The sequence below is a fragment of the Drosophila gunungcola genome (assembly GCF_025200985.1).
Source record: "Drosophila gunungcola strain Sukarami chromosome 2L unlocalized genomic scaffold, Dgunungcola_SK_2 000007F, whole genome shotgun sequence".
In the NCBI taxonomy this organism is placed as follows: domain Eukaryota; kingdom Metazoa; phylum Arthropoda; class Insecta; order Diptera; family Drosophilidae; genus Drosophila; species Drosophila gunungcola.
In genome coordinates this window covers 1,580,983-1,641,930 of record NW_026453162.1, presented here as the reverse complement: position 1 = coordinate 1,641,930, position 60,948 = coordinate 1,580,983, and the positions used below count along the sequence as shown (strand labels likewise).

The window sequence follows — 60,948 nt, the reverse complement described above, 5'->3', positions numbered from 1 at the left end:
GACGCCTATCACCATCAAGAATGGGTCGAGTTCGTTCCGTTTCAGCAGCACAACGCAGGCGTTGACTCGGTTGCCTTGATGTTTGGGTGCCGCATGATTTGACGCCATAAGGCTTTATGGCACCCAAACATCAAGCATTTTTCTGTATCCAGCCTTCCGCAGATACTTTAAATGGTTGAGTGATTAACTGCCATCTCCTGGGCGATGTCACGAGTTGCCACATGCCGTTCTAACTCGATATATTCCATGATTTAATCGGTATTCGGCGGCCTAGGTCTTCCGCCGACTGGCTTGTCGATGGTGTCGTTTTCACCGGCTCTGAATCGCCATCTCCCAAAACACCATTAATCTCACGGAACGGTTCTCTAGCGGATTTGCCTTTTAGGAAGGAAATTTCGCTATTTCGGCGTTAGTGAACTCCATGTTTGAGTCACAAAACATAAAATGTGTATTTCAATTAGATCTTCAACTTTTGTTTGTATGTGTTTTTCATAAAGGGTATTTTTAGAAAAAAATTAAAAAAAACAGTATTTACCGTTATTTTTTCAAGAAATCGGTTTCGTCACACACATTGACCTTTTTTATCGTAATTGAGACTCCAAAATTCATGAATCCTGATAATTTGAAAATGGTCGAGCTTTAAGGCTTTTCGGAAGTACACCCAAAAATGTTTAATTTAATAAATTAAATTAAAATTAATTTGACCAAAATCAAATGTTTCTTCCAAGGCCTTTTCTAAACTGAGCTAACACCCTCATTCGCAATTTTTATGAATGCTAATTTAATTGAAAACATTTAAACTTATCATAGTTATAAAACCCTGCTCGCACTTGACGGCCTCCAAAAAAGCGGCCATTTAAGTCCACCACAGCTAAAAAACAAAGAATAAGCAAATTGTTTCAAATTAAATGAAAAAATAGCTACCTTTAATAGCACTTTCGATTCGCTTAAACTCCACAAATATCTTAACTGCATCTTCTGGCACAGTTCCGAACGCTTCGTGTATAATTACGCTGTTCACTTTGCCGTATTTTGTGTTGCACTCGTCCTTCACCTCTGGCTCCAACTCCTCATCAACGTCCCCAGGCCCGACCATATTGCGAAGAAGAACAACCTTGCTTGGCGATTTCATGATTTCTGTGATGCTGGGCTCAGTATCGCCGCTAAGAGCGGCTTGGGGTGCTAATGGGGGTGGTGGCATCCCGTTGTCACTGGGACTTAGTCTAGTTGGAGAGCCAATCGCAGGTGGCGACAAGGACGAAGGCGGCAGAAAGACGTCTTTCTCGTGTATGATACGACCGCACCGTTTGGAAGTCTTTTCCACTTGCAGGGCTATTGACATACCCTGCTCAGACTTTCCCAGGCCTTGGCCATCTTTAAAGCCGTATTTGGCCATTATTTTAGCTGCGACCGAGCTTGCAGAGTATGGTGCAGTAACGTTGGAGGATCCATCTTCACTCTCTATTGACATCTCTTGGAGTGAAGGAGGAGGAGCGATGGCGGCACCCCCTCCCTGCTTTGCAACAGAGCCCACTGTCGGCGGACTATACAAGTCATCAGCGCTCTGTAGCTGGCCGAACCCGCTAAACTTCATATTTGGCGGTAAGACATCGTCTTTGTAGACTTCCCGACGACCGATGCGCCCTCGTTTCCTCTCCCGTTCCCGGTCCTTATCGCGTTCTTCTCGATGGCTTCCTCCGCCGCCAGTGATAGCTCGGGACTTCTCACTGCTCTTAGAGTTCTCTTTGAGTTTCTCGTATTCATTCGGCCACTGTGGGTCATACTCGTCCGCGAAGTCCCAGTCGTCCTTGCTCGCACTTTCCAACACGGGAAGTAGCGGCTTACCAGTGATTATGGGCTTGACCACCACCACTGGCATTGAAGCAAAAATGATGCTTCCGGCTCGACGGGGCGCTTGGCTCTTAAATTGACCACCGGCGTCATTAGCTGTAGTAAATAAATTGATAAGATAAAAGAGGCGAGAATCGTTGACGCCACTCACAGGTTTTTTGACGGCTTTCTTTACGGCCAGCTGGGTCTGCAACATTTTAATGCCAGACGACCAGCCATCAATCTCGCCAGCTCGTTGCTTCGTATCTATATCGTCATATAGATCCATCTATTTTACTTAAGAAAATAAATCTTTCAGTCCTGGTTTGGAATTAGCCTGTACATCAGTGTGACCACGCCGATAACGATCAGATACAAATAATTATCACTATATACAGATGACCGTCAAATTAGAGCCGGTGGGGAAGCGTTTAAATAGAATCGATGGAATTGGAAATGAATTCTGTTTTCATATAATTTCCAAATGTATATTAAAACAAAAAGAACTCACATAAATGTTAAAGCCTAGTAAGCCTAGTTCTCAGATCACTGAACAGTTTCGCTAGCGAAAAAACTATATTCTTTCTAGTGAGAACGAAGTTTTCATATTCACACGAATTCGTGTGCTTCGGTCATACTGTGAATCAGCTGGGCTTGTAGAGTAACAAACTAATTTGAGAAAACCACATCGAATTTGTTGAATGTAAAAGACGCTCGAGTTAAATTTGGTATTGGAATGGTGGAAGATACGCGTCTTTTTCGTGTTTTTGTCGTTTTTGCCTCCATTTCGCTTACAAGTTGAAATATAACTACACCAAAGAATACATTTTTTTCTAGTATTTTTTTCCTCGGTCTAAAAGTGTCCGCCGGTTATTTGCTACTCGCTCTCTTTCATTGGCGTCAAACGGATATCGTCGCTCTGCGTAATAGGCTGTACCTTTCGACAGTTCCTTTTTGCACGTCGGTACTCAGATACGGAAATGTGCAGAGCGTTGCCAGTCGTTTGGGATGATTGTTTGACAGATTTTGGCGAAAAGAATCAAAAATGTAATCTTTGGTGTTGTTGAATTTAAACTTGCAAGCGAAATGGAGGAAAAAACGACAAAAACACGAAAAAGGTAGCGTCGCTTATATTCAACATCTTCGAGTTTGCTTTCTTAAATTAATTTGTTTGTCAACAAGAGCCCAGCTGATTGACAGTGTGACCAAAAAACACGAACTCGGGTGAATCTGAAAACGGCGGTTTCACTAGAAGGAAAAAAGATTTTTCGATGGCGAAACTGTTCGTCAATCTGAGTACGAGGCCTAAGAAAAGAAGAATTCCTTTACACTATAATCTACAAAAATTTCTTCCAAGTATAGTAGCCAATGAAATGAGCAATAAAAAGTATTTAAGCTAATGTGGAATAAGCTTACACATTTATAAGCCCTAATGTGACATTAAGAAAACATGTGACATATACCTTCTTCCTACACTGTCCGTCCGTACACAACAGATGGGATTTTCAACACATGAGAAACTCCGGTTCCCAAGGAGCACATCCACCATCCGATACAGCTGATCTCAACAGCTGTGGCTCATCAAAACATTCCACACGTTAAAAATCTTTGTTTATGTTCTGATAACCCACAGCTGATTAGATCAGCTGTTTTTGGTTGATGCTCTATGTGAATGGAAGTTACACAGTTTTCCAAAATCGCAACAGTTTTTCAGGCATGGACTGCATGGAATGAGGGTTGCAACAAAAAAACAACATTCGCAAGCTACCGCAGAAATAAGTCCGACAAATTTTGATGGCGGACGAACTGAGTTATTTTCGAATTTTAATCTTGTAGCCCAGTACAACAGAGCCCATCGCAGCGAAACGGTTGGGATTTTTGATGGATTGTGGGCTAGTGTTAACACAGAGCGACCATTCACCATCCACTAGAGCTGGAAAATAATCGATGTTTCCATACATCGATGTTTCGATGTTTTTCAGAAAAAACATCGATGTATCGATACATCGAATTATTTTAAGGTGTTTTTGAAAAAATGTATTTTTCTCCATCACATATTATTAATCAATACCATAAATAAATCAAATTTGTAAAAGGTCTTGATAAATAATGAGGCTTTATTTGAGATCCATATATTCAGCTTATATTTCTTCTCTTTCCTTTAAAAAACAAAATAAAAACTAAATCACAATTCAATGAAAATTAAAATAAAAAACAATATCGAGTTCTACTCAAAAGAATAAGAAAATAGCTTAACTTAAGAAATCCAGTCATTTTTGTTTAAAAATAATAACATATTGACGTTTTTAGCCTTAAGCGAGCTTCGCTTTTCGCTGATAATAAGCCCGGCCTTACTGAACATCCTCTCGCTTTCAGTAGAGGTGGCCGGAACGCAGAAGTATTTAAAAACGCATGTTTTGAAAGCGTTGTCATTTGATATCTGTTAAAAGAAGAAATGGGATTTTAAGTTTAATACATTTGGCTGTCCTGCCATCAGCCGATTTGTTAAAAAAGTTCCACACAGAAGACTTCCCATATTTTTTCCGCTTTCTTGGGACCGTACTGTCGCTTTCTTCCTCTTGACAGGCAACTATATTGGACAAAAGTTACATTACAAATCATATGATTGTAAATAATAGCTCTAATTACCATTGTTATTCTGCTCTTTCAAAGCCTTCTCCATTTCTGAGCGCCGCCAACACCAATATCAAACTTTCGGAATCAGACTGTAATCTATAATTTATTTACTTAAGTTTCTTTCAAAAAACGTGCTCAGCTTACCAAGATTTTTTCCTGCCAAGTAGTGATGGGTAAAGAGGAAACATCGAACATCGATGTTTTGAAACCTCGGTGTTTCCCGATTTTCGAAAAACATCGATGTATCGATACATCGCCGATGTTTTTTCCAGCTCTACCATCCACCATCTGTCAAAAGTCACAGTGGCATATGCATAATTTCTTTAGGGAGTCTTTAACACTGTTAAACACTTTAAGATGTACTTTTTTCGTTTTTTATTTTGTTTTATTTCTATAGTTTAGTGGTTAAAAGGTAATTTAAACTTTTATATAATGGCTAATGGCATAGTCGCCGTCAGAAATCCCAACCGTTTTGCTTGGATGGGCTGTGAGATTATTAGATCTACTTTGTATTCAAATTGATGCCTGGGGGAGCGTTAACTTCCCAAGACCCCACTTCAGAAACAGATATGGCCGCCATGTCAATTCCAATTCATTCGCGCTAGGACATTAGGCGTCTACCGTTTGCCGTCTACAGTCACTGACGGTGCGTATAAACTTGCCGTCCCATTTCACGTTTCCCCCAGTATATTTAGTATATGTTGATCCCATCTCTAAATAACTGTCTTTTTAAATTAATAATTTCAGTATTTTATGGGGGAAGGCTATGAGAACACCAGTTCACACTGCCACCGTCTACCGTTAACGTCATCTTCTTACGAGTGCTCAAAACTAAGTTAAATGGCCAGGGCCACCATCGGCATGGCCTTTCGGCTGGCCAGAGCACAAGCAAAGGCCACTTCAGTGATGATTTCGACTGAGCTCTTGGCCGCTGCTCCTGCCGGAGCTTGTACAGCGTTGCGCTTCCATTCGTAGCGAAGGCGGATATGCCGTCAAGTCCTCTAATGCTTCGAGGCCAACTTGGGCAGGTAAAAGAACACCACGCAGAGCTTGCATCAGGCATAGTTCCCGCACTGCTCGTTCTTTTTGTAACTTATTTTTTAGAAAAAATAGCGGAAAACAACAATATAAAATTTTTGATTTCTTTTGAAAATAAAATCTATTTTGCTTAAAAATGTCTTAACACGACAGCAAGCGCAACAAATACTGCTCGCAGCTCCATTACCCCTGCATCTCTGGCAGGAAAAAACTCCTACATATACGGGGATCCTTGGACTTTTTTAGAAACTGCCTTGGACTGCTTTGCAAACCCGTAAAACAACACCATCAGCTCCCCTTCCTCGCTCGCATTATGCATGTCCTCTTGGGCATTAAAGATATCCGTTAACTCGCTCATATTAATGATTTTGAATTCAAGTCGTTTTGATTTGCGAAAATTCAAAAGTAAACAAGCCCAGATCAGCTGTTCGGGCCACTCACATGTCGGAGTAGCATTAGATAAATGCTAATGCGCCAATGGAAAAAGGCACATTTAAAAAGTTCGCTAATGCGCCAATGGAATAGCCAGGTATAAGAGTAATCTTAATTGTTAATGTATGGAGCTGGCCTGGCTCTTATGGTTTTTATTGCTCTTGTGGTATAACCCATTTATGTGTTCAAATAAACTGAATTATGCCATTTTACCACACAGTCCATACTTTGAAAACGGTTGGTATTTGTAATATATGAAAAACTACGATTCCCACAGAGCACAACCTTCTTATAACAGCTGATCTGAACAGCTGTGGCTCGTCGAAACAAAGTCAACAAGTCAACCATCTATGTTTTTGTTTTATTGAGCCACAGCTGTTCAAATCGCCATCGGAAAGGGGGTGGTGGATGTGCTCTGTGGAAATCGAAGTTTCACACTTTTCAGAAGTCCCAAGGGTTTTTCACGAATTAACTGCGCGGAAGGAGAGTTGCACCGAAAAAACATAAGCTAACTATAGCATATATTATTATAGCATCCGTAAGAGTCCGTAAAATTTTTAACGGCTGACTGAACGGGAAATTTTTGGAACGGAAAAACCTCATGGAGAAAGGTGCTAAAACAGAGAAATGTATTCAAATACTGGTTAAAAGGGTTAGCTATTTATTTATTATACGGGAATGACATTACATTATTCGCTCACTCATTGACAGATCCATTGAAATTTGAAAAAAAATATTTTTAAAAAAATACAATTTTGCTCATTGATGTATCAGCTCCGGTGGTATATCATTGAATGCAATTTTGAAACCGAAATCCGGTTCATATTTTTTACTATCGGTTCTGACAATTTTCTTCATTCATTGCTCATTGGAATCGTCATAGGTTTTCTTGCTCGCACTTACGTAAAATCGTATAGTTAAAAAAATAAATGAGCAATGAATGAGGCTAGCAATGTAATGTCATAAGCCTATTAGTGCCACCACTACAACAGCTTGTTGTTATACGCAAGGATGACTTAATTTTTTGATTTTTTTCTAAAATACAAATTCAAAACCACTTTTCTTCTTAGTCCACGGTTCCTTGTCGAAGAACTCTATTTGTTCAACTCTGTCGGACCTTCGCACTTACGTAAAATCGTATAGTTAAAACCAAAAATGAGCAATGAATGAGGCCAACAATATAGTGTCATAACCCCATTAACAAATGGTACATATTATTTTTCAATTTGCTCATATGGCTTCGAAAATGTTTTAAGACATACGAACAGTTTTTAAGGTATAATATATACTAGCCATGGGTTTTCCCTAAACGATGTATTGGGCGTGGCTACTTAGATCTACAGAAATCCACCCGTTATACGTATGGTTTGTAAAATTTTGCTGTTCCGGAATAGTCCCAGTTAGTCAAAATTTGAAGATGCGATCGTAAAGCGATGTTTTTTCGGTGCAACTCTAAATCACTCCTCTTGATTGAAAAATAAAGCATTGACAGAGAGAACGTAAACAATGATGACAAGGAAATATTAAAAATTTAAGGCGTCAAAACAAGTATGTACAATTATGCTGTTTGTAAATATAACTATTCTGAATTAACTGCCCATAAAATCAGCTGCAACTTAAGGTTTTGCTGTTGTACAACTTCCAAAATAATTGATAACTTATTAACTATTTAATTTTATTCTCGCAGAATCCACTTTAACAGTCTTTGTTTTTGTGGCCGGGCTATCGGTAGCCAAATCGAATGTCGGCGCAGGGGTGATTTTATACTGAAAAATACTGCGTTGTTTGGATGGTCACCTTAAATGTTAAACGGCCGTTGACCCGGCAAATTTAAAACACGAGAGCCGGAGTTTGGGAAGGCGATAGGAGAAGAGGAGAGCCCATAACGAAAGTCGCCTAAGTAAAGTTTCTTTTTGTGGTGCACGTGCACCGGTATCTTGGTGCGACATAATTTTTTTTTTAGCTGCAGCAGCGCGCCAGTGTCCACAGGCAACAAAACTTAAAGGAGAGGAAAGCAGGACTGGGAAGCCTGAAGCGGCGAAAAACTTGGTAAGTGATCGGTGTTCGAGAGTGAGGCCATGCTTATGGGCTTTTCATTCCAGAGCCGATCAGACCCAGTTACCAGTTAAAAAAAATCAGCCAGGTCACCCAAGTTGGCCTGGCGATTTTTTTTTGTGAGGCCCGGACAAGAAAGACAGTCAGAGTTTTTTTAAAGAAAATTATTACGGCGTGGAGGACCGGCACCCTTACCAAATGGCGAAAACGGGATCCAGTCGGCTTCAGTCAAATTTTTTTATTATTGTTATTAGATTTTTAGAATAATTAATTATTTTATCGTGTAGTGTTTGTTGTAAATTCGTGTGATTATTTATTTAATGATTAGGGTTACTTACATCTTTTTTTGGTTATTTTTTTATTTACACATAGGCCATAATATCTACATCTTCCTCAAATATTTTTCGTATTTACATTTGAATACATATTGTCTACATGCATTATACTTACATCTACACATAAACGTATAATAACGTCTCATACACATATTATTTATATTTAAATATTGTCAAATTGTTTGGTTTAGTTGTGTTTTTTTTTTTTTTTTTTATTTATATAAATCCATGAGTGGCCCAAGTGAGCGTGAGGATTAGAGCCCGAAGTAATATAAATTCAGTTTTTCTTTGCGTATACAATTACATTTTTTTTCCCCTGGTAAAGAAAGAATAAACAACCTTAAGAGCTCTTACAGTAGGTCAGGGTCGAGGAGTATATAAATTTTGGGAAACCCGAGAACGTACACTGGGGTCCACAAAAGGGTAATATGTTGTAAAAAAAAAACTAGTAAATAAGAATTATTAAAGGTAAATAAGAAAGATGAACATGGAGTAAAGATAAATTAATGGGAGAGGGGGGGAATATTAGTAAAAGGGGTATATAATGGTGTAATAAAAAAAAGAAAAAGGAATAAATAAAGGTAAACAAATGTATTTGGGGCAGCTGCAAGTATGTTGCTCAAGGCAGTCTGCATGGTAGGGAGGGATGAGCAGGTGACCTCAAGTTCAGCAGGAGGAACCCAAAGAATTGCCAAATGTGTGTAGGTTTAAAAAGACTAATATTTGTGTATTTTTTTGTTTGTTTGTTAATTGAAATTTAAATTCAAAAATTATGGTGCAGCATAGAGTGTTGCGAAACGTAGGACGTGAGAGTCCAACGTTTTCTGTTGTTGTGTGAGAGGGCAGGGTTAGGGGAACCACGGCCCTGGAAAATCGAGCTAGCTGGGGCAGCCCGACTCACGCAGGACCACACAGGTCCATAACATTGTTTATGTTTTGATGACCGGCAACTGCTCAAATCGGATGGCAAATGGTAGAGGCTCACTGAATGATCGGAGTTTTAATTGTGTCAAAAATCTCAACTTTTTCCCACGGATAGAATGAACGCATAAATTTTGAATATGCCGATTTTTATTTATTTATGTTTAATTACAGTTTACAATTGAAACCAGCCACTGAAATAATCCATTTAAATTTTAATTCCACACAGTCCATCCGTTGGAAACGGCTGGAATTTCAACAACTGTGAAACTTCGATTTCCATAGGGCACATCCACCTTTGTCCTTACGATTTCAGCTGATCTGCACAGCATTTGCTCGTCAAAACGTAAAAAAAGTCAACAGGTCACCCATCTTTGTTTATGTTTTGATGAGCTACAGCTGTAAAGATCAGCTGAAATCGGAAGGTGGATGTGCTCTGTGGAAACCGAAGTTTCATTTTTTTCAAGAATCCCAAAGGTTATTCAGGGATGGACTGCGTAGAAAGAGGGTTGCACCGCAGAAATATCGGCTAACTATCGCATAAATAAGTCCGTCAGATTTTAACGGCAAACTAACTAGAAAGTTTTTGGAACGGCAAAACCGTATGGACCATCCCTTCAAAGGATGGTGGAAGGTGGTTAGATCTCTGTGGAAATACCCTATAACCGATGATTTTTCCGTGCAGCACATAAATCTTGGGGTGAATTTAAATGTCGGTCATCTTCATTTCTTCGAACCAGAGTCGTTGTCGAAAGAGGCACAGGATGTCGAAAGCCGATTTTTCAATTGTAAATTTGAAACACATGCAGATCTTTCTTTTCCTAACAATATTACATTTGCATCTAACTAGAAAATAAAAATAGAAAAACCGGCCCTGTATTTCAATTTCCATCGATCCAATATCGCCGCTAAGTCAACGACGCTAGTTTGACGCACAAAATTCCAAAATTTGATGTTAAAATCATTCATTTTTTATTTCTTGCCGAAAAGCATTGGCATACAAAAATGTAAAACCCTGGTAACACCACCGGAATTTTGTCTAGGTGCAATGGGCAATGAAGGCAGCAAACTAAAAGGTTTAATTATAGAAAAAAGTCCAGTGGAGGCTAATGATTTTTGGACGCTCTATAACGCACAGCTACCAAGCGCATCCAATGATGAAGGCTGCAGCCAGCTGCTGTCGGTATTCCGAGGCGAAGTTTTCGTCAAGGGTCAGCTGTGGTCCCGTGAAATGGACCCAATAGGAAGGGCAATAAAAGTATATTTATAGTAAACAAAAAATCAACTGCTTACCAAATGTATCCCTCTAGAACCTAATGGTCTACCGCCATCCATACATACTGAAATATGTAGCTACCTGGGACCAGGCAGGGCAGAAGCATCTTGCGACGGAGAGGGTCAGACCTCTTAACGAGGCACTGGCCCAGCAGACCAACATTGAAATCTGCCTTGGCCTGCGGACGATCCTGTGCAGCTTAATATTTTTAATTGAGAAGGCTCTGGCCAGGCATTTAAACATAAGTACGCATTCAATTTATGTTACGGACAATGGCAGCTGGAGACTGGCTGGTTTCGAATACGTTTGGAAAGCGATGGAGGTCGACAAACAGCTTCTTAACTTGGCCCGTTCCTTTTTGGATTCAAACATCACTGGAGAGAACAGTGAACAGTTCTCCTTTGCCGTTCTTTGTGAGCAGGTGCTGGATGTAAGTAAAAGAGAAAGAGGTGATGGTAAAGACACTCCGCATGTAATGGAGTTCCATGAGTATTGCAGGACTCACTTAAAGCACCAAAACACTAAGCTAAGACCCACCCTTTCGGCCATATTGCTACATCCTTATTTCAACCACGAATTCGTGCTTATACATTCCTTTCTCTTCGAACTGCCGCTTAAGTCGGTGCAAGAACGCCAGCAGTTCTTTGGAAGTTTGATTGAACGCCTGCGATGCTTCGACGAGGAAGTGGTTGCTTCGCAGCTGGGTTGTCACCTGCTTTCTAGAATGGTTTTGCTGGATCCTGCCGCACAGCAATTCGTCACTCCGTATGTACTCCGTACGAAGATAGCAGACAAAGCCACGGCGTGTTTGTTTTCTCAGCAGACCTACGTTCAATACTTAATGCCACACATACTCAAGATGTTTCGCCTGCGTGATGCTCAGATCCGATTGATATTCCTGGAGTATTTTATTGACTATGTTAGTCTCTTGGGCGACGCACAACTTCAAAGTGAGATTATCCCCCATTTACAGCTTGGAATGAGCGACACTAACGACGTTTTGGTGGCCCAAACGCTTAGGTGCATGGCTGACTTAGTTTCCATACTGGGAGCTAATAAAGTTTTGGGCGGGGAGGATCGGCGACGATGCTTTTCAGATGGTCGGCCGCATCCTATTGTGTCCGCAGTTAGCCAAAATTACATGCCAGAGCCTCGGTCCATTACCCCCCTAATAAACACCAGCTCCTTTGACGTGGACGAAGATTTCATGGTCTCTGGGAGTCCCTTACCAACCGAAAGCAAAGTTGCTCCCCTATCGCTTCGCCTTAGTCCAGACGGTGGGGAAGACGAGAAGGGTGGTTTAATTTTAAATGAAAAGTCGCGGGCCTTCTGCCACAAATTCGACACCGAGACCAACTCAAACGTATATACAGAAGGCCACGAAAAAACCTTAGTCAACCTGGAAGAAGATGGAGTTTGGTCGGATTGGGATACTACAGATGAGCTCCATCGCTTACACATCAAACATTCCAAACTAAACGATCATGCAACACCAGATGAACAGAATTTTCATGATTTGGGGACCAACAAGGCCCAAGCAAATCAAACTTTAATATCCGAGTCATTTTGCAAAGACAACTTAAACCTATTCCATGAAACAAAGAAACCAACGCAAGCAGACCGTGAGTTTATGGATGATCTCAGCGCGCTGGACATACAAGTACAATCGGTGGCTCATAACTCCGCGTTAAATGAGTTTGACTTCTTTAAAGATATGGAGCCCGTTTTTGAAACGAATACTAGTAGGAGAAAGACGACGGAGATGATTAACAGCCGTTTCGCTGCTGCTACAATCAACGCCAGCAGTAGCGATCAAGATGCCGAAGCAGATCAGGGTTGGGGTCATGACGAACAAGATGATGACGACATCTGTGCGGCAAGGATGGAACAGTAAAGTTCTAGGACGCAATCATACTGTTTTTTAACCCTGATTATTCTTTAGTTATTAATTCAACTGTAAACTATTCAATAAAGTTCTATAATTTAATATAATGTATTTTTAATAATTTTAAAATGTGTTAACGCAAAAACATTTTAAAATGCAAAACTTTCTTAAGAATGTTTCCTCTTATCATTATACTAAAACGTTTGTTAACTACAAAAAATCAATCGTTAAAGTCAAGACCGCAACTATTGCGAACAAAAAAGCTTTTAAAAAGATTAAATATTGGAAACAAATTAAGTTAAAATGATATGAATAAGTTCAATTTAACCATCTTTATATTTTTGTTTTCTTATACTTAAAAAAGTTTTATTTTTTGTATAATTTTGTTATTTGCCTTTAGCTCAACTTAACCAATGATCTTAGTAACCGTAATTACATATTTAAATTAAAATTAGATCAGCTGAAATAGGTTTGTTGTTCTTGTATACGCATAAAAACCGCATATACCATTTAAAAAATGTTTTTATATAAATCAAAAGTGTGCTGCAATTGGCTGCTATTTTTTTTACAATAGGATATTGGGATTGAGAATTCAGGAGAATCACAAAAAAAATTTATGAAAGAGAGAGCTTAGCAAATGTATAAGATTTTTGTATGAATCTCAGGTCTTTAACATCCTCATTAATTGTGCGAGAATGTGTAAACAAGGAATGCACTTTTTTTTAAAAAAAAGCAGGCATTCTAAACAAGTTTTATACTTCGATTTTCTTTAAAATTTTTCTTATGCCTGGTTTGCTCTCTTCTTGTTTATTCACATTTTCATTTAGATGACATCTCTCCTACTTGTTTTTGAGTTTATGTGTTATGATTGCGTATATGTGATTTTGTATGAAAATGGTATTGATTTATTTTATTGTTTCAATGGTTTGACTTTCTTATAGACAGACGAAGCAACACACATTGCAACATTTTCAATTCAGCTCCTTGTCCTCTAAGTACTTGTATTCAAAGGTAAATCCCTCCTTTTTTCGTTGACTCCACTTTTCATAGTCAAAATAGATGTACGTACCCTGCGAAAGGTGTTCATCTTTATTAGTTACAAAAAATAACGCTATAGTCGAGTTCCCCCGACTATTAGATACCCGTTACTCAGCCAACAAACTTCAAATAATCCTCCCACAAAACAATCGCCATCTGTCGAACTGCATAGCCAACACTAGAAGCTAAGAGCGATTACCGGCAGAGCGGCGATACAGGACTTAATTACCCTATAACTTCTAAAATAAGAGCTCGAATTCTAAAATTATCTAAACCGATTGATATGACCAAAACACACACACAGAGAATAATACCATAAGTCTTACATGTCTCAGAGTGACGTGGCTTAGTGTTTCGCGATTTATTGGCGTTAGAGTGAGCGTGGCTCCGTTTTAAAAAAAATTGCTCTGCGTAAGAAATACTAGTATCTGCATTTCAAAGCCCAAATCTCGACGTTCATACAGACGGACGGGCGTGGTTAGATCGACTCGGCTGTTGATCCTGATTAAGAATATATATATATATATATATATATATATATATATATATATATATACATATATATTTCAATGTACCCTTTGAACTTACGAGTAACGGGTATAACAAGCTCATATTATCAAGGTTTGTTTTTCTCACCTGTTCGTAATCATCGTTGATAATTTTGGGTTCCTCGTGTCTTTGAAACCACATCATGTACTTGGTGTGAAAACGCCAGCTTTGCTTTTTCAGGGCCTTGGCTGCAAGATATTGGGCTTTGGATCCCTCCATGTAGTAGAACACAAAAAACAGCGTCTCCGTTGAGAGTCGTTGATAGAATTCAACGGTATCATATATTGGCAGCTGTGCCTTGATTGAAATATATATAATATAAGGAATCCATGCATGAACTAAGCCTTGTTAAAAAAAAAAAAACGTACCTGTGGATAATGCGCTGGCGTGGGAACTGGTGCTCGATGAAAGTATGTTTGAAGCTTCTCCGTGTCCATGGGTTGTGGCAGGTGATAATAGGCGGCCTCCATCATCTGAAACTGCATTTGATGCTCCTTCTGGAGTGGTGTTGGCCCTAAGGGCGTCACTCCAAGCAGCGTTGGAATGTGTGCTTCCGTTGTGGGCATTTGCTGGTGTTGGCACGAATGCACTTTGGCGTTGCCGCTGTTTGGCTGACCTGCAGCGTTCGGAAGATTCATAAGACCACTTCCGGTTGAAGGACCGTTACTGGTTGCTGCGGCATTCGTCGGAGCCGCAATCGAACCGATCGCAGCCGCAGCAACGGTAGTATTCTGAAGCTGTTGTTGTTGATGCTGCGATGTCACTTGCTGCTGCTGTTGATTGGCAGTGGTTTCCGATATAAAACTCTGTTGGAGGAGTGATTGCTGCTGTCTTGTGTCAACGTTGATTGTTTGCTGCTTATTTTGTAAATTAGTATCGATCGCGGATCGATCAATGGCTTCCTGTGCCATAGTTTTTAGGGAAATCGTGTCGACGAAACTGCTGCCGTTGTCAGAAGTACTGTCCGAGACAGGCAGCCCTGAAAAATGAAACGATAGATCAGTTAATATAATGATAAATAAAGTTTCCACTAGTTTTCGAAGCGCTTAGTTAGGTTACCCAAAGCTAAGCGGAAGGCGTCGTTAGTAAGTGGCGAAATAGAAACTATGGCGTGAACTTCGCCTATGGTTTTGACATTTAAATGTAACAGCTTCTTCGCAGAACGCGGGTTGTCTATGTATATCGTTTGTGAAAACTTCCATATTGATAGGAAGCCGGCGAAATATAATAATGGAAAGACATTGCGAGACATGATTAAGAGGAGCCCTGTTCTATTTGTTCTCTGAGCTTAACTTTAAATACGGAGTATGTTTTCGGAATTTTCGCCCACAGCCACAATGCGTTCGGAGCCTGTATCGTATGCTTCCTTCACATTATCTCATTATGATTTGATATAATTATATATGTATTGACTGGACTGTATAATTAAAAATTTTACATTTTTGCGGCACAATTAAATTTTGGAATATTTTACTATGCCTGGGGTATAATTTTTTGTATCATAATGGATTTGGAATATAACTTATCTGAAGCCACCAAAGCTGATGGCTTTATAAAGGAAATAAATGAAAAAATTTAACTTTGCTTATTTATAGAAAAAAAATGTATCTTAAAATCAAAAGTATTTGGGCTTGAATGCGGCTAAATACGGAGTTGATTGGGCAATCACATTTTTTCGATTGCGGTTTCTTAATTTGGTAGTTTTCATTCAAATTTCTCTGTCATTTATAAACACCATCTTACCATTTAGTACAAGTGAGGAATTAGTTTGAAGATTGGATAAGTGTGTCGCCTGTTGCTGCTGCGCCTGGGCGCCTGCTCCTACAATAGATGCCACCGTGGGAGCTATCGCTTGTTGTAGCGGCAATGCAGGACCATTTTCCAGGAGAGCTAGAATCAGGACATCACTTTAAGTATTGACAATAAGTATGATTGAGCCCTCCTCCTACATGAATTATGTTTTGCCACTGCAGCAAATGCAATTGTTGGTGTTGCTTGAATCACAGATGGGCCTTGAACGGTGACACTGCTCGCGATCGGAGAGGAATTCAATACAGCTGACGTAGACGCGCTGAGGCCAGGCGTTGGAGCGTGAGGCTGTACCGCAGGATTGTGACTACTAGATGCCGATTGTGCCGCTCCCGTTCCCGTTGTGGAGTTGCCACTTCCGTTTCCAGTGCTATTGTTCTGCGACAAGCTTGGGGTCGCGACGATTGAAGACACTGAGGGTAGGTGCAGATGATTTTTACTGGGAGTTGAGCTGACAATCTTATTGACTGAAGCTGTATAAGAATACACAGTTAGTAAAGGACGGAAAAATTGTGCAGGGACTTACCGTCACTACTCAAAGGCAGCTTGGCCATCGGTCGCAGAGGTGTGGGCTTAATAAGCTGCTGAGGTTGTGGCTGCAAACCAAAAAAAAACATTTATAGCATGACTCATAATAGACAATTTAAAAAAAATGTTTACAAAAATTTTGAACATACTTTTAATTTGCTGATGGCATTGCTTTCGCTGTTCTTGTTGCGTTTATCTCCAACACCACCTGCTCCGCAGGTCATGACAGCTGTGCTGCCCGTTGGATCTGTAGATGTGGTGGCCGATGATGAAGCTGCGCTTGTGTCGCTCGCATACCCTATATTGTTGCCATTCGACTGTGCCAGTGCCTGTTGCTGCTGCTGGAACAGTGTAGCGCTGGCTGCGCTGCTGCCGCTACTGGTCAACGCCTGCGTCGAGGTGTTTAAAATCTGTTGCACAGTGACGGGCGACTGTGACGGACTGCCGCCGGAAGTGACGCTGCTTGGGGACCCGCTTGTCTCGTTGCTGTTGTTACTGTCCGTCGTGGCAGTGCCGCTTAGCTCCACTTCGTCGAGTCCGATGATGTCGTCGTAGATGAATTCATTTTCTTCAAAGTCTGGCTCTTGCGATGAATCAATGTAGTATTCAACATCGTCTTTGATCTTGTTTACCTGCTCTGCTTCGACTCCGTCGTTGTCGAGCAGCCTAAGCAGGGTTTCCAGTTTTGATATATGGAATTTATGCCGGTCCAGTTTCCCCCGTAGGTCATCCATTCGCTCTTGTTTGTCTCTATCCAATCGTTTCTTTTTACCTGCCAGCAGCGATTCGATCTCACTCTCATACTGGTCAATCTGTATTTGGAGTGAACTTATTGAGCTGGTTAACCAATTGCGCGCATCATCTTTGATCCGCTGGGCAGGATCCATCTTTTGTGCAGCGCCCAAACCTTCCTTCGAGTAAGCCTTTGTTTTCGTTTCGCGTTCAACCACCTTAAAACGTTCCATTTGCTGGAAGACAAATAATTCGGAACGGTTCGTCAAAAATATAAAGTTAATAAGGAAAAACCCACAGTTTCAATGAGCCTTCGATTCTCGAGCAGCGCGCTTTTATCCTTTATCTCGGCGGAGGCAATCCATGATTTAATCTGGTCGCGTAATCGCTGAAGCTTTTTAATTTCTTTTTTAAGATCTGCCTCATACTTCTCCTGCAGGTGTTTTTGCTGACAGAATATAAATAGGACATCAGAATACATATTTGTTAAGCCAGCTCAGATAGTTTTAGTTTTAAACTCACCTTTTGGTTGGTGTTTGTCGCATTGTGAACTTTTTTCCAAATATCCTCAAAAGTTTCAACGCCTTCGGCTACCTTTTTTAAACATCGATCAATTTCGCCTAGTCACGAAAAAAAAGTTAATTGTTAGTGCGGCTGAATATAAAAGGAAGCTCGGTTTGGTTACCTTGTAGTTTTCTCGTCGCTGCCATGGCTATGTGTGCTCTTGTGGGTTTTGGTGACGCAAAAAGTCAGACATAGTCTGCTGCGATCTGGGGCGGTAGTTTGACTTTAACACCCTGTCAGAAGCCTTGAAGGTGCTTTGGGGAGTCAGCCAGGTGCGTTCAAGTGGGTCACACAACCCTTACGGCGTGGTGGAGAAATAAGTAGATTTTTTCTGTTTAACTGTTGGAGAGGCGCGCAGAATACGGTACACCTAAAACGTTACGAGGACTGCCAGAATGGTTTGCTCTGAGAACCACAAAAAATTACCTCAGGTACTCCGCAACACTAAATGGAATACCAACCAAAAATGTCAGGACTAATATATTCAGTAGCCTTTCGCCTTTCTTTAGAAGATTTCGATTTTTGGCTGTCGGTTTGTGGGCTTTGCTGCAAAGGGAAGGCGCACAACGTGGCAGCAGTTCTCTAGTTTTTTGGATATTGATTAGTTTGCCGTTGAATGTGTCCAGGGCATTATCAAATACATAGAATTATGCATTAATACTTTTTAATAAACGCTTAAAGACTTTTCGCTTGCTTTTTGTTCTCTTCTTCTCCGCACATTCCGCCATCTTGGAATATATACCAAGAATACAATTTTAAAATTTATCGATATATCGATTGCATTGTCTTCTACTAAATTTAAAATAATTCAAAGATATATAACTAAAGTTAAAAAATATTAAAATTAATTTAAGTAAATTAAAAGGGGTATAAGGAAAGCTGTATTGAAAGCTAAAACATATTATATTTTATTTTTGTTGTTAATAGCGTATTTCCACAGAGATCCATCCACCTTTTACCGCCCGTTGAATGCCCTCTTTCCACACAGTCCATCCGTTGGAAACGGTTGGAATTTTCAACATATGTGAAACTCCGATTTCCACAGAGCACATCTATCTTTCGATAACAGCTGATCTGAACAGCTGTAGCTCGTAAAAACGTAAGCAAAGTCAACAGGTCAACCATCTTTGATTATGTTTTGACGACCCACAGCTATTGTAATCATGGCAAAAACCATCCAAGAACGTGAAGGCCTACCAAACGCTTTGGTGGCTACAATAGAGGACTGGCTTTCTTCGGTTGGGATAGGCACTGCGCGCCACAAGACGGAGGCTGTTCTTATATCCAGCCGGAATAAGGTGGAGACAGCTACAATTCCGGTCGGAGACGTGTGCAGACAGTGTGCAAGGCAACAATCCTATACGCCGCCCCAATATGGACCGTCGCTGCTGGTACTAAGTTATACATAAAGGGTCTGATATCAACGGACAGGCTTTGTACCCTTAGAGTGTGCTCTAGTTTCCGAACCATATCGGATGACGCAGCCACGTCATAGCTGGCACGGTCCCTGTAGATCTGCAACTGTATATGCAGCGTCATTGACGGTAGTCGGTAAATGTTAGACGGAGGCTAATGTGAAAAGGCAAAAATATTTGCGATGGTTAGCCGATTTTTTGTCGGTGCAACTTCCCACGCAGTCTATCCATGTAAAACCGTTTATATATTTGAAACAAGTGAAAATTTGATTTCCACAGAGCTCATACACTTTCCACCTCTATTTAATAGTTGCTTTAAACACCTGTAGCGAATAAAAACATAAACAAAGATGGCTGACCTGATGACTTTGCTTATGTTTTGCGAGCCATAGCTAACTCCAAATTCTTGGCGCGAAAGATTTGAAATGACATGACGGCCATTTTTGTTTCTATGAACCAAAGGCGAAGTCAAAAGAGAAGGGGGGCTTGAGAGATTAACGCTCCCAAAGGCAAACATTTTAATACAGAGTTGACATAAGCCATGATTTAAAAGTTTAGATAACTATTTAACAGCTAATCCATAGCATTAAAATAAAATAAGAGTTTGATGGAGTGGAAGATCCTCCTAAAAAAATCTGCATACGCCGCTGTGACTTTTGATATGCGGTGGATGGTGAAAGGTGTATGGTGCCTCTGAGGAAATACCAGTCCACAATCCATTAAAAATCAAAACCGTTTCGCTGGGATGGGATCAAAAAATTCTCAATATACTGGGTGAAACAGCACAAGATAGAAAAAGCAGTAGACTGTGCAATATTTTGGGAAATTTTGGGACGGCATAAACAAAATATAAACAAAAATGGTACTCCATATAGTATATAAGAATTAAATGTTTAATAACTCAGTAATTTATTAATATTTAATCAATTTAATTTAATATTAAATCAATAAAAGAAAAAAAAAAATTGTATATGCAACGTCACTGACGGTAGACTGTAAACGGTAGACGGCGGCTAATGTGAATAGGCTATAATTAATGCGTTGATATGCCAATGTTTTTTTTTCAGGGCAACCATCTTCCACCGTGGTCCGTCCCTGCAAGACCGTTTGAATGTTTAAGAAATAAGTGAAACTTCCATTTCCACAGAGCATATCTACCATCCACCTCCTGATAATAGATGATTTGAAAAGCTGTAGCTAACAAAAGCATAAACAAAGATGGCTGACCTGATGACTATGTTTATGTTTTGCGAGCCACAGCAGTTCAGATCACCTGTTATCGGAAGGATGTTGGTGGATGTGTTCTGTGGAAATCGGAGTATCACATATGCCGTTTCCAAGGGGTGGGCATTATTGCCTTTTCCCACAAATATGCATCCACTCTTTAACATTATAGCCTATTTCCACAGAGATCCTTCCACCTTCCGTTGAAGGGATGGTCCATAACGTTTTGCCGTTCCAAAAACTTCCCAGTTAGTCCATCATTAAAATTTGACGGACTTTGACGGACTAATTTATGCGATAGTAAGCCAATGTTTCTGCGATGCAACACTGTTTCAACGCAGACCATCCCTGAAAAACCGTTGAAATTTTTTTTAATAAAATCTGGAAAATCTGCAAGGCACGTCAAACGTGGCAGTACATAGGATCACCATGAAGGACGATCAGCCGATCAAACAGCGGTACTATCCGAAGAATCCAAAAATGCAGGGCGAGATCAACGTTAAAGTAGACGAGCTACTTGAAAAGGGCTGCATCGAACCGTCAAGGAGTCCGTACAGCTCACCAATAGTCATAGTGAGGAAGAAGACCGGGAAATGGAGGCTGTGTGTGGATTTCAGGCAGATCAACGCAAAATCCGTGAAGGATGCATATCCAATGCCGATGATCACCTACATCCTGGACCAACTCCGAGAAGCTAAGTATATTAGCAGCCTCGACTTAAAGGACGGGTAATGGCAGATACCGTTGGAGGCAGCCAGCAGGCACTACACCGCATTCACAGTGCCAGGGAAAGGCATGTTTCAATGGAAAGTTATGCCTTTTGGTTTACACTCGGCATTAGCAGAAATGATGCCGCACGCCTTCGCGTATCAGGATGATATAATCGTCATCGGACGGACGCTAGAAGGAAGGAACTTCAGGAAGGAACTTCAATACTTAGGGCATCGCATTACAGACCAAGGCATCGGGACGGATCCGGAAAAAGTATCAGCAATAGCATTGCTAAAACCACCGGCAACTGCCAAAGAGCTGCGGCAGTATTTGGGAGTGGCGTCGTGGTACAGGCGTTTTGTGCCAGATTTTGCCACGCTAGTGCATCCGCTGAACGCCCTTCTCCGAAAGGGTGTCAAATTCAGCAGGCCTTTGACCCAATTTTGGCATGCCCGGATTTCACAAAACCGTTTGTGCTGCAGACCGATGCCAGCGATTATGGGCTGGGTGCCATTCTCACTCAAAATTCCGACCAGGGTGAGCGGGTGATCTCCCATTCCAGCCGGACCCTAATCGACTCGGAAAAAAATTACTTGGCCACTGAAAAAGAATGTTTAGCAATCGTTTGGGCCATAAGAAAACTAAAGCCATACCTGGAGGGATACCACTTCAAAGTGATAACAGATCACATGGCCCTGAAGTGGTTGAATAGCATCGAGAGCCCAACCGGAAGAATCGCACGGTGGGCACTGGAGCTCCAACAATACGACTTCGAAATCGCATACAGGAATAGCCAGCTGAATATTGTGCCGAATGATGAAAACGAAGCCACCTGGTCAACCAGCGAAACAAGCCGAATGTAGCTGGATAAGGGACATGAGGAGCAAGATGGCACAGAACCCCAAAAAATATCCGGATTATTTAGCGGAGGCCGACCGGCTGTACCGGCACATTCCTCAATGAGCCGACAACGAGGATGTGGTCGCATGGAAGCTATGCGTACCAATCGAATCAAGGCAGCGAGTCATGGCCGAGAACCACGATATTCCGACGGCCGGAAACATGGGCAGCCGAAAGACGATCGCGAGGGTGTCAGCGAGGTATCATTGGCCGGGCATGCACCGCGATAATAGGAAGTACGTGCGGAACTGTGAGAGCATTCAGCTGCAGGCAGCCGGAAAAATGCTCACACAGACCCCAGAGGAGCCCTGGGCTACAGTATGCGCTGATTTTGTCGGTCGAGGCACGGGAACTCGATGCTTTTAGTGCTCGTCGATCGGTTCTCGAAGTGGTCGAAAATAGTGTCAATGCGTAGGGCTACCACAGAGACGCTGGAAAAGGCAATCCGGGAAAGGATTGTCTCAAGGTACGGCGTGCTGAAGGTCTTGATCACCGATAACGGGGTCCAATTCTCGAGCAGGACGTTCAAGCGGTTCTTGACAGAGTTGGGAGTGCGGCACCAATTCACAGCCCCGTACACGCCACAAGAAAATCCCACGGAGAGGGCCAATAGAACTTTAAAAACAATGATCGCCCAGTTTGCCGGACAAGACCAGAGAACGTGGGATGAGAAATGGCCAGAATTGCAGCTGGCCGTGAACACTAGTGTAGCCGAGTTCACAGGGTATTCACCGGCATTCGTCACGCAGGGTAGAGAGCACAGGTTACCGAACGCGTTGTTTGATGAAGAAACCGCCGGCACAGGAAGGAAAACACAGACCCGGTCGGAAAATGCAAAGAAAATAAACGAAATCTTCGAGCTGGTCAGACGGAACATGGAGAAGGCGGCGCAGGATCAGGCGCGCCACTCCAATCTCCGGAGGCGCCCTTGGAAACCACAGATCGGAGACACGGCATGGGCCAAGGAGCACCATCTATCCAAGGCAGCAGAAGGATTCGCGGCGAAACTGGCCCCAAGATACGAAGGTCCGTTCAGTATAATTAATTTCGACTCCCCGATATTGTGTAAATTATTGCGTACATAAACTTATAGGTAAGTGAAAACTTTTTATTTTCCTAATGTTTCTTTATATGCTACTGTTGCCAAACAGTAAGGTAAGTTTTCAATTTCAACTTTGCGGGCCTAACACTTTGGGCTAGTTCTTTTTTCTTGAGTTGGCAGGAATGCTATTGACATCTGGGCCAAATTTCATTTCATTTCATTCAAATCAAAAAATGTTGTTAGGTTTGTAAAAGAATGATGGCCCATGTACAAAATGTTCGTAAAAAGAGGTTTGTCGATTGAATTAATGGTACTTTGTTATCCCTTTATTTTATAAATAAAATAAGTTTATTAAATATTAAGGAAAAACTATGCAACTTTTTTAATAAAGTTTTAGAGGGTTAACTCGAACAGCTACTCTTCATATGAAGCTCTAACCAAAAATTCAAAAACGGAAGTTTCAAATTGCACTAAACCAAAAGAACCAAAAAACTTCTTCAGTTCGGTAAGTTCATCTAAGGTAAACTTAAAAATACAAATTTAAAGAACCATTTAGTTTACTTCAATATATTCCAACTCTAACAGGTAAATAATCAAATTTGCGTCTACATAATTACGGAAATGCCACTATGTCACGTTGAAAATTAAGCTTTAGAAGCCTTTGTTTACAATATCGGAACGTCCTGTCAATATGCCATGCCTAAAAACGTTCAGATGCCACCACTACGTTACGTTGAAAAAAAGCTTTAGAAGCCTTCCGTGTGCATTATCTGAACGTCCTGTCATGCCATAGCATGAAAAACGATCTAGTCCAATTCAGAAATGCGCAGATCCGAGTTCGTGTTTCTAAACACATGAATTAATTAGAAAAACATTGGCTGATGATCATTATCAATAGGGGATTACCAAATATCTGTTAACGAACGTATTAAACTTTTGATAAGCACTTCAGGGTACAGCTTCGATAATTTGCAGGATCAAATGCTACAAAACCAGAGTTGTTAGAGGAGTCTGAAGTCGACGTTTGTAAAAGTGCTGAAATTATTCTCCCAAAGCATTTAAGATGCGCTTTACAGAGTCGACACAAAATATGCAGAAAAAGCTTTAGAGTTATCTTTGTATCACTCATATCTAGAAAAGGCTGATCAACAGTTGCAGAAGACGAATTGAGAAAATTCGCCATTTGTGCGCTCCGAATTTTTATTGTTTTTGGGATATATCAAAATTTATACTAATCGGTCACTTAATATATAAACTTTAATATCTCCGTTGCAGAAGACGAAGTTGAGAAAATTCGCCATTTGTGCACTCCGAATTTTTAATATTTTTGGGATATATCAAAATGTATACTAATCGGTCACTTAATATCTACGTTCGCCTCGCGAGCTTCGTAATTTATATTAACAATTTATTTAAACTTTTGTTTTTACTTTTCTGTGTTTTTGTGATTTTGCAGTTTCTGTTTTGTGCTTTGTCAGTCCATGTCAGTCTCTCTCTTACGGTTACTTAAACTGCTGCAACGAACTGATTTTCTTTGTTATCTGCTCGCTACGAATGTCGTGCGTCTAGCTCAGAAGATGTAAGTGCTCGTCCCACCAAATTTATATATACGTGACCGCCCTGTTGACCAGTGAAAACGCACAAAAAGACTGGGAGTATACAGTGATCTTTTATTCGCCGACTTGACCCTCGGCCGGGGTGGTGTATTGATAATGTAGAACTATGTTCTGCCGTCGTCTCCTTCCCACGTTGAACATCGCCGAAAGTGGTGTCTCCCTCGCCGGTTTCCCTTGCGATGTCTTCTGCTGCCCTTGGCTCGGCGGGGTTACAGGGATTAGGGATGCGTCACCGTTCCCAGACTAGGGTGAACAGGCACTGTGCTCTCAAGGCGTACGCCTCTCGCAGCCGCAGCCTCCTGTCCCTTGCTCTGTCCCGGCCGGTCGCACCGGACGTCGGCTCAGTTTCTACCTGACGGTTCAGGCGTACGCCGGGAGCCGCCAACGCAGCTCCTGGGTCAAACGGCAGGTTCTAGACAAACGCTTCCACCCTACCCTCTCTGCCGCAGGCTTAAGAATTCGAAGTATATGCTGCTCGCCCGACGCTTGTTGTTCCTCGTCCTGGGGTCCTCGTTGTCCTTGTTCTGCCTCCAGGTATCTCGACCGGCTCTGCTCCTTGTTGGCGACTCGGTAAGCTGCCGTTCTGGGACTCTAGCGGTGGACCGCTGTGCTCTCAACGCATACGCCTTTCGAGACACCAGCTGAACAACCGCGCGTCCTTCCGGGCTAGTCGCACCAGGACCTTATACAGTTCCTGCAGGACGATCAGGCATACGCCGGAGTTCGCCAATGCAGTCCTTGTAGGTAGGCTCCGCTCCTTGTTGGCGACTCGGTAAGCTGCCGTTCTGGGACTCTAGCGGTGGACCGCTGTGCTCTCAACGCATACGCCTTTCGAGACACCACCTGAACAAACGCGCGTCCTTCCGGGCTAGTCGCACCAGGTCCTTGTACAGTTCCTGCAGGACGATCAGGCATACGCCGGAGTTCGCCAATGCAGTCCTTGTAGGCAGGCAACTAGTTCTAGACAACTTTCCTTCTGAGCCCACGGTTCTTTGTCGAAGGACTCTATTTGTTAAACTCTGCCGGACACGCCGGGTGGGATGCCAAGCTCAAATCGCGACAGAAGTTGTGACAAAGCGCCGTAAGGACCTCAGTTACCTGTGTCTCAATTCGGAGACTTTAGCTCTAAGTCCCGAACGTCTCGACGTAGCGATCTTGTTTCCTTGATGACTCCGCACGGCTTTACTTGCTCCTTCACGTTGTTTCACTGGTTACTGGTTCACTTGATGACTGTTACTTGTTCACTTGGTAGAAATCGACTGATCCAGCTTCCTGCGCTCGGCCGGTTTATATAGGCCTCCGTTTACCGCTTGTTATCGGTCTTCTTGCCTCCTGGTCCAAAGTCCATGATTTTACCGTTCGACCTTTCGCCCTCTGCGCACGGCACCAATATCAGGGTCCAAAGTGCCGTCCCGTTACTTCCTTCTGCCCACGGCCCTTCGCCGCTCTCTTCTATTGCTGTCCCTCTCGGACTCTCCTTGTCCTTGTCTGGTGCTCAGTGCACCATTCTCTCTCGTCGCACTACCGTTACTACGGGCGCGTAACTGGTAACTGGTAGGCCACTGCTTTCATGCGCTTACTCTGCTTGCTTTCTAACTTGTGGGGAGTTATTCAACTCCTCACACTGCTCTCTTTAAAATTTCAGTCCCCATTCCCTAATACAGTGGTCATCCGATTAAATATAAATATATTATTACAAATTTTCCGTGCTTCTGCAAAAAATGCAATTTGATGGTCAGGGCTGACCAGACTTGATGGCTATGTGAAAATTTAGTGCACACAATATTACAGGCCGAACAAGTTATGACCTTTCTAAGGGACCCAATCTGCGATTCTGTTGTGATGCTTGTGTGGAGGTTGCGAACGAGTAAAATTGTTCATGCGACTAACTTAAGGCTGCATTTTAGAGACTATCAGCTGTTTCGATTTGGCTAGAGATAGTTTTCGCAAATAAGCTGCTTTCTGCGCTGGATTCGCAGTTTAACAGCCGCAAGCTATTAACGGAGTCCCCAAAGCGTAAGAATTCCTCTGGAGGTAGGCCGCCTAAGGAGAACACCCCGCAGCCATCCTCAAGCGAGCAGCCTCCTTGCCTCCTTTCTTATTTTTTTTTTTAGATTTTGTTTATTTTGTATGCACTTTATTGTCGTTGCTCTCCAGTTCATTGTGTATCGGAAAGTTGTGATTAATCCAAACGCAAGTGTGAAATCTCGCTCACAAGCACAAGCAGACGCAAAAGACTTTTATTTTCATCGCTCGCTACAAAAAGGTCTGCGAGTGAACAGGACGAAAAGGAAACACGAAATTGATTTTCGTTTGAGCACAGACTAATTGGTTCAAGATACAGTTATTTTTAGACTTTAAAAAACGGTCAACTGTTATTTTCGAGCTCCGATTTAAAATTCATTGTCATTATAGCCTTGCAGAGGGTATTATAATTTCAGTCAGAAGTTTGCAACGCATTGAAGGAGACTCTCCGACCCTATAAAGTATATATATTCTTTATCAGCATCACTAAAAGAGTCGATCTAGCCATGTCCGTCCGTTTCTACGCAAACTAGTCTCTCAGTTTTAAAGCTATCTGCATGAAACTTTCCCAAAAGTTGTCTTTCTATTGCAGGTAGTATATAAGTCGGATCGAGCCGGATATAGCATATAGCTCCCATAGGAACAATCGGAAAAATAAATAAAAAAAATTATAACATTGTTGTTTTTCAATTTTTTTTTTTAGTTTTTCGAGATATGGTTAAATATTTCAGAATTACGGTTTAAATTTGATCAAAATCGGACGACTAGCTCCCATAGGAACAATCGTATATAAGAACTATCAAATTATTAAGCTGCAAATCATCATAGCGTCAATGTTTTTAAACACACACGCAAGTAAATCATAATTTTAACGTTTTCAAGAGTATTTAGTTTTTGAAATAGCTGCAATGGTATATGAACTTCGGCTTGCCGAAGTTTGCTTCCTTTCTTGTTTCAATTAACTTTAACTTGTTGACCTGCCTTGATAAATCAATTCACTACTATACATATTTATAACGGAGAAGGAGTATTTTCTTGGTCTGCCATTTCGATTGCGCAGTAAGTCCCGATCGCAACAAACTGACCACCGCTTTAAATACCAGAGCTCATCTTCTTGCTCTCCGGTTCTCTCTATCTCTATCTTGGGCGACCGGGCCTCACTCGACGACTACGCCACTCTATAAGAGATCTGACAATGCCAGTGAGAGATCTCACTCTCTCAACAAAAAGGAATTCCAAAAATCCATGTTTTACCAGGAACCAATGTCTTACCAGGAACCAGCTGTGTAAACTAAGCGACAACCAAGTCTGATCGCCAAATAACTTTAGCGTTCATCGATATTTGCTGTCAAAGTGACATTTTTAAAATTTTTAGCCCTTGAGAAATGCCATTTAGGATTTGCACATTGCCTTCGATGTTTATAAATCACTCGTACTGTTGCATGATTAACAAGAAAGGAAGCAAATTTTGGCAAGCCAAAGTTCATATACCCTTGCAGCTATTGAAAAAATTAAAAATTTTTGAAGGCATTAAAATTATGATTTAATTGCGTGAATGTTTAAAAGCATTGAAGCTGTGATGATTTGCAGCTCAATTATTTGAGTTCCTGTGGCAGCTATATGATATCATTTTCCGATTTTAATAAAATTAAAAGTGTAATTCTGAACTGTCAAATTAATAAATTATTAAAACTAAAAAATAAAAAAGTTAAATTTAAAAAATTTTTTTTTTTTTATTTTTTTTGTTTTCATGGGAGCTTTATGTCATAGTCTTCCGATTTTGATGAAATTTAAACCGTGATTTTGGAATATTTAACCATTACTATTTGTCTAAGAACTACAAAAAAATTAAAAAACAGCAAAGTTATTTTTTTTTTATTTATATTTCCGATTAATCCTATGGGAGCTATATGCTATAGTCGTCCGATCCGGCTCGTTCCGACTTGTATACTACCTGCAATAGAAAGTTTCATGCAGCTAGCTTTAAAACTGAGAGACTAGTTTGCGTAGAAACGGACGTAGAGACGGACGGACAGATGGACAGACGGACATGGCTAGATCGACTCTCCTAATGATACTGACCAAGAATATATATACTTTATAGGGTCGGAAACGTCTCCTTCACTGCGCTGCAAACTTCTGACTAAAATTATAATACCCTCTGCAAGTGTATAAAAATATGTTTTCTACAGCTGAAATTTGTGTTGTGGAACCCTAAGCTCAGCTTTCCAACAAAATTGTTTTGTTATTTTTAGACTCCTATTTGAGCGAGATCTATAGGTTGACAAGGTTAGAAATGGAAGAGATTTCTTTGCACAAAATTCAATGTGGTTAACGGCCAAATAAATTATTTTTATTGAAAATTTAGGGAAATCATGTTTTGGTTTTATTAAAAATTTACGGGTGGTGGTACTAAGACCCCAAAACGTAAAACGAAGTACGTCCCCAAAATTAGGAACCTTTTATTGCTATAAATTTTATATTATATTCTGCACAAGTTCTTAAATGTTTACATGAAAAACATTTAATATTTGGAAATTATTCTTTTACGATCGTCAGTTTTTGTAATCGAATTAATAATATTTCTTCTTCTAAAGAAATAATACATTTTAGAATTTATTAGCTAATATTTGAGCTATTTCACATCATATGCTTTAACCTTCTAAATTTACTGCTTTTCAAAATACGTTGTACACGAACAAAAATATTTTTTCCTTGATTTCTCGAAAAGCGCTTTCGATGAAGTGTGGAGGTAGCAATGGTAAAGCGAGTGTTTTGTGAAAAGTTGAATTAGCCGGTTTAGAATTCTTGATAAATTGTTGCAAGGGTTTTCTTTGCTCATAATTCTTCCTACTGCTTGGCAAAAATGGTATCTTAAAAAGATGCTAGGTGCATTGAATAAAATTAACTTGAAAATAGAAAAGGCAACATCCGACAAGTCTAACTGTGGGATACACACTTCGAAATGCTTTCCGCATGACTTCTTCACAATCAGTAATTACTATTAAAGACTCGAATATATATTTCTTTAATATATTCCATCAACGGTGGTATAATCGCTTTTATTTCATTTATTATTTTTAGAGAGCAAATTATACAAAAAACTATTTTTCAATCTGTGTAAATTGGCAGTAAATTTGAGTTATGCATTGTATTCTGGTATAAAATTTTGTGACGAGAATGAAAAAGCATTCGATTAAATAAATACAATTTATAAATATTCCGCTCGCTGAGATAAAAAATGCCTGTGCATGCAAAATATCTGGATGAAGCAGTCCGAATGGGACCATTTAAAAAGTGTATTTGTCGCACCTCAGCAACCATCTCTGAATTCCGCAAATCTCTTAACCACCTCAGAATCTACATCATATGGGTAGCTCAAAGAAGTTGGGTCGACTAAAATCGATTTTTTGAAATTTGAAAAGCGGAATCGTTTGCCCACTTTTGCCCATCAATTAGTTTTTTTTGCACACCTCTAATTTTAAAAAGTTTAAAAGTTCAAAAATTTTCGAAAATTTAAAAAAATTAAAAACATTAGAAAATATAGAACTTTTAAGTTTTCATTATTTTTTACCCAATAAAAAAAACATTTGCCGAAAGCATAAAAACATTTTTTTCAAAAAAATAAAAATTGCCTATGTTTGCCCACCTCTTAATATATGATTTTTTAACAAAAAACGTTTGCAGACGGCGTTTAAACAGCCTTGTCCGAAAAAAACGTTTGCACACCTATTAAAAATAGTTTTTTTCAAAAAAATAAAAGATGCCCATGTTTGCCCACCTCTTAAAATTTAAGAATTAAAAAAAAAAAATGTTTGCCTACCTCTTAATTCTAGGTTTTACATGTAGTAGAAACACCAACGCATCTTATGTAAAAATCCTATACGTTTGGTAATTTTCCTTTAAATACGTTTTTTCGGCACATCATTTTTATAAGGTGGCCGATGTCAAGCCGGATGTAGCTTCGAGACAGTTGCATATTTCTTCGTTAGAGAGACATGGGAAGCAAGTCGCTAGATATTCATTTAAACGGCAGTCATTAAAGCTCAAGCTTATTTCATTAAGTAGCGCCAAGGAGAAGTCGCACACCACCTCCGATGGGAAGCGTCCAGATTTTTAAATAAATCGACTAAGCCAGAATTGAGTGCTAGCAGTATCATGCTTGGCCGAAAGCAATTGAAGCACTGAAAATATACTGTCGTCACCATGCATCACAATTTGATATAAAAACACATATGTAACTCGTATCCCTGTTTGGTTTCGCGATTGGTAAAACAACACTGGCGTCGACACAAATTTGTTTTATATTTTTGATCCGAGAAATGTACGAGTATGTTTTAATTTGAGCTCGTGTGCAGTAAATGCAGAATAATTCATACAATCCGATATTCATGATGCATCCTGCATTTGAGGTATAATGACGAAATTGGATCCCAGTCCTTGGTTATTCCTAGGTGCCTATTAATGGTCTCTTCACGAAGTTTTCAAAATCAGTTCCTTTCCTATCTCTAGTCGTCTGGATGTGCATCGTCGTTTTTTATCATGTGGAATTCCTCGTGTATCTGGTACCGAAACAGATATTAAGATGCCACAATTTGTTCAGGCTCAAACAAGCAATGTCCTTTAAAAGTGGAATTACACCCACTGCAGTAACCCTCGATCCGTAGCCATATACTATCCTCTTTTTAAAACTGAAGGCACAAGACAGTGGAACTTTTTTATATAAGTACTTGGCCAGTTAGGATGCAGATTGTTCTTTGATCGCAATTCTATTTTTTTATCCTCCTTAGGGGTTTTTTTGGTTCTATAATCTGGAACTCAGGGTCGTCCTCAGCCGCCGTCCAATTCAATGTTGTACTTTTTGCAGTATTATCCGGCTGCGTTATGCCACATCGTTGTTTTACCACAATAATCACATCATTCCGGTTAACTCGGGCATAGAAATTCAGAGTTTTTGCACTGATCATTCCTTGCAACCGCTCACTGGCTTCCATCCACACATTATGGTTTCTTGGCTTAAGAGCATTAGTTTCCTTAAACATGTTTACGCTGCAAAGTACATCCACTAAGGCGGGGAGAAGAACAGTTAACTTGGCTGGCATTGTGCCAGGAAATCCATAAAAACTTCACAACAATTTAATCAAAAACACACACCAACACTTTATATACACTGTGCACCAAAATATGTAAAAGGCTTAAAAACAAGTTTTCTATGTATGTTATATAATTTATGCTAGCGCGACAAAATAAAAAATATAATTTAAAACACATATCACTGGAAAGAAGTATAGTTATAATTAAAATTATTTTATGTATTACAAAAATAATATATAAACTTGCAGTTTACTATAAATATCGTAGACAAATTTAAATTTAATGCAAGTAACAGTGGCACAAATTTCTAATACCAAGTCAGTATATAAAAAATACATTAGAAAAATTAAATTAATCTTTAAAATATTAATTTAAAATTGATTGAAATTGAAATTTAAAACAGAAATTAAAACTTGAAAATTTTACCAGTCTTTAAAAAGACTTTAAACAAAATTTACAAGGAAACAACATGAGCTCAATGATACTGATTACATTAGAATTTCGAGCTATGCCACTTCACTTAAAATCCTTGTAAGAAAAGGAATAGTCACCACAGTGTATACACCAAAACAAATGACAAGCCACGAAATTGTAATATCAAGAAAATTTAAAGTCAAATCTAAAATATTGAAAATTTTTGCACGTCTTTAAAAAAACTGTAAACAAAATTCACAGGAAATTATTATTAGAATTTCGTGCTATGCCACTTTCCTTTAATTCCCTGTATGTCCAAACGAAGGAATAGTCACAAAATTGATGACACTTATGCACCAACCAAAATGACAAGCCACGAAATTCAATATCAGGTCAATTTAAAGTGATTCCGATTACTGTCATTGACAAAAAAAAACCAAAAACCTTTTTTTATTACTTTTAAGAAGTGGGTAAACGATTTTTTTTATATTCTGAAATTTTAAGAGGTGGGCAGATTTTATTTTTTCGAAAAAACTATTTTCAATGGGTGGGCAAACGACTTTTGTCGAAAAAAGGTATTTTTAAGCCGTCGGCAAATGATTTTTGTTAAAAAACTAGTTTTTAAGCGGTATGCAAACGATTTTTTTTTGGGTTCTGAAATTTAATTTTATTTTTTCGAAAAAAACTATTTTTAATGGGTGGGCAAACGACTTTTGTCAAAAAAAGCTATTTTTAAGCCGCCGACAAACAATTTTTTTTTATATTCGGAAATTTTAAGAGGTGGGCAAACATGGGCAGTTTTTGATTTTTCTAAAAAACTGTTTTTGAGGGGTGGGCAAACGATTTTTTTTTTCGGCAAATGATTTTTGTAAAAAAACTAATTTTTAAGAGGAGGGCAAACGATTTTTTTTTAGATTCGGAAATTTAAAGAGGTGGGCAAACATGGGCAATTTTTATTTTTTCGAAAAAACTTTTTTTAATGGGTGGGCAAACGACTTTTGTCGAAAAAAGCTATTTTTAAGCCGCCGAAAAACAATTTTTTTAGATTCGGAAATTTTAAGAGGTGGGCAAACATGGACAGTTTTTGATTTTTCTAAAAAACTGTTTTTGAGGGGGGGGCAAACGACTTTTTTTTTCGGCAAATGATTTTTGTTAAAAACTAATTTTTAAGAGGTGGGCAAATGATTTTTTTTTAGATTCGGAAATTTTAAGAGGTGGGCAAACAATGACAGTTTTTATTTTTTCGAAAAAACTATTTTTGGTGGTTGGGCAAAAGACTTATGTCGAAAAAAGCTATTTTTAAGCCGCCGGCAAACAATTTTTTTTTTAGATTCTGAAATTTGTACAGTTTTTTTTTTTTCGAAAAAACAATTTTTTAGAGGTGGGCAAACGATTTTTGTAAAAAAAATACTTATTTTTAAGAGGGGGCAAACGAATTTTTTTTAAACTCTTAAATTTTAAGAGGTCGGAAAACATGGGATTCTTTTATTTTTTTTGAAAAAAATTAATTTTAATAGGCGGGCAAAGGTTTTTTTTTCGGACAAGGCTGTTTAAAAGCCGTCGACAAACGTTTTTTGTTAAAAAATCATATTTTAAGAGGTGGCAAGTTAATTTTTTTTCGATTCTGAAATTTTAAGATGTGGGCAAAAATGGGCAGTTTTTATTTTTTTAAAAAAAAAACTGTATTTATGCCTTCGGCCAATGTTTTTTTATTGGGTAAAAAATTATGAAAACTTAAAAGTTCTATATTTTCCAAAGTTTCTACGTTTTCAACTTCTACATTATAAAAGGTGGGCAAACGTGGGCACGCAATTTTCTTGCGATTAAAAAAAAAATTTAAAAAAGTTAACTTTTAGGTTTTCGAAAATTTTCGAACTTTCCATATTTTCAAAACTGGAGGTGGGCAAAAAAAACTAATAGGTGGGCAAAAAATGAGCAAACGATTCCGCTTTTCAAATTTCAAAAAATCGATTTTAGTCGTCCCAACTTTTTGGGGCTCATATGGGTGCCTGGGCACCTTGACATTGTAAGCAATTGCTTAGCTGACGTGCTGAATAGACAAAATACGACCGCCGACACCTTCCTGAGAAGGATGCGGTGGGCATGCATAGAAATGGGAAACCCAAAACTCATACAAGGCAGTAGTGCTGGCTACACTTTACACATAGCGATCATCAGTCTGATTTCGGTAGGGAAATTTGTAAAGGCGCTTGAACCAGAATGTATCTGTTAGATACCAGTAACTCGGCCACTTGGCTCAACCTTTTTCTGGCAACATTTGCATAGCAACATGGGCAGGAAGGCGGCAGCTGGGAAAACTGTGCTTATAAGCGCCAAGAGAATATTCGATCTGCTTCTATTTGCCACGCCAAGCCAAGCTAAGCGAGATCAGCGTCCAGCGGCGCATGCCTAGGCCCGCTGCAGTTTGGTCGAAGTACTGGGAAGCAAAAGCACTTCCAAATCAGAAACGGTTTGCCCCAAGCAAACTCAGAGTCCGGCGGCACATACATATGTACATATATAAGCCCCAAAACTTCACCCAGCATGACAATCTTTATTTAGCATTTAAATCACGTAACATTAAAAAAAATATCTTCAAGACCCGAGCTGTGCGCGATCGCTTTAGAAAGTTCGGAAAATAAAAGATACACCGATTTAAACGGAAAGCGAAGGACTAGAAAACTTCCTTCCCCTTACTTCTCACCCGCCAAATGAGTGGATAAACAGCGTCATCAACGCTAGCTTGCTTGGTAGCGCATTTTAGAGGCTTCAATCAGCTTGCGGTTCCAGCAGTTCTCAGTTTCAGTTTACCGTTTTTTCTTTGCGCTTTAAAAGTTCAAGCTCGCTTTGCGACATAACTAAATATTAAAAACTTCGAGTGCAATTTTGTGACGAATTACATATACATATGGCTCAAATTCAAAATCCTTTTTAAGTTTAATGTTGGTTTAATTATTTTAAGTCAATGAATTATAATGAATTTTAATTAAGTTTTTGCTGATGCAAGTTAAAACTTTGTTTTTTCGTTTTTAATAATACGAAAAAACAAGAAGGAAAGCAAACTTTGGCATACCAAAGTTCATATACCCTTGCAGCTATCGCAAAAATTATATATTCTTGAAAACATCCAAAATTATGATTTATTTGCGTATGCGTTTAGAAACATATGATGATTTTCAGCTTTGTTAATAGTTCCTATGGCGTCTATACGATACCGTTTTCCGATTTGAATAAAATTAAAAGCGTAATTCTGAATTATATAATTATTAAAAAAAATCACTGCGTTGCAAGCAGAAATTATAATAATATTTTTTGTCACTTTGAGTCATGATTTTCACAAAAAATATAACTTTATTGAAAGCTGGAATAATAAATATTACCCCTTAACTATTTTTACAATATTTTTTTAAATTTTTTATTTTTGTATAAAAAAAATTATTTCGAATAAGCTGTAAAAATATTTTTTTATTTTTGAATGTCAGGTGTTGGTAAGCTGTTTTGGTCAGTTGTTTGGATCACTGTGTCGCTCATCTGCTTTAGTCAGCTGTTTCGGTCAGCTATTTTTGGCACTTGTGATTAATTAAACAAAGTAAATTGTCAAATCTAATCTCGGATGGTTTAATCAAACTAAGGAAGAAATGGAAAACGAAGAACAGCATATGGACAAGTGTACTCCTATTTAATTAACTATTAAATTCGTCATTAGATATAATATGTGTGTCTTTGTTATATGTTTTTCAGGTCTTTACTTACTTTACTATTTTAGAACTTTAAAATTCAAATAAATCACTCGCCTTCAGCTATATAAAGTAATGAATGACAGCGGCAAAACGACCTAAACCGAGAAGTTATCTTTCTTATATGGATATGTGAAGAATGCTGATAAGCCATTAGATAAAGATATGGCAGGATTCGAGCGCGAAATTTATGACTTTATCCGTAGATTTAAAACTCGATGGTTGAGATCAAGTCACACCCTCAGTCGATTTGTCAATTCCTATACGGAATGGATAAAATCAAATATATTATTTAAGGGGGTATTCTGGTCTAGAAGCCTGAATTTTAGGATTTTTTTCAAGTAATATACAATTTTGTATATGGTTTTTTTTGACACTTTCGACCATTTCCAATATCTAAAAAATTCTTATAACTAAAATTTTTTCAAGTCAAAGTAGTGTAAGCAAGATATATACAAATTTTCAATGGAATCGGTTCAGTAGAATTTGAAATATCATATCAACCACCTTAAAAAAAGAAGTTTCGAAAAAACGCGTTTAAGGTTTAGGAATCATTTATAATGGCTAGGACGCCATAATTCGAATGTTCAAAAATCTTTAAGGGATCATTTTTTTTTAAGTCCAAACATTAAAAATATACAAAGAAAAAATCAATTTTTTCAAATTTCTGGACCAGAATACCGCCATAAGTCAAAAATGTTCCTTAGGGAACTTTCTTTTGAGGAATGTGGCGTGGATGCCAACTTAAGGAGAGCCAAAACTTTAAGAGAGATCATTTTTTTCCCGAAATAAGCTTTTGCAACGCAAGCCCAGTTGAGGAAATGTGGTAATATTAATGCGACTAAAATAGTTAAAGATGTTCCAAAGCCCAGTTTTGGAAGTTACAATAATGCTCGGAACAAGGACTTCAAAAAGACAGAAAATGTTATTCAAGAAAAATGGAAAGAGTGAAGAGCAACCATGGCATTTTGAATGTTGATTTTGACTAGCTCCGATTCATAATACATTTTAACTAAACGGAAGTCGACATAAAAAATAAAAAATTTTACTCTCTTAAAAGCAGCAGTAAGTGAAAGCTACAAGAGCGAAGTCGAAACTGAGATGGAATCGGATTAATGGTTATATTATTTAAATCATTAATTTTCTTATTTAATTATGGTTTTCACTAAAACTTGTACATATATCATAAGCTGTTTTATTCAAAGTACAAGGTTGTTTTCCATTTTTAGCATATTGTTTTTGGGGCATATTCACTATAAAGTCAATCAATTCTAAGTATTCTGAATAGATGTAGTCTAAATCAATACATAAAAGATTGGGGTAAAATTTCATCGCTATAAATGAACATATACCAATTTTTTTTTTAAATACCCAATACTTATAAAAATTTACTGAAAGCAAAAAACACTCTACGGAAAAACTAAATTTTATTTTTGTTATATTTTTATTAGTCAGCAAAAGGGTGCACTGCGAACAAAAAATTAAACACCAGCCTGGCTAACGGTATTCGTTACACTATATCCTATAGCAGCCACATACGGTTTTATGACGATTATTAGCGCAGCGTAAAATGTACCTAAACTGTTTCATTTAAGTGCATTTTTGTTTTTGACTTAAAATATATTTTTATAGTATTTAGGACCTACCTCTTAAATTTCATTTATTTTTTCATTCCACCAATGGATTAAATTCTTATCTGGCTACAACTTAACTTAAAACTTTTGATCAAAATCGGTCGATATAGCTGCCATATACAGTGAGATACTGACATCAGTATGCGGTTCTATGCCGATTTTCTCGCAGTGAAACTTCTTGAAAGTCTCCAAATCAAATTTAGCTAGCTTCCGTATCCGTTTATCCGTATCCAATAACTAAAATGTATTAAGTAAATGAACTTCTATATAATATATATATATATATATAATAGTTCAAAACAGTTAAGTGATTTGCGTTGCAACTGGAAAAAACATCTTAAACCAAACCTCCTACCAAAAAATGTTTAATTTTGAGCAGATATTATTTCAACATTAAATCGCATATTAACAGTAGTAAACAAGGCGCTTTAATTAATACGAATCCAGAATGGTAATTGCAAAAAAAAACAAAGTAAAACGAATCGAAATATGCAAAGTTAAGTCTTCAACACAAACTATCTATTTTTGGCCGCATTAAGGGAGAAAACCGCTGTTTGCTGCCATTGCTGGCAGCGCAAACTCAGTAGACAGACAATGTATAAATAGGCGATGTTATTTGGTACCAAAGCAGTTGATAGGGAAACCCGCCACAACGCAAACTATAATGGTTGGCTGCGCTGTTTTGTAAGGCAGTCTGAAATAAAAAGGATGCTGTTGTGATAGACCCGCGTTTTTTTTTCTCTTTTTTTAGGTTTCTGGCTCTCTCAACGGGCGCGTATATGCTGCGTGTTTCCGCTTCAAAGTTGGTGGAACTTGAGCCCATTAACAGCGGACCAACATCTGCTCCCTTGGGCTGCCATCGTCGCGTGTATACATATAAAGTGACGCAGTCCGATCTTATGGGTCACGAGTGCTGGGACTATGTAAGTGTCTGGTCATGCTGGGGGCGGTGCGACTCTAGCGAGATATCCGATTGGAAGTTCCCTTATAAGCGCTCGTTTCATCCAGTCTGTGTCCACGCACAGCGCCAACCAATGGTAGCTATTCTCAAAAACTGTCACCCTAAGGCGGAGGCAAGTGTTAGCAATTACCAGTATATGGAGGCAGTAAATTGTCACTGCCAGACGTGCTCCTCGCAGGATACTAGTTGCGAAGCTCCAGCCAATAACGTAATGGAGGGTGGCAGCAAGGCCGTTATCGTAGGAGCCGATACCGAAGAGTTAGACTATTAGGGCTCGCGTAGAGGTTGATACAAAATGAAATAATTTTTTGCAATGTGGTGGCTTTATACACATACAATATGCATAATTGCACATAACACGGGCGACTTTTTGTTTTTTACGTGTATTCTGTTAGCATCGAAGAATTTTGTATTAAGTCTGGTCATTTGAATAAAGAACGACTTTAACGTACAGACAACCTTAAGAAATATTTATTTGTAACAAAAACAAAACTTCAAATTACTTGATTAATTACAGCATAAAAGATTTATTCGTGCTGGAAAGCTAAGCCGTCTACTGGAATTTTTGGCTTGAGTTTGTGCTTTTATCTTGCGCTAACAAGTATAAGCAATAAAGCGACGAGATGCCTAGCCCAATAGCGCCTCCAAGTGCACATCTCCGAAGGCCAGCTGCAAATTTGGATGTAACGCTTTCAAGATGTTAAACCATAATTTAAAGTTATTGTGCTCACCTGTTGACTTGTACAGCAGTCCTGTCGCAGACCCTGCTACCACTGTGTTGACGTGATCATCCTCACCACGAACAAACTGCAACAACACCCCAGTTGCCGAATAGAGCACCGCCAGTGTACCCAGCGTGTTTGCCGTGCCCGAGCCTTGCTTCATAATATGATTTATTAACCTTAACGTTGAGAAACATTAATAATAATAAGACCCTAAGACAGTTTACTTACTGTGTTCGCCGTAATTTTCCCGTCTGATTGAGCGCCTTTGTAACTTTAAAACCGTTATAGACGCCGGCGAGGCCGCCAATTCCACCTCCAATCATAACCGAAGTGCCTATCTGTGAGAAGGCCAGCTCAAAGCGTCCACGCTGTTTGTTAGCTCCCTCGGGAAAGATGAACTCAGGTTGAGATTGCTGAAGGAATCGCGAATCATAGTTCAGATACGGCGAAACCGGAGCATTACTAAATGAGCTCATAACCGGAGTGTACTTTGTTGTTGTTGATTCATCAACTGCAGTGCATTGTAGGGGCGGTAAACGCATTTAACAATTAATCAGAAAAAATATATTAAGGTCGGCTATGAAACAAGCGAGTCACATTGCGTAACCACAAAAAAATAGTTTCTTTACTTACCGACTGGTGCGGCCGTTAGAGAGAATGGTTTTCTTAGAAAGTCGTCACTCATTTTTGAATTTTTTTTAAGTGTTTGCCAAGAAGGGTATATTAATTTTCGTCTCAATCAGCCGGCGAACTAAACTCAGTTTCGCTTTAAACAACAGACAACAAAAATTCTTGTGCTCTGCTTGATTTCTAACTTTGTTCCGCACTTGAGGTGACATTTGTTGTCAAGCATGCCTATTTCTCAACACTGCTAACAATTTGTTTCAGCCCAGATCAGTGCTGCACAAATCCTACAATAACATCTAAAAGCAATGTCTAATTCACACCGTCTACCATCAATGATTATGTAGAGCTGGGTCGGCCACTCATGATAGTATCGATATATCGAATATTTTGGTTTAGAAACACTAACGAGGTTTTAAATTCAATAGTAAACGATAGTGGTAAACGCATTAAATGTTGTTCATCACTACATTTGGCTATTAAAAGCGTGTTTCGTGTGGGTGTTTATTGGTGCTGGCGCGGTAAATCTCTTAGGCAAATACTCAGTGTAAATACTCATTATAATTTCGTTTCTTATAGCCTGATTCCATTGCCGCATTAGTGGACTTTTTAATAGCATGATTCCATTGGCGCATTAAAACGCATTTAGCCTAATGCGCATTTACTTACACAGGGAATCCCATAAGGCTAATTGCCGCATTTAAAATAAATGCGATTATTAAATGCGATTAAAAACCATTCGCCCCGAACGTTTTAAGAATAAATACCGGAAAATACCGATGTTTAACGATATTTTGTTCGTGCCACCACTATAACAGCTGTTTTCTATATGCAAGGTTGGCGCAATTTTGATATCTTTTGAATATAAAATCTATTTTGTATAAAAATGACTGAAAACTAGAGCGCACGCTACCAATATTGCTCGCAGTACCACAATGCATTACTAGTGGAACTCTGGCATAAAGTAACTCTCATATATACGGGGATCTCTTCCCTTTTTAGAAACTGTGGTGATCTCCATTGCAAACCCGTTAAACAACGCAATCAGCTTCTCTTTCTTGTCGTCCAAGTTGGCAAATGCCTCGGTCGCATTATGGATGTCTTGCTCAGCATTAAAGAGTTCAGAAAACTAATTTCTTTTGGATTTGCCAAAATTCAAAAGTAAACAAACCCAGATCAGCTGTTCGTGCCCCTCACATGTCGAAGTAGCATTAGCTAAATGCTAATTCGCCAATGGAATCAGGCACATTTAAAAAGTACACTAATGCGGCAATGGAATCAGGCACATTTAAAAAGTACACAAATGCGGCAATGGAATCAGGCTATAAATGTGCCTGATTCCATTGGCGCATTAGCATTTAGGTAATGCTACTCCGACATGTGAGTGGCACGAACAGTTGACCTGGGTTTGTTTGCTTTGGAATTTTGGCAAATCCAAAAGAAATTAATTAAAACTAATGAACATGAGTGAGTTTACTAAACTCTGTAATGTTCAGCAGGACACCCATAATGCGACCAAGGCATTTGCCAACTTGGACGACATGGAAGAGAATCTGATTGCGTTGTTATGACGGGTTTGCAATGGAGACCACCATCTAAAAAGGGAAGGGATCCCCGTATATATGGGAGTTACTTTATGCCAGAGATACAGCAGTAATGCATTGTGGTACTGCGAGCGGAATATGCAGCGTGCACTCTAGGTTTCAGTCATTTTTATACAAAATAGATTTTATATTCACAAGACATCAAAAATTGCGCCAGCCTGGCATATAGAAAACAGCTGTAGAAGTGGTAGCACTAACAAAATATCGTTAAACATCGGTATTTTCCTGTATTTTTTCTAAAAACGTTCGTGGCGAATGGATTTTAATCGCATTTAAAAATCGCATTTATTTTAAATGCGGCACTTAGCCTTATGGGACTCCCTGTGTAAATAAATGCGCATTAGGCTAAATGCGTTTTAATGCGCCAATGGAATCAGGCTATTAACAAGAACTTCTGGCTCTCGAATCTGCCACCTGTAACCTTTTTTTTTAGCTAGCTATGGAGAAGCTATATTTAACTTGTTTGATATAGCTTAAAGGTTTACATTCAGTTAGAATTTTCCAAAAATGTATTTTTATTTTCTTTAATAATATATATATATATATATATATATATATATCAAATTTGTTGTTGGAAAAACCTTCAAATTTAAAAAAAAAATTAAGTTTGCTTATTCTTTTGATTAATTACTAGATTTGACAATACTTTTACGAAATCTTTTTAATTTTTTAATATCAGAGCATCCAGTCCAAAGATATAGTGGTCACCGCAAAACGCCATTTTTGAGAGGATCTCCCAGAGATTAGCTTTAGCTCCTTTCGAAATAAATAATTTTCCAATACTTAATCTTAAAATACATTTAAAATATAACTAATTATCACATAAAGAAATTTAATAGTTATTTTTTCGTTTTTTTTTTGGCTTTCTAACTGTATATAACCCCTTAAAGAGGCTAAAAATCACCCATATTGTAAAAATGTATTGTTTTATTTGTTTTCAAAATATCGAATTCATAGAATATGCCAAACATCGATGTTTTCCCAGCTCTATGATTCTGCATTAAGCTTGCAGTCCCAATTTTTTCTCCACATATACCACAGTAGAGCTGGAAACCTATCGAAGGCATAAACGAGGTATCAAATTTTTACCTTTCTGAGCCACAATCGATAGTTTTTTGTCCCTATCGATGGAGCTGAGCTTTTTTTGTACATCACTGAAGTTAGCGTAAAACACGAGGCTTTGTTGCAGAAATTTGGGTAGAAAAAGTTCAAAAAAATTATATATTAAACTAATAAATAAATAAAATATGATATACACAATAAAGATTGCTGTTAATTTAAATTTGTATAACGAACCGTATAAAAAACGCTTATCGATAGTATCGAATTTTCGTACCCAAAACATCGAAAATAATGAATGGGGCCACTATCGATAGTTTCCCAGCTCTATTCCACCGTCCAGCTGTTTTTAGCAGGGTTCTTAAAAAAATAGCCGGATTCCATTGGCGCAATAAAACGCATTTAGCCAAATGCCCATTTATTTACACAGGGAATCCCATAGAAGTTAATGCAGCATTTAAAATAAATGCGACAGATAAATGAGATTAAAAATGATTTACCCCGAACATATTGAGAATATTCAAATTCTGATATTTCACAATATTTCGTTAGTGCCACCCCTAATACTGCTGCTTTCTATAGGGAAGGATGGCGCTATTTTTGATTTCTTTCGAATGTAAAATCTTCTTTGCATAAAAACGACTGAAATCAAAAGCTCACGCAACATACATACATTACTGCTGGATCTCTGACAGGAAATAACTCCCACTTATACGAGGATCCTTGCTCTTCTTAGAAACTGTAGTGCTCTCCTTTGGAAACCTGCCAAACAACACCATCAGATCCCTTTCCTTCTAGTCCAAGTGGGCAATACCTCCGTCACATTATGGATGTCCTGTTGGGCATTAAAGATATCCTTAAACTCGCTCATATACATGATTTTTAATTCATTTCGTTTTGATTTGCAAAAATTCTAAAGTAAACAAACCAAATCAACAGTTCGTGCCACTCACTGGTCGGAGTAGCATTAGCTTAATGCTAATGCGTCAATGGAATCACACACACATTTAAAAAGTCCACTAATCAGGCTATAAAACAAAGTGGAAAGCATATGCTTTATACTCACTTGTTCAACCAGTGCTAAACATATCTGAATTGATATGTGGAGTATTTAAATTTCAAACAAGGTGCACGAAAGCACTTCGGGCTTACACATACAAAAATTAGTCTGACTCTAAAATACACTAATTAGCGTAAAGCTCATACAACTGAATGGTAAGCAAAATTTTCAGCGTGGATTTTTATAGTGTGCGTTGTGTTTTTTGAACACGCTCCTGCAAATCTAATAGCCTGATTCCATTGCCGCATTAGTGGACTTTTTAAATGTGAGTGATTCCATTGGCGCATTAGCATTTAGCTAATGGTACTCCGACATGTGAGTGGCACAAACAGCAGATCTAGGTTTGTTTACTTTTGAATTGTCGCAATTCAAAACAAAATTAATTAAAAATCATGAATATGAGCAAGTTTATGGATATCTTTAGTGCTCAGCAGGTCACCAAATATGCTATCGAGGCATTTGCCAACTTGGGCTGATGGTGTTGTTCAACGGGTTTGCAAAGAAGAGCACCACAGCTTCTAAAAAAGAGCAAGGATCCCAATATATATGTATGTGGGAGTATTTTCTTGCCAGAGATGCAGCATTGTGGACTTGCTGCGCTTGCAATTGTTTTCAGTAATTCTTACGCAAAATAGATTTTATATGCAACATATGTAAATCAAAAATTTAGCCGTCCTTGCATAAAACCCAGCTGTTATAGTGGTGGCACTAACGAAATATCGTTAGAAATCAGTATTTTCCGGGATTCAGCCTAATGGGATTCCCTGTGTAAATAAATGCGCATCAGGCTAAATGCCTTTGGAATCAGGATATAAAATTATGAGTTACAATCTTTACAAACGTTTGCAGCTATATTTTGGACCAAGTTCAACAAAAATGGTATATAAATGGATCGGGAATATTTTCTCGTCAACATTGTATTATTGTAGTACATTTTGCAGAGTTTTTGGGTTTTTCCGTCCATTGATCCGATAAATACTATGGTCTGTTAACTCCAACTACAAAAGATTAAATTTTGTATTCTTTACGCCGGGGCTTGGCGTACGTTAACCCAGAGAAACCTGGCAGCGCCATGAAATTTTCAGGTATTTTTTCGTCGATCTGAGTACCGGGGTGAAAAAATTCACTGTTTGCCTCTCGCTCTCTCTCATACGGATTTCATCGATCTGAGTACTAGGCTTAATAATTAAAAATAAAAGTTGTTCGTCAATCTCTGTGGTGTTTTCTGCTATTAATAATTTATGTATTCACTTTTTGATTTAATATTGGGCGTAACAACATGATCACTGATCACTGACGGATCAGTAATCAGTTTGTTCTGCTGAACGCTTATGATACATAACGCATTAATTAATTAATGTTTGCTTGTTCTTTTTGTTTTTATTTTTGTTTTGTTTCTTTTCTAATTTTTCTGTTTATTCTTATCGATATTTACACCATTGATATGGGCTAGCAGATATGTGTCATGTATCAAGAAAAGGTAGCGTACTATTTTTGACGCTCCTTTTTTTCTGATCATGATGATATGCAAATACTCTTGAAAACGTTCAAATTATGATTTACTTGCGTCTATGTTTAAAAACATTGAAGCTATGATGATTTTCAGTTTAATTATTCCTTAGTTCCTATGGCAGCTATACGATTGTACCTATGAGAGCTATATGCTACAGTCGTCCGATTTTGATGAAATTTAAACCGTAATTCTGAAATATTTAACCATTACTATATCTCGAAGCACTAAAAAAAAATTTAAAAACAATAAAGTTATAATTTTTTTTTATTTATTTTTATGATTGTTCCTATGGGAGCTATATGCTATAGTCGTCCGATTTTGATGAAATTTAAACCTTAGTTCTGAAATATTTAACCATTACTATATCTCGAAGAACTAAAAAAAAAATTAAAAAAACAGAAAAGTTATAATATTTTTTATTTATTTTTCCGATTGTTCCTATGGGAGCTATATGCTATAGTCGTCCGATCCGGCTCGTTCCGACTTATATAATACCTGCAATAGACAAACAACTTTTGGGAAAGTTTCATGCAGATAGCTTTAAAACTGAGAGACTAGTTTGCGTAGAAACGGACGGACAGACGGACATGGCTAGATCGACTCTCCTAGTGATGCTGATCAAGAATATATATACTTTATAGGGTCGGAGATGTCTCATTCACTGCGTTGCAAACTTCTGACTGAAATTATAATACCCTCTGCAAGGGTATAAAAAAAGCTACAAATAATTAAAATCTGTGAACGGAAGCGATCGCTTCGATAAAACAACGTTTAAAACCCTTGCAGTCTAGGAATTGATCCAAAATCATATACAACTTGTGAGGAGTTGAATAAGTTAATAATAAGCGGAGTAAGCGCATGCAAGCAGTGTCTTACCAGTTACCAGTTACGCGGCAAATTCGCCCGTAGTAACGGTAGTGCGGCGAGAGAAAGTGGTGCACTGAGCACCAGACAAGGACAAGGAGAGTCCGAGAGAGACAGCAATAGAAGAGAGTGGCGAAGGGCCGTGTGCAGAAGGAAGTAACGGGACGGCACCGGACTTTGGACCCTGATATTGGTGCCGTGCGTAGAGTGCGAAAGGTCGAACGGTGAAACCGTGAACTTTGGACCAGGAGGTAAGGAGACGCCGATAACTAGCGGTAAGCCGCTAGTTATACATAAACCGGCCGAGCGCAGAAAGCTGGATCAGTCAACAAGTGAACCAGTAACCAGTGAAACAACGTGAAGGAGCAAGTAAAGCCGTGCGGAGTCATCAAGGAAACAAGATCGCTACGTCGAGACGTTCGGGACTTAGAGCTTAAGTCTCCGAATTGAGACACAGGTAGCTGAGGTCCTAACGGCATCACACGGCTAAGTACAGGCGCTTTGTCACAACTTCTGTCGCGATTTGAGCCTGGCATCCCACCCGGCGTGTCCGACAGAGTTGAACAAATAGAGTCCTTCGACGAAGAACCGTGGGCTCAGAAGGAAAGTTGTCTAGAACTAGCTGCCTGCCTACAAGGACTGCATCGGCGAACTCCGGCGTATGCCTGATCGTCCTGCAGGAACTGTACAATGTCCTGGTGCGACTAGCCCGGAAGGACGAGCGTTGTTCAGCTGATGTCTCGAAAGGCGTATGCGTTGAGAGCACAGCGGTCCACCGCTAGAGTCCTAGAACGGCAGCTTACCGAGCCGCCAACAAGGAGCGGAGCCGGTCGAAATATCTGGAGGCAGAACAAGGACAACGAGGACCCCAGGACGACGAACAACGAGCGTCGTGCGAGCACCATATACTTCGAATTCTTAAGCCTGCGGCAGAGAGGGTAGGGTGGAAGCGTTCGTTTAGAACCTGGCGTTTGACCCAGAGACTGCGTTGGAGGCTTCCGGCGTACGCCTGAACCGTCAGGTAGAAACTGAGCCGACGTCCGGTGTGACCGCGACAGAGCAAGGGACAGGAGAGTGCGGCTGCGAAAGGCGTACGCCTTGAGAGCACAGTGCCTGTTCACCCTAGTCTGGGAACGGTGACGCATCCCTAATCCCTGCGAAACCGGCGAGGGAGACACCACTTCGCATCCAGCACGATCCAGCGAGACGTTCAACTTGGGAAGGAGACGACGGCAGAACATAGTTCTACATTATCAATACACCACCCAGGCCGAGGGTCAAGTCGGCGAATAAAAGATCACTGTTTACTCCCAATTTTTCTGTGCGTTTTCACTGATCAACAGGGCGGTCACGTATATATAAATTTGGTGGGACGAACACTTACATCTTTTGAGCTAGCCGCACGACATTCGTAGCGAGCAGATAACAAGGAAATCCGTTCGTTACATCTGGCGCCCAACGGGATTTTCCTGTCAGTGAAATTCAGCAACAAACAGAAATGGGGAAAAGTTGGATCTATCTCCTCAAGAAAGAGGATTCCGCAAAGGTGGCAGCCAAGCTTGGCATCATCCTGGAGGGCACGTCGGACGACATGCGGAAAGCCCTTTCAGAATATGTCACGAAAACTCAAAACGACCCAGGAATTGCAGAAATTTAGGCTGAGCTGGAGGAAATCTACGACAAACCAGGCTCAAGCGGCAAATTGCAGCCTGGGCGTGGAGAGCATGAAGGAGGCAGGAAGATCCAGGGGCCCAAGTCAAGAAAGAAGACCAGAACAGAAAAGGCCTAGCGCACCAGACTATGCAAAAGTCGCAAAGCAAGTCAGGGAATGGTCGTTCAAGTTTGACGGCACGGAGAAACCACTGGAGTTTCTGGAACAAGTGGAATGGTCAGCAAACACATACGGTATGAACCTGAACCTCATTCCGCGAGCCATGCCAGAATTGCTGCAAGGCAAGGCCCTAAAGTGGTTTTTATCAAACAATAAACACATCGGGAGAGTTCAGCGACAGTTTCCAAACGTATTTCCTGCCAAGGGGAAGAACTCGAGAAAGAGCGAGAAGCATTTATTCAAGAAAAAAAATTCTCGCGAAGCAAAGCAACAGCACCACAACAAGTCACGTGTAGAAGGTGCGAAGAAGAAGGCGGACACCAAGCACCCATCGACGGACCGAGCCAATGGACTCCAAACACCTACAAGTGCCAGAGGCCACCCAATACCAATCAGAGACCACCCAGCGCAGCACCAAGGGCCCACAGGTCACAGACACACATTGTGAACCCACACGAAGCATGTAGACTAACTAGCAAATTGATCGAAGCAGAGCAGCAGTTATCCGCAGCGGTAAAGATTGGCGGAACCTCACACAAAGCCACAATCGACACCGGAGCAACAGCAAGCTTTATAAGCGAGGAGCTGGCGGATATACTGGCTGCTGACGGAAAGATTACGATGACGAGAAGGCAAGTTAGGTTGGCAGATGGCAGGTGCAGCGGGATAAGCACACAGCTCGAGGTAGAGATCGAGTTCGGCAATAAGCGATTGCCCATGAGCCTGCTGATCCTACCAGGAGTGGTAGACTCGATGGTGCTAGGATGGAATTTGCTCACAGGAGTCGGCGCCGAAATTAAGTGTGCCGGACATACAGTGGTGATCCCAGAAAGGAGAAGGCACAACGGATGGCCCGAGGAAAAATTGTCGGTGGCAGTGGTGCAAATCACCTCTGAAGAATGCGAGGTTGAAAAATTCCTATAGCAGGAGCTCGCAGAATTTCGATCAATGAATGAATGAACATCCAACATAGCCGAGCACCGAATCACCATGAAAGACGACAAGCCAATCAAACAGAGATACTACCCGAAAAACCCAATGGTTCAAGGGGAAATCAATGCGAAAGTCGACGAGTTGCTAGAGAAGGGATGCATAGAACACTCGAGAAGTCCTTAGAGCTCACCGATTGTTATGGTGAAAAAGAAGACAGGTCAATGGAGGCTTTGTGTCGACTTTAGACAGATCAATGCCAAATTCGATCAACGATGCTTATCCAATGCCAAGGATAAATAACATCTTGGACCAGTTGAGGGAGGCAAGGTACATAAGCTACTGGCAAATCCCACTAGAGGAAAATGGCAGACAATTCACGGCGTTCACAGTGCCAGGAAAGGGGCTTTTCCAGTGGAAAGTAATGCCATTTGGCTTACACTCCGCCTCGGCGACTGGACCAGGTTATTGGACCGGAAATGTCACCACACGCGTTTGCATACCAAGAACCTGAGAGAAGTTTTCCGACGCCTTAAACAGGCAAACCTCAGGATAAATCCCGAAAAATGTCATTTCTTCGAAAGCGAACTGCTTTACCTGGGACACCGCGTTACGAACCAAGGAATCGGCATTGATCCCGAAAAAGTAGCAGCCATAGCCGAGCTGGAACCACCCACAACCATCCGGGAACTGCGCCAATACTTGGGCGTAGCATCGTGGTACAGGCGATTCGTGCCTGACTTTGCGCGAATAGTGAAACCACTAAATGATCTATTGCGGAAAGGCACGAAATGGACATGGACTGCAGAGCACCAGCAAGCATTCGAAGAGGTGAAGGCAAGGCTAGTGGCCGATCCTGTGCTGGCGTGCCCAGATTTCGATAAACCATTCGGTCTGCAGACGGACTCAAGCGATTATGGTATAGGGGCAGTCCTGACGCAGGAAACTGAAAGCGGCGAAAAGGTCATTTCATATTCAAGCCGGACCCTGAATATTCAACCAGCGAAAAGGAATGCCTCGCAATCGTGTGGGCAATCCGGAAGCTCAAACCATACTTGGAAGGATACCACTTCAAAGTGACCATATGGCGCTTAAATGGTTGAACAGCATCTAAAGTCCCTCAGGAAGAATAGCGAGGTGGGCCATGGAGCTGCAGCAGTATGATTTTGAAATATCGTACAGGAAGGGACAGCTTAACGTGGTCGCTGATTCACTGTCAAGACAGCCTCTGCCAGAAGCCTTTAGGCTAGCCAAGGAAACGCCGGAGGACACGCAGGGAACATGCAGCTGGATCAAGGATATGTGTGAGAAGATTAACACACAGCCACAGAAGTTTCCGGACTACCTCATGGAGGGAGGCGCGTTATACAGGCATATCCCGCACAGAGCAGGCAGCGAAGACGTGGCAGCATGGAAGCTCTGTGTCCCATGGGGGCTGAGGGAAACAGTCCTAAGGGAGAATCACGACTCACCAGCCGCTGGACACGTGGGAAGTCGGAAAACGATTGCAAGGTTGGCGGCTCGATATTACTGGCCAGGAATGCATAGGGACGCCCGAGCACACGTACGGAAATGCGAGACATGCCTCAAATACAAGCCTAACCAGATGCAGGCAGCTGGATAAATGCTGACGCAGATAACCGAAGAACCATGGGCAACTGTACGTGCAGACTTTGTCGGACCATAGCCCAGATCGAAGCATGGCAACCAGATGCTGCTAGTGCTGATAGACAGGTCCAGAGTCATCAGTAATGCACCGCATGGAATAAGGTGATGCACATGTTGGGTACCGTAGCGTCGTTAGAGTCTATACGGCACACAAACTGAAGCTACTGATGATCAAAGAAATGAAACGGCACGATTAGTATGAGTGAACAGGAGCTCGTACCGTAGCGTCGTTAGACTCTATACGGCAGAAACAAGACTGAAGCCAACGTCGACCGAAGTAGAGGGAGAGACGGCACAGCAAAGCTGATCCGTAAAACCCGAGCGGCGACGAACTCACACGGAGAAGAGCGACATGAGAGAAGCAACGGTATCGCAAGAGAACACCAGAAAAAGGAATGACCGAGAACCGAGTCATCGTCAGGAGATCCGCCAGCACGAGGGGCCAATTCGAAAAAAGAAAGTCAAGATGAGCACACGTGTCACTACAGCTGAAGCCCGCAGGAGGATGGCTGCCGAGGACATGCCAGAATCCGGACCCCCCCGAACCCCGCGACGGACCCCACGGAGCCGACGACGGTCGGAGGCATCATCGCCGGAGCCCCCGGTCAGCTCGGACAGCGACGTGGAGATGGTGGACGATCCGACGGCCAGGACGTGGCGGCTGCGTAAAGCCGCGGGGCCGAAAGGGAGTATTCCCCAGGGCTCGGAGATCAGGGTCCACCAGGACTCTGCTGACTGCGACCCTAGGGCAGCCCAACCGTCTGCCGAGGCCCGCAGAATAGCGGCCGTAATAGCGGAGCACCGCCTCCGACATGAGCAGAGGCAGCAAGAGGCTGCGCTCAAGGAGTGCAGGACGCTCGGGCGAAATGGGAGGCGGCACTGAAGACCGCCGTAGAGGAGGAGCGCCGGATATGGGGCGACCCAATCCTCCTCGAGGAGGTGCCTCTCCAGGCGGAGGGGACCCCCGAGGTTCCCCCGACCCAGAGGTACATCTCGGAGCCGAAGGAAAGTGCAGCGGACCCAAAGGAGAAGGAGTACACCCCTCCATCCCCACCTGCATGGACGCCGGCACGCCCACCCACCCCGAGGTATTTCCCCGAGTGGGAAGAGGGAGAGCAAGCGGAGAAGCAGGAGGAGCAGCGGCAGCAGGAGGGATCTCCGGGTTACGTCCGGATGGACATCCCGGTGGCCCACGTCAGCCATGCCTTCGGCTCCTTCGAGACGGAAGGACTTGTGTAGAGGCAGCACGCCGTCACATGATCGTGGCCCGACGGAGCCACCGCAGCAACCGAGGAGGAAGGAGCCCGAGTATGGGAAGAACCCCGGGGGAACCGTCGCGAACCTCGGTTGTGGAGGACCGCGATCCCACTGGCCCCCACCGGGGTCGTGACGCCGACGCCAACCCCAACCCCAGCCCCACTGGCCTCTCCAGAGGTAGTCGCCGACCAGCAGGAAAGGGTTGAGTAGGTGAGCCTTCCCGCCGGGGACGTGATGGAGAAGGGGCCGTGGGTATGGCCAGACCCGAAGGCACCCCCGAGGCCGAGCGTTCGTACGGCAGGCCTCAGCGCAGGACTCGAGCCGCTGGAGGGAGGTCGTCGAGGTGGACTGGCCGGAAGGCATCGCAGAAGCCCCAGCGGTCGTCGCAGCACGGAGGCGAGGAGGGCGGCAGGGCGGCCGCACATTCCGGGTGCGGGTCGGACCATTGGGAGTCAGGGTGTTTACCCAATAATAAAAAGAAAAACAACGACACCCATAAATCATATTTGCACTGGTACAAGGACAAAACAAACGCACACGAAACCACAGAAACAAAAACAAAAAAAAAGGAAAACACATCACACTCTTCGTCAGGTCCAGAATGCTGAGAAGGGAGAAAAGAACAGAGAGAAAGGAGAAAAGGAGAAATTAGAAAGCTTACCCGGAGAAAATTTCCTCATCAGTCTAAGAGATGGGGGCGCTTCGATTTATAGTGGCCGATTGGCGCTAAACGATAGTGTCGATTGGTGAACACGAAATACGGCAAACGGCACAACGGAGAGGCACACTGCAGGATATCGATAACATCAGGTGGCAACGCAGCGCTAGGTCGCGGAACCGATAGCAGCTGGACACCGATCGACATGGCGGAGAGTGACCATACAACGGAGAGGCTCACTGGAGGGTATCGATAACACAGGTGGCAACGCCACACTACGACACGGAACCGATAGCAGCTGGAGACCGATCGGCACGGCATGGAGTGACCATCCAACGGAGAGGACAGAAACACAAAAATCGAGAAAGTCATCGGGGAAAACTTCTGGGGCGGGAATTCAAAAGTCTACGGGGAACACGTCTGGGCGGGATTTCGAATCTGGAAGGAGGATCGACGCTGTGGAACTCAGGAAGGAGCTGAGAGCGTCGTGGGAACCATCTGGAGGACTAGAAGGCTACAAGGAAACGAGGACAAGTACGAGGAGAAGACACGTCGAGGGAAGGATGTCAATATTTGGAGGATATTAAGAAAGAGAAAACAACGAGTCTCTTTTGCGCTCCCGAAGTAAGGGTAGAATGTTAGGAGTTGAATAACTCCCCACAAGTTGAGAAGCAAGCAGAGTAAGCGTATGCAAGCAGTGTCCTACGCGGCGAATTCGCCCGTAGTAACGGTAGTGCGGCGAGAGAGAGTGGTGCACTGAGCACAAGGAGAGTCCGAGAGGGACAGCAATAGAAGAGAGCGGCGAAGGGCCGTGTGCAGAAGGAAGTAACGGGACGGCACCGGACTATGGACCCTGATATTGGTGCCGTGCGTAGAGGGCGAAAGGTCTTACGGTAAAACCGTGGACTTTGAACCAGGAGGCAAGGAGACGCCGATAACTAGCGGTAGTGGAGGCCTATATAAACCGGCCGAGCGCAGGAAGCTGGATCAGTCGATTTCTACCAAGACAACAAGTAACAGTCAACAAGTGAACCAGTAACCAGTGAAACAACGTGAAGGAGCAAGTAAAGCAGTGCGGAGCCATCAAGGAAACAAGATCGCTACGTCGAGACGTTCGGGAGCTAAAGTCTCCGAATTGAGACACAGGTAGCTGAGGTCCCTACGGCATCACACGGCTAAGTCCAGGCGCTTTGTCACAACTTCTGTCGCGATTTGAGCTTGGCATCCCACCCGGCGTGTCCGACAGAGTTGAACAAATAGAGTCCTTCGACGAAGAACCGTGGGCTCAGAAGGAAAGTTGTCTAGAACTAGCTGCCTGCCCAAAAGGACTGCATCGGCGAACTCCGGCGTATGCCTGATCGTCCTGCAGGAACTGTACAAGGTCCTGGTGCGACTATCCCGGAAGGACGCGCGTTGTTAACGTGGGAAGGAGACGACGGCAAAACATACATTATCAATACACCACCCAGGCCCAGGTCAAGTCGGCGAATAAAAGATCACTGTATACTCCCAATCTTTCACGTATATACAAATTTGGTGGGACGAACACTTACACAATGCATCACTGCTGGATCTCTGGCATAAAATAACTCCCACATATACGGGGATCCTTTTTAGAAACTGTGGTGGTCTCCATTGCAAACCCGCCATAACAACGCAATCAGCTTCTCTTCCTTATCGTCCAAGTTGGCAAATGCCTCGGTCGCATTATGGATGTCCTGCTGAGCATTTCAGAGTTTAGTAGACTCACGCATTTTCATTTATTTTAATTAATTTCTTTTGGATTTGCCAAAATTCAAAAGTAAACAAACCCAGATCAGCTGTTCGTGCCACTCACATATCGGAGTAGCATTAGCTAAATGCTAATGCGCCAATGGAATCAGGCACATTTAAAAAGTCCACTAATGCGGCAATGGAATTAGGCTATAAGACTACATTTTAGTCATGGCATATTCCTACGAACCTTCCGGCAATTTTTTGGTAGATATGTATGTATGCCTGTAAAAATTATGTACGAAACAGAAAATAGTAAATCACTTGATTATTTGTGTTTTTTTGTTTTGGTTTTTCGATGTGGCAAAGGCGGCTAGCCAGTCCGTCTCATGATAGGGTTCTTCCCAGCCCTCAGTCCACACAACAGCCCAGCTGATCAGCCATCTCAGTCCGACAAAATCACAAGACAAAACGTAAAAATAATGTAACAAATTGGACGTTACCCGAAACTTTACTTGCGCTGGACAATTTGGAGTTTAGATGATGCACTCCGACCCCCCACCCTACCTGAGATCTGGCATGCATCCTTCGCCAAATCTCCCTTCCGTTGGCTCCCGTCAGCCTACTCCAGGGTCAGTCTCATTTCCCCTTCCCATAGACGAACAACTAGCACATCATTCTCACATTACAATTTATTTATTAACCATAAACATTTATCTTCATTTCTCGCCTTGAACTAATTCAGCTAATTTATTATATTTATTTGCTTCCCCTTGCTACATCTGCGATGCCAAATTTATACAGTAATCTCTTACATTTAATTGATTTAAAATTTTGTTACACGCTTGTCGACCCACATACGAACACATAAATATGGATTAATTCATAACTATTCAATTCATTTACCCTACTTATATGGAGCTCCAACCAGGAGTTAAATATTGAGATCTTTTTATCTCGGAATTTCTACGGTATATATATAAAATTTTATTTTATTTTTATTTTTACAATATTCGCATATAGGTATGTGTGTAATTTACTTTACACGTTGTTCTGTTGCGAGTCCCAGTGCGCGTTATATTAACCAACTTGAAAAGTCAACTGCGCCACACGCGACTGACTATTTCACCAAACGTACGGTCCTTTTTCTCTACCAGACACTGGGCCACACTGACGACAACTCATATTGTCGTCCCACTCTTTTAACGTTAGGCAACTTTAAAAGGATGTCTCCTTTACCACACTATTATCGTCCCCTTCTCATAGTGCTGTGTAACTTCACACTAGCTCCGTCGCCTCTAAAGTTGAGCGCGCTATTTAAAAAACCAAACATTCACCGACACGATCATACTGACAACTTACACATCCTCGTGTAATTCACAAGGTAAAACTTTCTCTCACTCGGTCATATTGACCACTTATGCATTACCATGTGATACAAAAAATGCCTGTCTTTACTACGGCCATTCCGACAACTTACACGTCCTCGTGTAATGCAAACTAGAAACGTCCACACATTTGTTTCCAAATTTATTTAACAAGAATTGCTTAACCTTTAGCTAAAATTTGTCAATTGTTTTAGTTCTTTCTCTCCTTTACATTTGTATCTATCCTTACTAACTTGACCTCGGTCCAGGTACCGTTACAACGCATCTTCCACTAACGCTGGTGCCACTACAGTCTTTCTTGACTGTCTCATTCATCTCCCAGTGCCATCGGTCTACACATTGCTAGTGCCACACTAGTCTTCACGGCCTGTTTAATTCGTTTCATTCGCAACAATGCCACATTGGTCACCATGGTCCTCGACCGCTTCATTAAGTGAACTTAATTCATCTACATCAATGTCGAGCTCGCTCGGTACCTGCCTTTCCGGTATTTTCCAAACAAAATTTGGTTTTTCAGGTGTGAGAGAATACAGAGGCTTCATAACCTGAAAAAAACTTTAAAACGAACTGGCGAAAATATGAAGATAATCCTATAAATTGGCGTAATGAGTAACGGACTTAGGTGGAGGCAACGCACATAACGATTTCACCAGCCTGTACTTCTTACCCCAAATACTGCACAGTTTCTCTCAAGAAGGAACATTTTTCTATATTTAACGAAAAATCAGCTTCTATATAAACCTTTTATACAGTTTCCAGACTCTTAAAAGCTTCTTCCTTAGTGGATGCCACAGTCATAATATCATCCATGTACACAATCACATATGAGTATGCTAGCTCGCCTAATGCTTTCATCACTGCTCTTTGAAATACAGAAGGAGCGTTTTTTAAACCAAACGGCATCAACAAATAATCAAACTGACCGTCGGGTGTCACAAAAGCGGTATATTCAATTGAGTCAGCATGAACCGGCACTTGATGATATCCGCACGCCATGTCCAAACAAGTGAAATACTTGGCTCCCCGCAATATAGCAATCTGATCAGATATTAACGGTAATGTAAATTTGTCAGTAACTGTGTTTCTATTGAGATCACGATAATCTACGCAAAGCCTAGCAGATCCATTTTGTTTACCAACAGTGCGGGACTGGCATAAGGGGAACAGCAAGGTCTGCTTACTTTATGCTCAATCGATATGGACGCCTTTGAACTGTCTTTGTCGGGTCACGAGTAAATGGAGGGTATTAATTGATTTTTTTCTGCGCCATACAAAACGGTTTCTACTTGATCAATGATATATTCACTGTCGGAAACAGCACAAATGTTAATTGTGTTATCATCCGCTAATTCTTCGTCTTGCTTAATATTATTGCAGAATATCCCTGGGCTAAAATCTCACGGCCAGTTACAATTTGGTTTTTCATACAATCGTCATTAACTACATGTAACATTACTTAATACAATTTCCGTCAATCATAACATTACTTAAAATCTGCATGGTACTAACAAAGTTACCGTTGCCTATACCACTTAATGATACGACGCTGTGAGATCTCTTCCCAGTCAGTTTATGTGATGTAGACTCTTTAACCAGAATAAAAAGTGATTGCAAATTTTTTACCTCGTTGCATCATGATCGCTTTCGGTGCCCAGGCTCATGACAACGGTAGCACGATACGTCGGTTTTAGTACGCTGTGACAAGCCCTGGTCTGGTCGACGTTTCTCTTCAGTGGAAGACTGCTTTCTCATTTTATATTCTGCCTTTTTGTGCCCAAGCATGCCGCAAGTGTGACATGTTATTCCAGAAAACTTTGCACGCTTTGCACTGGGCTCCTCATTTGAAAAATTTAATCGCTTTTTGTCCAGTGAAAAAACTTGTAGCTAGGTCTGCAGATAACGTCTGGTTTTGCAGTTGCAGTATACGCTACTCTCTGCCAGATTTCCAAGCACCACAAAAGCGGCTATTTCTTCTTTGTCCATATCACGCCACTTTGTAATGAGTGACGTCATTTTTCGGCTTGCATACACGGCGAAGCTCTTATCAGCATTTGGTTGAGTGTTAAGCAAATTCAGGATAGTCGCAGCCCGTCTCTCTGAATTGTCGAACCGTTGCTCAAGTAATTGCCAAAATTGCTTACAAGTGATGCCAAGGTAGTTGTCCTGCGAAAGCCACATTAACTTCGTTAATGCCAAAATTAGTGCGCTGCCTTGCAATGGTTTCTCGCCTAAAATAATATCCACAGTAGCGCACCATTGCATAGCATAAGCTCCAGCTATGTCCGAGTTGAACTGCTCCTGAAAAATTAAAGGCTGAGGGCTATATCCAACTTTTGATATCGAAGAAGAGTCTCGGTTGTCGCTCGAGCGTAGGGTTGTGTGAGTATCGTTCTCATCCATTCTTGTAAGCGAAACGAGTGAAGCGATTCCCAGTGCGCGTTATATCAACCAACTTGAAAAGTCAACTGCGCCACGTGCGACTGACTAATTCACCACCGAATGTACGGTCCTTTTTCTCTACCAGACACTGGGCCACACTGACGACAACCTATATTGTCGTCCCACTCTTTTAACGTTAAGCAACTTTAAAAGGATGTCTATTTTACCACACTGACGCTGTGTAACTTCACACTAGCTTCTTCGCCTCTAAAGTTGAGCGGGCAATTCAAATAACCAAACATTCACCGACATATATATACATTTCAGTTCATTTCTGATTATTAGTTTACGCCCGCCCCTTTTTTTCTTTGCTTCCTTAATTTTAATTATATTAAATTTTATCTATTGCTTATAGGTACTGCTTATAACATTAATAAATTGTATATGTTTATATATATATGTTTATAGATAATTCAAGATGTATTCATGTGGGACAGATATGTGTATGTCTGTTAATATATCAATAAGTTAACATATAAAATTATTTGAAGGTGGACGAATGAATCTTATAAAAATTATTGGGGACGAAATTTTAAATAATTTTAATTTAACATTAAATTTTTTTTATAAATTTTGCGTTATTGTTTCGTTTTTAATTTAATTTAGGTCTATCTACTTTCTAAAGAGCAATAATGCTTTTCTATTCATCCACAAAAATCTTCCAGTGCCAGTGTGGTGCGGTGAATTAAATGGCTTTTAAGGATTAGGGTTACAGATCTTCCGGCAATGGTACGGCCCGGAGCCGGTGGCACGTGGTCCAGATATTATTTAATTTATTTGTTTTTAAGGACCCTAACCGAAAAATTTTGAATTTGTTTTCCTTTTTTTAATGTTAATTCTCTCTCATTGGAACGGTCTTTTTTGGGAACTCGTAGTGGGCTGATCCCCACCAACCCTATATATACACTCTGCCTCAGCACCAGCATCACCCGTTGAGGTTTGGGTGTGGGTGCAGTTCCTCCTGGTTGGATGTGGATGGAGATACTTCTGGACCAGGGGAGGTGGTGGAACCCAAAAGCGGATTAAAATTCTCTTTTCGGATCGCCCACCAGGGGCGCCTTTTACGTTCCACACTTCTCCTCCTTTTTCTCACTGAGCCTGACCGACCGAAACGGCTGTGCATTTTAATGGATGGTGGTTCTTAAACAGTTTTAACTGTTTCAAAAGTTTTTTTTTTCCAATTTTAATTTCATTAAATAGTTTGATGTGTGTCTATACTTTTATATAATGGCTTATATCTAATCTGTATAAAATTGCTGCCAGGGAGAGCGCTAACTTCCCATGACAACACTTCTCCTTCGACTCCGCTCTGGTTCTTTCGCGCCAAGAATTTGGGGTTGCACCAACGAAACATCGGCTTAATATTGGCAAGAAACGTGTGGTTGCCCTCATTTCACACAGTCCATCAGATCAGATCATCACAGATCAGCTGAAATTGGATGGTGGATGTGCTCTGTGAAATCCGGAGTTTCACTTTTTTTCAAAAATACCAACGGTTTTTCAGGGGTGGACTGCGTGGAAAGAGGGCTGCACCGCAGGAACATCGGCTAACTATCGCATAAATTAGTCCGTAAAAGTCCGTCAAATGTTAACGGCGGAGGAAGGTGGATGGATCTCTGGAAAAATCTCTAGAAAATTTTTGGCACGGCAAAACTTTATAGCCTCTCCCCACAGAGGTTCATCCACCATTTGTTGAACGGATGGTCCAGACTTATTTATGCGATACTTAGCCGATTTTTCTTTGGTGCAACCCTCTTCGGACGCAGTCCAACCCAAAAAAAAAAAACCGTTGGTATTTTTAAAAAATATGTGATTCCGATTCCCACTGAGCACATCAACCATCAGGTAGCTCATCTGAACAGCAGAACATAAAAAGATTGATGAAATGTTCAATTTGTTCAGCTGCTCAGATCAGCTGATATCGGATGGTGGACGTGTGGGAATCGAAGTTTCACATTATCAAATTTAACGTATGTTTCCCACGGGTGGACGGTGTGTGAAGTCGTTAATTCGGACCACTCTTCAAATGGATGGTGGATAGTTCTCTGTGGTGTTTGTTTAGTTATTGTTTAGTTTTTAAACATAAATTAAACATTAATTTTAAGTGGAGAATGGAAGATCGCTTCGGTAAGGCAAAGATCTAATGCCCTTGCAGTCTGGAAATGGATCCGAAAACATATAAAACGGCAACCAAACAAGATATACGCATACAAAGAATGTTTACCATATTCTGATTGTTTATAAAAAAAAGGTTGATTACAATTATCTCAATCTTCCTAAATTTGTTTGGCAAGCACGTTTGCTGCTACAAACGTTATTTTGCAAAGGACTACATTTTAGTCATGGCATATAGTGCTATGTGGGAACACGCCTTAAACATGTTAAGTGAAGTTTCTGTCGATTTTGTTGAATTCGTCGGCTTTGTTTTGATACTTTGATGAACTGCAGTGATAAGGAAGTCTGAAAGATTTTTTAATGTTGGGTTTGTCAGAGTATTTACTTTCGCCAACGTGGTTATCTAGTTTTGAGCTGTCGTTGTATATGCCCCGGCTGACAGTGCTCCCAGTCTTTCAAAGGAGGTGTTGTCAAATTCTATTAGCTTACATAGGTCAGTTTTGTTTGTGATTGATTTGTTTTTCTCGAGGAATCTGGAATTAACATATGTTAGTGACTTCCATTGACCAGTGTCTCTCAACCGAACCGCCGCCATGCCGGCTAATTCCAGACTAGGAAGGATCGAAACAAACGTTATATTAACCAAACGATACTTGTTACTGCTTGTAGCTTGCGCAAAATAATTTGGCGAAATAGAGCAAAAACTCGACGACGAAAAGAAGTGGCGTTGATTTAGTTCAATAGATCACTAACTTTAATGTTTCAATAATTTCTCATAGATCTAAGTTAAGCTAAGAGGCGAGTTCGCAAGATCGAATGAATGCTTCGTTGGCTTCCGCTCTCGCCTTACAGTTAAGATTTTAAATAAAAGCACCAAGTGCGCAAACACCACCTCCTCTAAAGCGACGACGTCCTTCAGGACAGAACGGGAAAAGGCCGATGGGCAGCACGCCGCTATGGACCATCTTGCGTCCGCGCGTTCGCTAGCCGAACCACCGCTACCATTCGCCCGATCCTTCACTGTTGGGTGAAAGGTTGTTTTCAGCGACGACGACCATTACTCACACGCCGATGTTTCGCTCCTCCTGGTGCCACTTG

General features: G+C 40.8%; 5 protein-coding genes and 1 long non-coding RNA gene across 16 annotated transcripts; 2 read left to right on the top strand and 4 right to left on the bottom strand.

Annotated features, from left to right (window-relative positions):
• Nucleotides 1-762: 762 nt before the first annotated feature.
• Nucleotides 763-2,271, bottom strand: LOC128253230 (splicing factor 45). The gene is given in 4 exon segments (XM_052981491.1): nt 763-871; nt 925-1,890; nt 1,893-1,947; nt 2,003-2,271. Coding segments are annotated over 4 exon segments (1,233 nt in total). The 5' UTR covers nt 2,120-2,271; the 3' UTR covers nt 763-776.
• Nucleotides 2,272-4,087: 1,816 nt separating this feature from the next.
• LOC128253245 (uncharacterized) lies at nt 4,088-4,740 on the bottom strand. 2 transcript variants are annotated; one of them, XR_008267410.1, is made up of 3 exons: nt 4,612-4,740; nt 4,480-4,563; nt 4,088-4,420 (listed from the first exon to the last, which is right to left on the bottom strand). It is a non-coding gene; the product is annotated as an uncharacterized LOC128253245 (long non-coding RNA). The 2 variants fall into 2 exon arrangements; XR_008267411.1 differs by having other exon boundaries at nt 4,480-4,556; nt 4,612-4,712.
• Nucleotides 4,741-10,191: 5,451 nt separating this feature from the next.
• On the top strand, nt 10,192-13,001 carry LOC128253225 (protein-associating with the carboxyl-terminal domain of ezrin). Its single transcript, XM_052981470.1, has 2 exons — nt 10,192-10,506; nt 10,559-13,001. Exons 1-2 carry the CDS (start codon nt 10,201-10,203, stop codon nt 12,416-12,418), a joined length of 2,166 nt encoding a protein of 721 aa, XP_052837430.1. The 5' UTR covers nt 10,192-10,200; the 3' UTR covers nt 12,419-13,001.
• A 137-nt stretch (nt 13,002-13,138) lies between these two features.
• LOC128253221 (CCR4-NOT transcription complex subunit 3) lies at nt 13,139-18,375 on the bottom strand. 5 transcript variants are annotated; one of them, XM_052981459.1, is made up of 11 exons: nt 18,056-18,374; nt 17,751-17,999; nt 17,588-17,685; nt 17,364-17,513; nt 16,483-17,301; nt 16,332-16,401; nt 15,946-16,278; nt 15,740-15,886; nt 14,365-14,975; nt 14,084-14,293; nt 13,139-13,479 (listed from the first exon to the last, which is right to left on the bottom strand). In XM_052981459.1, exons 2-11 carry the CDS (start codon nt 17,773-17,775, stop codon nt 13,381-13,383), a joined length of 2,562 nt encoding a protein of 853 aa, XP_052837419.1. In that variant the 5' UTR covers nt 17,776-17,999; nt 18,056-18,374; the 3' UTR covers nt 13,139-13,380. The 5 variants fall into 5 exon arrangements, with proteins under 5 accessions (XP_052837419.1, XP_052837416.1, XP_052837418.1 ...); XM_052981456.1 differs by having other exon boundaries at nt 17,751-18,034; nt 18,091-18,374; XM_052981458.1 differs by having other exon boundaries at nt 17,751-18,016; nt 18,091-18,374.
• Nucleotides 18,376-37,576: 19,201 nt separating this feature from the next.
• On the top strand, nt 37,577-38,693 carry LOC128253240 (thyrostimulin beta-5 subunit). 6 transcript variants are annotated; one of them, XM_052981511.1, is made up of 3 exons: nt 37,775-37,892; nt 37,981-38,125; nt 38,193-38,693. In XM_052981511.1, exons 2-3 carry the CDS (start codon nt 38,106-38,108, stop codon nt 38,671-38,673), a joined length of 501 nt encoding a protein of 166 aa, XP_052837471.1. In that variant the 5' UTR covers nt 37,775-37,892; nt 37,981-38,105; the 3' UTR covers nt 38,674-38,693. The 6 variants fall into 6 exon arrangements, with proteins under 6 accessions (XP_052837474.1, XP_052837472.1, XP_052837469.1 ...); XM_052981514.1 differs by lacking the exons at nt 37,775-37,892; nt 37,981-38,125 and adding an exon at nt 37,577-37,692; XM_052981512.1 differs by lacking the exons at nt 37,775-37,892; nt 37,981-38,125 and adding an exon at nt 37,609-37,685.
• Nucleotides 38,694-38,851: 158 nt separating this feature from the next.
• Nucleotides 38,852-40,009, bottom strand: LOC128253238 (mitochondrial import inner membrane translocase subunit Tim23). Its single transcript, XM_052981505.1, has 4 exons — nt 39,761-40,009; nt 39,356-39,638; nt 39,134-39,303; nt 38,852-39,071 (listed from the first exon to the last, which is right to left on the bottom strand). The coding sequence occupies exons 1-4, from the start codon at nt 39,810-39,812 to the stop codon at nt 38,956-38,958; spliced, it is 621 nt and encodes a 206-aa protein (XP_052837465.1). The 5' UTR covers nt 39,813-40,009; the 3' UTR covers nt 38,852-38,955.
• Between the last annotated feature and the right edge of the window lie 20,939 nt (nt 40,010-60,948).

Coding starts and splice junctions, on each gene's coding strand:
- LOC128253225 (XM_052981470.1), top strand. CDS start 10,201: ATGTTAAAATCATTCATTTTTTATTTCTTGCCGAAAAGCATTGGCATA. Junction 10,507..10,558: donor CAATAGGAAGGGCAATAAAA/GTATATTTATAG, acceptor GTATCCCTCTAG/AACCTAATGGTCTACCGCCA.
- LOC128253221 (XM_052981459.1), bottom strand. CDS start 17,775: ATGGCAGCGACGAGAAAACTACAAG. Junction 17,686..17,750: donor AGCGACGAGAAAACTACAAG/GTAACCAAACCG, acceptor TTTCGTGACTAG/GCGAAATTGATCGATGTTTA. Junction 13,480..14,083: donor TCAACGATGATTACGAACAG/GTGAGAAAAACA, acceptor CACCTTTCGCAG/GGTACGTACATCTATTTTGA.
- LOC128253240 (XM_052981509.1), top strand. CDS start 37,697: ATGAACTTCTATATAATATATATATATATATATAATAGTTCAAAACA. Junction 37,744..38,192: donor ATATATAATAGTTCAAAACA/GTTAAGTGATTT, acceptor CTCTTTTTTTAG/GTTTCTGGCTCTCTCAACGG.
- LOC128253238 (XM_052981505.1), bottom strand. CDS start 39,812: ATGAGTGACGACTTTCTAAGAAAACCATTCTCTCTAACGGCCGCACCA. Junction 39,639..39,760: donor TCTAACGGCCGCACCAGTCG/GTAAGTAAAGAA, acceptor AATGCACTGCAG/TTGATGAATCAACAACAACA. Junction 39,304..39,355: donor GGAAAATTACGGCGAACACA/GTAAGTAAACTG, acceptor CTCAACGTTAAG/GTTAATAAATCATATTATGA.